General features: G+C 44.0%; 1 protein-coding gene across 1 annotated transcript; it reads right to left on the bottom strand.

Moving 5' to 3' along the window:
- Positions 1–2,697: 2,697 nt before the first annotated feature.
- On the bottom strand, positions 2,698–34,107 carry NELFB (negative elongation factor complex member B). Its single transcript, XM_082263444.1, has 13 exons — positions 33,896–34,107; positions 32,007–32,170; positions 30,169–30,268; positions 29,022–29,252; positions 28,717–28,902; positions 26,376–26,488; positions 25,054–25,156; positions 23,785–23,880; positions 20,100–20,242; positions 17,386–17,492; positions 16,074–16,215; positions 12,470–12,578; positions 2,698–3,371 (listed from the first exon to the last, which is right to left on the bottom strand). Exons 1-13 carry the CDS (start codon positions 34,103–34,105, stop codon positions 3,231–3,233), a joined length of 1,845 nt encoding a protein of 614 aa, XP_082119570.1. The 5' UTR covers positions 34,106–34,107; the 3' UTR covers positions 2,698–3,230.
- Positions 34,108–72,089: the final 37,982 nt, after the last annotated feature.

Below are 72,089 nucleotides of genomic sequence, written 5' to 3' on the forward strand. Positions count from 1 at the left end.
CTGACTGTTTACATGCTGCAAGGCTTGTGAATGAACTACGAGGCCACTCATCAGTGACCTCACAGTGCATTCAGAGCTACAAGCCGTTAGCCGCAGGCCTTAGCCTATAAATAGGGGAAAATCAGCTGCAGGGAGACCGCAGGGAATACTGGTGACTAGTCCTTTGCCTTCTGTTTGCCTTTTTTGACATAGTTTAGTTCCAATAAAGAAATACAGAAAGCTCTAATGTGATGCATTTAGATATATAAGGAAAGGTAAATATAAAGAAAGATACCAAAATTAACAAGCAGCTCTACGATTGTATTATCAAAACAAAATTTTATTTCAGTTTTGTAAAAAATAAACACATTTCTACAAAAAGAAAAATCAAATCCAGGGTGAGTGTGTGTGTGTAAATAAGGATATGGTCAATTGACAATGCATATATTTAACACAACCTAATGAATAAAAAGACTGCAAACACTTCTCTGCCATTGTAAAACATATATACACCCAAATATAACAATTTCTATGGGACTACACTGTACCCCACAGGGCTGAAAGTTGTATATAAACATTTACCATTGGACTAAGCAGATAACCCAAGAGTCTATAGAAGAAGATATGGAGTACCTGCTACAAGGTAGAGTATTTTTCTCTCCTGCCTTTCAATAATAAATTTAAACTTGAATCTGGAATCAGTCACATACAGGAGCTGCAACTATTATCTTGTTTTTATTGCCATCCTAATCCCTAGCAAATTAATCAATGACCTGGAACAATTTTTTAGCCATAGGACATATCAGGTGCATAATTTTTCCATGTCAGTGACTCCCTAAATGGTGCAGCTAGGAGGAGGATGACAGCTTCAAGAACAGGTTGGCAGTAACATCATACTTCTTATATAGGTGGGGGGTACTGCGCTTCTGGGTTGGTTGTGCATGAACTGTGCTCAGTATAAATGCCTGTCAAAGTAGATTGTGTGTGGGTGGTTTACACAAAAAAATGTGCTATATATATATATATATATATATATATATATATATATATATATATATATATATATATATATACACACTGTATTTTCTGGCGTATAAGACTACTTTTGAACCTCAAAAAAATCCCCCAAAAATGGGGGGTCGTCTTATACGCCGAGTATAATATCTCCAAGGTAACCTAAGTATAAGTATTACCGGTAGATGAAAATTAGGGGGGTCATCTTATACGCCGGAAAATACGGTATATATATATATATATATATATATATATATATATATATATATATATATATATATAGTGCAAAATTGCTCCGTACTCCAATAAATAATATCACAATGCTAAAATTACTGACAGGGCAATCTAAAATTAAATAAATAAGAGAATATAAAACCACTTATAGTGCTGATAATACAATCGTGACAGATAAAGTGCTCAGGTGCATATACAAATGTGAAAAATCGATATAGGCAAAATTAAAGTGTCCTCTGTGCTCCAGAAAACTATAGCAATCTGGGTGAAATACAGTCCAAAATGGTTAAGTGTTCAAGTGGGGGGGTTCCACAGGTGATGCTCCTTCACCTAACACCGTGCTTAAGGTGGTGGGGTGCTTCTCCTAAACCCCTCTAAGTGTCCTAGCAGCTCACCTCAAGGACTAAGGGTAAAGGCTCCTGTTCCGTGTCCCACTAGGGCCTGATGTCTGGGCTGCTGCGGGCGGGTAGACTCCCTACTTCATCTCCAAGTTCCCAGCGGTCCCAATGGATCTCATGAACCTGCTGGGAACCTGGAGATGAAGTAGGGAGTCTACCCGCTCGCAGCAGTCCAGACATCAGGCCCTAGTGGGACACGGAACAGGATTGGAGAGGAGCCCCCTGGATAAATTATAAGGCCTTTACCCTTAGTCCTTGAGGTGAGCTGCTAGGACACTTAGAGGGGTTTAGGAGAAGCACCCCACCACCTTAAGCACGGTGTTAGGTGAAGGAGCATCACCTGTGGAACCCCCCCACTTGAACACTTAACCATTTTGGACTGTATTTCACCCAGATTGCTATAGTTTTCTGGAGCACAGAGGACACTTTAATTTTGCCTATATCGATTTTTCACATTTGTATATGCACCTGAGCACTTTATCTGTCACGACTGTATTATCAGCACTATAAGTGGTTTTATATTCTCTTATTTATTTAATTTTAGATTGCCCTGTCAGTAATTTTAGCATTGTGATATTATTTATTGGAGTACGGAGCAATTTTGCACTTTATATATATATAGCACATTTTTTTGTGTAAACCACCAACACACAATCTACTTTGACAGGCATTTATACTGAGCACAGTTCATGCACAACCAACCCAGAAGCGCAGTACCCCCCACCTATATATGATTTTGACACTGTATGGTTACCAGTTCTGGTACTAGCAGCATCTGGGATCTATACTAACCCCTTTGTATAGCTTTCCCCTAGACAGCGCAGGACTCACCACACTATTCCCTTAACATCATACTTCTATTCTGATTGCCTTTAGGCTGGATTCACACCTATGAAGTATTGTTTAATGCGTTTCCGACTGAAATCAAAGGAAATGTGATGAACATCAATGTGTGTTATGATGCACCATCAATGCAGCAATACAGGTGCTCATTTGAGTTATGATGCATTTTGACAGTCAATGCAAAGTGCATTGTGCATTAAACACAGGAAAATGCATGTTAATGAACAATTACATGTTTCCATTGATTTAAATGGAAAATACATAGGTGTGCATGGGCCCTTAAAAAGGTCAACCAGCCTGTTGCAGAATATTTCTAAACTATGCAGCAGCTATTTAAGTAACATATTACCAATGAGTCTGCCACTGTCCAGTGGAAATTACCAGAATGTCAATCCACCAACAGCCTTGCAATTATAATATTGTTGTTTCATCTGCAGAGTGCAGAAGATCACTATGGGCTCCCAATCTAATCCTTTTGAGGATGCAGTGAAATAAAAACTTAGTTACAGGGCTCATAGAGCCTTCTGTGCTCTGTAGAAACCAAATTGCATAAACCTTGCAGCCCCACAAATCAATATGCATTCTGTTAGGAAAATGCAAGCTTCTGCCTGAGGCTTGTTACACAGGTACACCACAGACTCCCTTTAAGCAGTGGCAGACATTCAAAGCATCTACTACAAGGCACAAGCACAGCCAGGGTTACCAGCAGTGGGGAAATGGCAGTTGTGCTGTTTTGGACCAATACGGACATTGTACATGATCTCAGATTATGGGAGGAGTGGGGACATTGTGCAGGGGTAAGTCCATGTTGGGAGTCTCTGGTTCAGAGGGTTGTGGGCTGGCTTTCCTCTGCTGTAACTTCTCACACAGCTGGTTATAAAGATCCTTAACAGCTTCCCCGCTCTGTTTAGTGATAGAGAGAGAAAATTATCAGTTTATCGATTTCAGTAACACACTACAAAAATAAATGACAGAAGCACAGGAGCTCACAGCAAACGTACTTCCCATTACACTTGTCCCATGGCTGATATAAAAAAAAGCACCATTTAGATTAAAATCATCCTATTATGTACTTTGTGTACGTACTGAATGTAAACTCTCTTATTATGTCCATGTCTCAGTTCAATTCCTTTTACTTGTTAATCCTGCCAGTTCACAGTTCTAATAAGAATTTTTGCATTAAAGTGGTACTAAACACACACTGTTTAACTTAAAATTATCCCTTTTCTTTCTGTTTGTGGATGATGGCACTGTAATTATTTTGAGTAAAAAAAAAAAAAAAAAAAAAACCCAAGTACCTTTTTCCTAATCAATACACAGCTGTCACATGACCCAGCTCTTTACCAGCCTGTCTGCAGGAAAACATATGCAAAAGAAGCTTCTAGTCCTCTGCTGCTGGTCGCATGTTCAAAATGAAAATAAAACAGCCTTTGGAATACAGAGTAAAAAAAAAAATAATAATTCATATAAATAAACTGTTATATATTTGAATTAAAATCGGATTTGTATGACAATTTAGAATTATTTTTTGGCAATAATATGCTACGGGAGGATTTCTGCCAGTCACAGGCCCTCCAGCCTGTGTCTTAGAATAAGAGGGAGGTGAAGTCTCCAGTAATCTACATGTAATATCCCACCCTCATTGTGTTTAGCTAGTTAGTAGGCATGAAGGAGGAAGGAAGGAGTGGGCTGTTATTTACAATTGTGTATATACCCAAATGTGTGACTCTATGGTCACATGGGCTGCTCAGATGTGATAGGGAGGTAATGCTCAGCACAGAAACTCACTGAAAACTCAGCATGTGCAGAGTTGCCACCGCAGCTGCAAAATCCCTAGCTGAACTGGGGACATGGATAGAAGGTGGAGATAGAAAGCAGCAGGATCAACCAGTTTTTTTGTAGACTACAAAAAACAAATCTTATGACCGAGTGCATATGAACAGCATGTAATACAGCAGGGGTCCCCAACCCCTGGACCAGTGCCAGTCCATGGCTTGCTGGGAGACACGCTGCTTGTTGGGGGGTTGGCAGCGGGCAAAGCGAAGCCAGCAGATCTTGAACGGCCACCCTCCGAACACCAGAAGATGCTCCTGACAGTTCTTCTCGGCAATGCTACAAGAGGGAAGTCTGTGGCGGTTCCAGCGATCTTTACACTGGCTCCAGTGTAGAAATCCCACCTGCAGCAGTTCACCACTCCATCCATCCGGCAATTCAGACCCTGGATCTGCACATCCTGTATGAATCCCAACCTGCAGCAGTTCACCATCCCATCCATCCCGCACTTCAGACCCTGAATCCTGCACATCACATGACACCAGGTGTAATCTTGTCCTGGATGGGAGCAAGAATCAGCCAGGGATGATGAAGTGCTGCGAGGGATTGCAAATGATCCAGGCATACCACCAGACCATAGGGTGTTGAACAGTGGATATGCACTTGTTTTCCATACATCATCTGCCCACAAATCGCCTATGTGCTGAGGAGGGGAATGGTAATGTACATCTTCATTAACCCTGGCACGGGATAGCTATGATGCAGGAAGTACCTTGCTCTGTGGGGGCATTAAACACACACACACCCCGGTACCTAATCCGCAGGAAACCTGTGTATGTTTACACATTAGCACAAACAACTGGATTGCTGTTATTGCACCATCCTCACACATGTATGGCAGTACAGCCGACAGGTGACTTTATAAGTGACTACATATTTACAAGGATTGCTGAAGCATCACTAGTTGTTATAGTGGGGCCATTTTCATTCAGGGTCCTGCATTTCAGAAGTTAACTATATACCCCTTTGTATAGAGAGGATGGTCAGATGATAACTGGATCGTCTTGATGGGACAGGAACTTATACTAGTAGTACTTAGTCATTTTTGCTACAAGTCATCATTGAGACTGTGTGATCCTTCATCCCACTCTTAGACCTAGCGCTCCCACCTTGCCCATAGTATTGAGGTGATCTGCCCTTGCTGTATCAAATCTTTTTGACTGTTTATTTCACAGTAAAACTAACTACTACACTATACTGCTGCCGGGTGCCCCCATTCTTTCCCCTCTTTTGAAGGCACTGGGATCCCAGCCTGAACAAGGAGCTAGCCTTTAGCAGTCAGTAGTATTTCATATATCTACTACTAAAGGCTGTGGGGGTGTGCATGTCCCCCAATCCCTGGTGCTGGGGAGGTTTGGGATGGCTATAATACAGCATTTATGATGTGGGTTTGGTAATACTTTAAGGCAGACTAGGCTATCTTGCTGCCATTGAATTCTAGATCGACTCAGTCAAGTTTGGACTATCTGGTACAGTTCCTTCCCTCTTCCAATCCTAATTTTTTTTACAGGAGCAAATATGTTAGAGTTCGTAAAGTACAGGCCCGCCACCCCCACAGGAGGGGGTACAGAACAAAGAGGAGTTCCAGTTACGTAACTACACATAAAGACTCAAAAAACTGTATTTAGAGATTTTATCTCAGAGTCTTAGAGTGCCATTGGGTTGTTTTTGGTGCTTATTTGTTGCAACTACTCTAAATAACGGAATTTTTGTAAAATCTTACCGTAAAATTCCTTTCTCTGAGTCCTCCGACAGTCGCCACCTCCTCAAAGTCATCACTATTGGGTATTGACTTCCGCTCCGCAGGAGTAGCTAGGCATAAGACTTAGTCAAAAGAACAAAAGCATTTAGCATAGACACACCCATGGGGGCTGTCCCACTGGTCAATACCCCCCTGCAGTGATCCCTCCCAACTCAGTTTGGTAGAATAGCAGTAGGTGTACAAGAAAAAACCCCAAAAGAGGGGCGGGGGCTGCGACTGTCGGAGGACTCAGAGAAAGGAATTTTATGGTAAGATTTTACAAAAATTCAGTTTTCTCTTACGTCCTCCGACAGTCGCCGCCTCCTCTAAGTCATCACTATTGGGATGTCCCAAAGCAGTGTAGACATGAGGGGTGGGAGACGCAACTGTAGAAAAAGGCAACGCAGTACCCACATCAGAGAAAGGAACCTTACACGCACAGTAAGAGAACCTTCTGGGCCATAGAAAAGGCTCAACAGGAGCAACAACCCAGGAAAACAAATACCCAGGGGATAAACACCCCAACAGCCAGGGACCCACAAAAAAACAAGGGTCCCCTATGGCACTGCCGCACTAAGAACTTTGCGGCCAAAGGAGGCATCAGCTGATGCCAGAACATAAATCTTATAGTATAGAATTTGAAAAAGGTGTGCACCGACGACCAAGTCGCAGCCTTGCACACCTGGGCCATCGAAGCCTGATGCCGGTAGGCCCAGGACGTACTCATCGATCTGGTAGAGTGCGCCTTAACAGGGAAGGGTGGAACCCGTTCCTTCAAAGCATAGGCCTGTACAATCGTCTGTCTGATCCAATTGGCAATGGTCGCCGCAGACGCAGCCATGCCCTTCCGAGGTCCCTCAGGAAGGACAAAGAGGGAATCTGATTTCCTAAAGGATTCAGTGGACGACAGGTAAACCTTGATCGCCCGGACAACATCCAAGGAATGCAATGCAACCTCCTTGGGATGTTTGGGCTTCGCACAGAGCGAAAGCAACACAATGTCCTCATTGAGGTGAAAATCAGACACCACTTTAGGAAGAAAGGAAGATTTAGGTTGCAAGACCACCTTATCCTTATGAACCACTAGGTAAGGGGAGCAGCAAGACAACGCCGCCAACTCAGACACCCTGCGAGCCGAAGTGATCGCCACTAAAAAGGCAACCTTCTTAGACAGCAGAGGCAACGATATCTCCCGGATGTTTTCAAAGGGAGAACGCTGTAACACGGACAGTCCCATGGAGGTAAAGGCGCCCTCCGGGGAGGGGCCAAATGTCACACACCTTGAATAAAGGTGCGAATTAAGGAATGAGACGCCGCAGGGCGTTGGAAAAGAATAGCCAGTGCAGATACCTGGCCCTTTATCGTGGCCTAGCGCCAGGCGCTGGTCCACACCAGTCTGGAGGAAAGCCAACACTCTCGACACCGAGTATGAGCGTGGGGAGAACCCCCTGGACTCACACCAGGCGAAATAAGCTTTCCAGGTACGGTAATAGATTTTACCAGATGAGGCTTTCCTAGCCTTGATTAGAGTAGGAATGACCTCTGGGGAAGAGACCCCTGTCTCTCAGGACCTGGCTTTCAACAGCCAGGCCGTTAAAGCCAGCGACTGTAAAGCACGATGGAAGATCAGTCCCTGAGACAGTAGATCTTCCCGCATTGGCAGCCGCCAAGGAGGCGCTACTGCCAGGTGAACAACGTCGGTGTACCAGGACCGGAGTGGCCAGTCCGGTGCTACCAGAATCACCAAGTGCGGTTCCGAGGCTAACCTGCGAAGGATCCTGGACAACAACTGAAATCGGAGGAAAGGCATACATCAGACGATACTGATGCCAAGGGACCACCAACGCATCCGAGGTGTCCGCCCACGGATCACGCGTTCTTGCCACTAATCTTTCCACCTTGTAATTTAGCCGAGACGCGAACAGATCCACGTCCGGGGATCCCCACTTCGCACACAGCATTTGGAAGACCTCCGGGTGCATGGACCATTGCCCCTGGTCCAGGGTCTGGCGGCTCAGATAGTCGGCCTGCCAATTTTCCACACCCGGAATGTGAACTGCTGAAATTGCCGGGACATGAGTCTCGGCCCAAGACAGAATGTCGGTCACCTCCCGGGCCGCCCGGGCACTCCTGGTGCCCCCTTGGTGGTTGATGTAAGCCACCGCGGTAGCATTGTCCGTCTGTACCCGAACAGGACAGCCCCGAAGTCGATCCGACCACTGGAAGAGACAGAGCTTGATCGCTCTCAATTCCAATATGTTGATCGGAAGGGAGGATTCCTCCCCCGACCAAGTGCCCTGGGCAGACAGGATGCCCAGGACTCCACCCCAGCCCGACAGGCTGGCATCCGTGGTAATCACCGTCCACAGTAACGGACGGAAGGATTTTCCTTCTGACACAGCCGGGGACTGGAGCCACCACAGAAGATCCATTCTGGTCCGGCGACGCAATGGAGACACTCAGATCCAAGGACTAAGGTAGTCTGTCCCACCTGGCCAGGATCTCCGCTTGAAGAGACCGTGTGAAACTGAGCAAAGGGCATTGCCTCGAAGGCCGATACCATCAACCCTAGGGACCGCATGCAGGCCCTGAGTGACGAGGATGGCTTGTCCCTGAGGGACCTGATCTTGTCCTGTAAGGTCCGGAGCTTGTCCTCCGGCAAAAACACCTTTGCCTGAGCAGAGTCCAGGACCATTCCCAGATAGGGAAGACGAACCGAAGGAGACAAGGTCGACTTCTGTACGTTGATGGTCCATCCGAACTCCTGGAGCGTCTGTACCGTAGTGGACAGATCGCGCAGCAGGTTCTGGCTGGCACTCTATCTTAAGAGGAGATCGTCCAGATATCCCAAGACCGCAATGCCCTGTGCCCTTTGCAGGCCCAGAACAGGCGCCAACACTTTGGAAAAGACTCTTGGAGCCGAAGCGAGACCGAAAGGTAACGCCACAAACTGATAGTGTTCCTCCGCTATTGCGAACCGAAGGTACCTCTGGTGACCCTCGAAAATGGGGATGTGTAGGTACGCATCCTTCAGGTCTATAGAGGCCAGGAATTTCCCTGGACTCAGGGAGGCCACCACCGAGCGGAGAGATTCCATACGGAACTTCCGAACGCGCACGAAGCGGTTCAGCGCTTTCAGTTCCAGAATAGGACGTACCTTGCACTCCTTTCTGGGCACAGTGAACAGATTTGAATAAAACCCAAAAAACCTGTCCCAATGAGGCACCGGGACAATCACCCCCTGGGCAAGAAGATCCTGCACCGCTTGATGCAGGTCCCCCAGACGCCCCGGGGTCAGATGAAGATTTGAGGGAAAAAATCTGTCCGCCGGCTGGGAAAGGAATTCGATCTTGTACCCTGACCGAATGATTTCCTGAACCCACCTGTCCGGAATACGGAGCAGCCAAGGTTGGAGGAAACTGCGCAAACGTCCCCCCACCCCTGAAACGGGTGAGGGCGCCCCTTCAGGCCGAGGTGGATTGACCCGCCGCACTGACATTGCCGGACTTCTGCTTGCCCGCCCAGGGCTTCTTCTGGCTACCTTGGCCCTTGAAGGGCTTGCCCTTGGTTTGATTCTTAAAGGCACGAAAGGACCCTTGATTGGGTCGAGAGGCGGAACCCCGCTTGCCACGAAAGGACTTGTTCTTCGGGTTCTGGGGCAGCATGGTGCTCTTGCCCCCCGTGACGCCTTTTACCAAGGTATCCAACGCCTCACCAAAAAGGTGAGAACCTGCATAGGGAAAATCAGCCACCGTTTTCCGTGATGTCTGGTCAGCCGACCAGCTCTTCAGCCAGATCAGTCGAAGGTTAAGCACCGTGACACTCGACAGGCGTGCAGCCAAAGGGGCCTCATCGCACAAATACATGACTCCCTGGTAAATTTGATCCACCATAGCCAGCGTGGCAGGTGGGGCAGAATCAGACGCGAGGGTGCGTCTAAGCACCTTCGTCCAATCCGCCACCGCCTGAGCCACCAGGACGGACGCGAAAATAGGTTTGAGCAAGGAACCCGCTACCGTGTAGGAATGGCGGGCAAAAGACTCCAACCTCCTGTCCATGGGATCCTTGTTTAACACGGCCACAGTGTGATCGACCTGTGGAGGCACACACCAGCGCGAGTCCGTAGATGGCGCAAAGGGATAAAGCAGTTTAAACCGACTAGGTACCGTGAAAGGACGTTTTAAATTGCGCCACATTTCAATCACAGTGTGATGAAATTCAGCGAGGCAGGGAAAAAACCTGCGCCGACTAGCGGGTCCTGTATGTACCAAATGAAGACACAATGCCCAGAGGACTGGGCTCATCCTCCAAATGTAGTGTTTCTTTCACAGAAGAAATCAACTCATCCATAGTCGCGCGTTCTTCAGGCGACCCAGGGGGAGAATCATCAACCCCCTCCACCTCCGCCTCCCCCTCAGACCCCAGTGGGTCCAGGGACGAGCGAGACCCTGAAAAGGGCACGCCCGCCACAGCAGCCACATCACCATCTGAATCAGAGGAGATAGATAATCTAGGCCTTTTCCTAGCAGCTCGTTCAGCCATCAGCACCTCCATTTTGGACACTAAAGACGCCACTACAGCGGCCAAATCAGGTATAACAGGGGGTACAGTAGGACTGGGGTCCCCCACCAGGGCTGGAGGGAATTTGCTGTCCTGAGATTCCATTGCCCAAGTTACATAAAAAAAAAAGTGCATAAAAAAGTACTGGCCCTTTAAGATCGCTACGGAGTGCGCAGACCACCGCTATATGCACAGTGAACACAGACCCCCAAAAGGAGACAAAACTGAGCCAGGAAGGACAAAACAGAGAGTTATGGAAGAGACAGTCTGCAGAGCCCCTACAGAGTGTTACCACACCGATCGCTGCTTCAGAGGAAAAGGAAGTGAGGTCAGAGGTTGAACTATAAGCTGCAAGACCCAGGGAAAATGGCTGCCCATAGAACTGAATGGGAGGCTTTGGCAAGATGGCCGCCGAACATGTGCTCGGAACGATTGTTCTGCCACACACAAGATGGCGCCAAAACAGCATGCAGTTAACAGCCCACAGTGAAGCCAGACCTGCTTGCCCATACTTAAAATGGCAGACCGCGCGTTTTTTACCCGCTGCGGCCGCCGCACACGCAGTCTGCACCCCCAAAACACCGCAGTGACACAGGGGAAGGGGCCCCCAAAACCACACAGCACCGCAGCGCATGTAAAAGAGACCCCCGCAGGGATTGCATCAGGGAGCCCCACACAGGCACAGACATGGGGAACACACAGCAACACAGGACTGCCACCCCAGACAGAGACCCCACACAGAAAGCACTTACCTGTATCGGATGGCGTGGGGTGCCTCTATGAACGGAAAGCCGCTGTCCTCATCTGACAGGGAGTGCCGTTAGCCAAGAATAGGACACTGCAGCACCGCAGATGTGTCCAGTGAGGTAGCCACCTCACAGGCTGCATCCCTGCTGCGAGCAGGGATGGGTCGTTCATAATGCCAGGACGAACACATGGCTGAACGCTCAATGGCGGGCTGGGGATCCCTCTGACCCTCGGCCCTGGAGAGCCAGGGTGGTCAGTCCGATTCCCAGCTCCGCAAGAATCTATCTTCATCCGAAGATCCGACTAAAACTAAAGCTTAAAAAAAAAGAACAGCTAGTAAAGCAAAGAAAAAACTGACATTTTCAAAGAAAAATCAAAGAAAAAAAAGATTAGAAAGGCTGAAACTGGAGCCCCAGCACAAGGAAGCCTGACTACTCCTGACGCTAGGCAGAGACAAACTGAGTTGGGAGGGATCACTGCAGGGGGGTATTGACCAGTGGGACAGCTCCCATGGGTGTGTCTATGCTAAATGCTTTTGACTAAGTCTTATGCCTAGCTACTCCTGCAGAGCAGAAGTCAATACCCAATAGTGATGCCTTAGAGGAGGCGGCGACTGTCGGAGGACGTAAGAGAAACATTTTTTACAGTTAGTCTACTGCCGACTGGATGTGCTCAGATTTTATGAGTTCATTGCAGTCTACCTGTTGGAAACCAATCCACCTTAAATGGGTTCCCAAGGTCAGGCTAAGTTGCTTCAAATGCGGCTGTACAGCTTTAAAAAGAAGTGGTGTCCAGGCTGTGTAATAGCAGGATTCAAAAAGCTGCAACAGAAGGGCTGTCAAACAGAAGATTCAGCAAGTAATGATCATTCCCTATTCCTAGCTGAAAATGACAAAAGCCCAATGAAAATGACTGCACACAATGAAAAAAAAAAAAAAAAAAAAAAAAAAAAAAAAAGCATCATCTCTATCCCCCAGTGAACTACACATTTCATCAGGTCTTCTCCACCTTTGGCTAAGCAGGTTCATTTAGCTCCTTGCCTTCTTTTGTAAAGATGTGTCACACCTGTCCACAGAACACCTAATAGTGAGAGATTACACAATCCCCTCCCCCTACTCACAGTCTTGGCTGGTTCCAGGGCTTTCTGTAAAGACTCCACTTTGGATGGCGTCACCTTGTGGTGAAGGTGTAGTACTAAGCGGAGTACATGTCGGTGAATGTTCTCCTTCCTGCAAAAGAATCAAAAGTGGTTTATTTATTCTTTTCAGGTGACTTGAATAGGTACCACAAGAAGCACAAAAGCACACTTCCATTTTGTCTAAATCTGTGAGGTATTACTTTAGTATATAAATGAAAAGTATGTTTGCAAGACAAACCAAAACACTATCCAGCACACACTGAGGACACACCCCACTCAACTGGGTGGGTTGTCCCCGCCCAGCTGCTGATTGAGTGGGGTGTGTCCTCAGTGTGCAAACATTTAAATAGTGGCTCATTACTTGGTTGGGCTAGATCTGAGGAAGGGGGTTTGTCCCCCGAAATGCGTAAGCTTTTCCACCATGTGGCAATAGAGGAGTCATCCGTCTCACCCGCTGGAGTAGTTTACTTCATAAGTTTGATTTTATACCTATTTTGTGAGTAGAACACTGTTTTGTGTGTTTTTTTTTTTTTTTAAGTAAATGGTTTTGGTAGTAATGCACTAGGCGTTGGCGCCCTCTTGTGTAGGTTTTTAACAGAAAGTTTGATGTGTCTATCATTTTTACCAGTTTTTTTAATCTTATGATTGCAAATCTTTGAAGGAAATACACACCTTCTGCCTGTAAATAAGAGTATAATAAGAAACCCCGATAGAGGACAGCTGAGAATAAAGTAAATTAGCCAAATAGAAAGTCTGTGTTCCATCTTCAGAATACAACTAGACCAACACTGACAAAGAAAACCACAGGCAGGGAGAGAGTGTGTGTGTGTGTGTGTGTGTGTGTCTCTAGGTCAACTAATAAGAACATTATACTACAAAGACATTATTCACCTGACCTTCACTGGAGACACAACATGCAGAGAGGTTGCCGGCTTACCTTGACGCAACTAGAAAACTGTTAGACAACTTAACAAATAAAAGGTGAAAGTCACATTGAGTGTTGGACCTCAAGCATGGAGAGCCCTGCCAGCTATTATGTCACTTTCTTACAGGTAAACATGGTGTCTCCTGAGTCAGGTTAATGACTTACTGCATATTAAATTTGGAGTAAGAATGAATGCAGATATTATGCAGACTTTGAATAAAAGGTGATAATGACCGCGCTTCAAGTGAATAATATATATATTGAAATTAAATTCAAATTACAAAATTGTGAAGAGTAAAACAAAAAAGTGCACAAAAGTCCCAATTAATTGTTGCAAAAAACAAAATCCCAAATGTATTCCATCTCCTGCAAGACCATCCAAACCAAGAATCACCTGTGAGCTGGTGTGTCCATTCTCCACTGACATTCACATGTGCAAAACACTCACAAGAGGATTTTGACCCCCATTACAGATAGTCAAACTCAGCATTAACAATATTCCCAATTCCATAAACATCCGGAAGGGCCTGTCAATGTAGGTATAGATGCTCGGAGTATGATATACATGTGAAAAAAGAGATAGGCCTCTCATAGCGTATTACATCCAAACAATTTATTAAATCAATTAAAATTGCACTAACAGATGAAAGTTCTCAGGCATTTAAAAAGCCGGGGATGCCGCACTGCGCTCCACCTGCATTCCAAAAAGTGGAAGTGGCGTGTCACGTCTTAGTCCCACCCTAAGCGTTTCATCAGCATGCATCTGACATCATGAGGGGTCACATGTTCGTACACGTCACTTCACATTATTTTTATACACAACCGCTTAACAATGATCCAAATCGGATTCAATCCTTCTGGACTGAATGACATCACATATTGACTAGCTACATAGACTTCCCACATATGGCTTTAATTAGTGCACCTCATATTAGACTAAAAAAAATTAATTATAAAAACTTAGAAGATGTAAATATAATAAAATAATGGGGTTGAAACTAGCTTAAGGACCTCTAGTGGTTAAAATGTGGATTTAAATTGTATATTCAAAATACATACTAAAAAGTATACATAAATCAATAATTTTAAATGAAACAATGTATTTTTCCAGAGTGTAAAATGGTCTAATTAGATGTATCCCTATGGGATGGTTTTTGTATTAGTGGTCGTATGTTATTATATAACCTAACTAACCACAAGATGTCATTGATCTGTCTTTAGCATATAATCCACTAGGGACTTGTTTAGACTGCTATCCGTCTCTATGGGACTTTTTTTGAGTATATGCAATTATACCACTAGATAGCAGTGATTTTGGTCAACCACAAAAAAAAAAAACTAAAAAAAAAAAAAGTGATGTGACATGTACAAACATGTGACCCTCTGATGACGTCAGATGCATGCTGATGAAACGCGTAGGGTGGGACTAAGATGTGACACACCACTTCCGCTTTTTGGAATGCAGTGCGGCGTCCCCTGCTTTTTAAATGCCTGAGAATTCTTATCTGTTGTAAGTGCAATTTTAATTGATTAAATAAAATGTTTGGATGTAATACGCTATGAGAGGCCTATGTCTTTTTCATTTAGAAATCGTACTCCGAGCATCTATACCTACATTGACAGGCCCTTCCGGATGTTTATGATATTATTAATGCTGAGTTTGACTACCTGCAATGGGGGTCAAAATCATCTTGTGAGTGTTTTGCACATGTGAACGTCGGTGGAGAAGGGACACACCAGCTCACGGGTGATTTGGTTTGTTTTGGATGGTCTTGAAGGAGATCAAATACATTTGGGATTTTGTTGTTTGCAACAATTTATTGGGACTTTTGTGCACTTTGTTTTACTCTTCACAATTTTGCATTTTGATTTTAAATTTAAATATATAATTATTATTCACTTTAAGCGTGGTCATGGTCACCTTTTATTAATTTGTTAAGCTTTCGCTTTAGGACGTGCTGCTTTATGTATATAATTTAATCACTAATTTCTTTGGGTAATTTTTGCGCAAATGCAGGGGTATTAATTTTCTTCATTTATCACTTTATTCATTATGAATGCTTTACCACTTCAAGGGCAGCTCAGGATTATACCATGTTAGCAATATCGTCATGTTGTTAGACTGTGCAATTCAATATAGTCATGAAAAAGAAAAAAAAACATGCACAATTCCAATGCAAAGTCGAAACAAAAGGTGGTAAAATGTTTAACGTAATATTAACATCTCCTTGTACCTTCAACAGCTCTCAGGAGCTCAAATGCAGCCCACTGAACAGCCTTCTCCCTCACTTGCTGCACACTTGCGAGCGCGCGCACGCATGCACACGCGTGTGCTTTTGCAGAGCAGCAACCCATGGTCGCAGAAAGCACAAGAGTTGCATCCCCAAAAAGCTGTGTGGGCACCCAACCTGTCCTTAGCAATAACGTTACTGGTTGGAGGGTTCGGTCAGGGAGCTCGCACAGCACAGTCAAAGTGGAGGTTACATGCAAGTTTACAAGTAGCAGACCGACACCACAGTTATAAAAAAATAAAACGTAAGCCTCAAACTACCCCAGGAGCATTCAATATTTTTGTCTCCTCCTGTATCACTTGCATAAGTCAGTTAATATTAACATTTGTAAATACACAAGGATTTACTATTAACTATAAAAGATTCTTACTTTGTATAGGCTATGAGAAAAAATCCATCGAAAATCTGGTTGCAAAATTCTTCTGAACTGAATTCCTCAGAAAGAAGTGTCAAGTTGCTGGTGAACAGATGCAGGAAGATGTCTGTGAAAGCCGTGTCACTAAACGTTTCCTCTGCAATTAAAAAAAGTCCATTCCATCAGTGAACAATGGCTAAAGCAGGAAATTGTAAAGTGACTTTATTTACGGTACTTCAAAAGTTCAGAAAAGTCACCCAAGAGTCAAAACTTTAAAACCCCTTTCCATATTTTAGTGACCTTTAAATAGTTTGGACCAAGCTGGTCCAAAGAAACCATTTACTTCCCTAAAACATGCAGCAGCTGTCAGTGCTGTAGCCTTAGCTACATACAGTATACAGTGCTCTGTTGTGGAAGCGAGACGGAAACTTCCCGCCTCTCTTCTGGAACAAAACCAAGTCAGGCTGAGCGCTGCGCAACCATTTTACAGCAAGCTTTGTTTTGTATGAATGAATACAAAGCTCCCTCTGATCGGCTAAGATAAAGAGCTGGGCGGATAATTTCACAATCTCTGACCCATAAATAATTTGTTTGGGAGACAGCTATTTCAACTTTAAAATGGAGATCAGCGTTGAGGGGTCTAGTTATAAAATAATCATTGGCTGAATGTCAAAAGCATTCATGCGAGCTGGCTGAAATGTCCTAATATTTTTTCTAATAAATGAATCCCCTTATCAGCACCATCTAGGGCCAACATGTGGTATAGCTTTCTGGAAAATGAGAAAATATACACATTTTGGCCAAGAGATGGTTCTGACGATAAAGGAATTCACTTACTAGGAAAAATACGGGGAAATTTCAGCCAGCTTGCATGAATGCTTCCGACATTAAGCCAATAAAGGTTTTATAAAATAAACATCAGATTTTTGGCTAGAATGAGGAATGGTTAAAACCCTTGCCAGATTTATTGGCTTCTTAGTCATATCAGGGAGATTTACCTTAACTTCCAGTCCTAAAGAAACAGCACAAGAAGTGAAAAGAAACCCCCACTCAGATAGTTGTCCTCAAAAAAAAAGAAAAAAGAAAAGGAGACTTGAGTAGAAGATTTCCCTATTACTGTTCTTAATTTTCCCATCATTTTCATTCCCAGTGACAATGGTCACTAGAGCAAAACAGAGGGCAATTCTCACCAGTAAGAAAACAGACAGCAGTGATGACCTGACAGGGGTTCTAACTCATGCAATCACCTAAACAAAAAAATGGACTTTAGATAATTGTTGAATTATTCTATTTGTGTTTTTCTGCAGAATATAAAAGTTGAACTTACTAAGAGCAGGAAGTAGACGAAGCAGCGAGTTCTTATTCCTCTGTTTTGTGATGTGCAGTATATAATACAGTCCTACCTCGCAGGCTATTTTGTTCTCATGCAAAAATCTAAAATGAAACAAAAAAAAATTAAAAAAAGTTTACAAAAGAAGAAATTAAAAATCAAAATCGGACCCATCACCTGAAAATAAAATCCCATAATGAAGCTACTCAAAACAAAAAAAACAAGAAAAAAAAAAAAAAAAAACACTTGAACCCTGTACAGCCGTGCCAATTTCCAAACTGTTTAGCAACGTGCTATGTTACACCCTAAATAGGTGAACAGCAACTGATTGGGGACAGCAAAAAAAAAAAAAAAAAAAAAATCTGTAACCCCTTAATGGCTTCTCTGCCATGTGACCGCTGTAATTGGTTCTCACAGTGGTCACATGACCAGGAGCCTGTCCTATTGGCTCCTGATTGCAAGCCATGCCTGAGAGCTGTTGACAACAGCTCAGTCAGTATGCTGAGAGTGCGAAGTGAGAGCGTTCTTACCACACAACCTCAAGTAGCTATGGACACGTGTACAGTGACTGGGCGTTAAAGTCCACTTTTCTTGCCACCTCATAAGCATTACGCAGTCAGCAAGTACAGCCGTGGCCAAAAGTTTTGAGAATGACACAAATATTAAAATTTGCTGCTTCAGTGTTTATAGATCTTTTTGTCAGATGTTACTATGGTATACCGAAGCATAATTACAAGCATTTCATACTTGTCAAAGGCTTTTACTGACAATGCATAAACATAAATGTCAAAGAGTCAATATTTGCAGTGTTGACTCTTCTTTTTCAAGACCTCTGCAATTCGCCCTGGCATGCGGTCAATCAACTTCTGGGCCACATCCTAACTGACGGCAGCCCTTTCTTGCATAATCAATGCTTGGAGTTTGTCAGGGGTTTTTTTTGTTCACCAGCCTCTTGAGGATTCCCAATAGGATCAAGGTCTGGGGAGTTTCCTGGCCATGGCCCGAAAACGTTGAGGTTTTGTTCCCCAAGCCACTTAGTTTTCACTTTTGCTTTATGGAAAGGTGCTCCATCACTGTTCTTGGATGGTTGGGAGAAGTTGCTCTCAGATGATGTTTTTGTACCATTCTGTATTCATGGCTTTGTTGAGTGAGCCCACTCGTTTGGCTGAGAAGCAACCCCACACATAAATGGTCTCAGGATGCTTACTGTTGACATGACACAGGACTGATGGTAGTGCTCACCTTTTCTTCTCCCGACAAAGGTTTTTTCTGGATGCCCCAAACAATCAGAAAGGGGAATCATCGGAGAAAACGACTTTACCCCAGACCTCAGCAGTCTAATCACTGTACCTTCTGCAGAATATCAGTCTGTCCCCGATGTTTCCTGGAGAGAAATGGCTTCTTTGCTGCCCTTCTTGACACCAGCCAATCCTCCAAAAAGTCTTCTCCTCACTGTGCATGCAGATGTACTCATGCCTGCCTGCTGCCATTTCTGAGCAAGCTCTGCACTGGTGCTGTCCTGATCCCACAGCTGAACCCACTGTAGGAGACGGTCCTGGCGCTTGTTGGACTTTATTGGGTGCTCTAAAGCCTTCTTCACAAATGTAGTGGAAAAGTTTTTTTATGGAATTAAATTAATTTTCATGGTAAAGAGGGACTTTGCAATCATCTGATCACTCTTCATAACATTCTGGCGTATATGCAAATTGCCATCATTAAAACTGATATGTGTGTCATTCTCAAAACTTTTGGTCACGGCTGTACAAAATGGACAAACAACAGTCAAACACATACGCATCAGTATCCATAGATAAAGTGGTTCTAAAGGCCTAAGGTTTTTTTTACCCTAATGCATTCTATGCATTAAGATGAAAAACCTTCTGGGTGCAGCTTACCTGAGTTCCATTTTGATCCAGCAAAGAGCATGAGAGCAACGGTTTCCCCGGGTCTCTCTCTCTCTTCAATCAGCCATTGGCTCCTGCTGCTGTCAATCAGAGCCAGGGAGCCAATGAGGACAGAGTGAGGCAGAGCTGTGCTCGCTGTGTGAATGAACGGGACCAGGACCGCCGGTTGAGGACCCAAAAAGAAGAGGATCGGGGTTGCTCTGTGCAAAACCATTACACAGAGCAAGCGAGTTTAACGTTTGTTATAAAAAAAATAAATAAATAAAAAATACTTCCTTTAGAATCACTTTAAATTACATTTTGAGATATTAGTAATAAAGCCATGTGTGCATCCCTATGGTTTTGCTATGAACCCCAATCGAAATTCCAGATCCAGCAACTTACATAGTTACTGGTTTGTAAATAAATTCATATTTAAATTTTCAGGATACCACAGAATTAAAAAGTTCCACATTAAAATGTATTTTAAAGGCAATATTTTATTTTTGCATAGAGTGAAAGGTTAGAACCTCTTAAGTTTTTACTGCCGTTTGTGTCCTTTCAATCTAGATTTACCCTATTAGTCCTGGTGACCAGTCACGGAAACAGAGTAATCCTAGGCCGCAGACTTGTCACGAGAGCAAGAAGTGAGGGAAAATAGTTTTGGTGACAACTGTCTAAGATGTGAATTCCTCTCCCAGTGGGGAATTTTCTGTCTCCAGTACAGGAAAGTAAAAGGAGATCTATGCTGCAGGACACAGACAACAAAAAAATAACTTGACAGATTCGGAATCAAAACTTTCCATATTTTGTACAAAACTAACACACCTGGTAAAGACGTCCGGTAGAGTATTGGGATACGTAATTGGCACTTTCTCCTCTGCTGGTAACTTGTTTTCCACATTGAAAGTGTGGTCATCGACCACCAAGGACATCAATAGAGGAAGAAATTTAGTAATCACTTCTGCTTCCTATTAAAAAAAATTAGATGCGCTTATTAAACACTGCAAAATCATATTCTTGTTGTGTTCGTTGGAGGATACAGATTATTTTTGGGGTATACATCCCCTCTATCGAAAAAGGGGACACCAAGTTAAGTTGCTCTCCCATTATAAGTTAAAACTTTTTTCCACCAAAGAGTTTATAAGTAGGTTATTACCATTGACTTCTATGAAGGAATCGCCATTTACAGTGCATCCAGAAAGTATTCACAGCTCTTCACTTTTTCCACATTTTGTTGTTATGTTACAGTCTTATTCCAAATTGGATTAAATTCCTAATTTTCCTCAAAATTCTACAAACAATACCCCATAATGACAATGTGAAAGAAGTTTGTTTGAAATCTTTCCAATTTTTATAAAAATAATAAAATCATAATGTACATAAGTATTCACAGACTTTGCCATGACACTCAAAATTGAGCTCTGGAGCATCCTGTTTCCACTGATCATCCTTGAGATATTTCTACAACTTGATTGGAGTCCACCTGTGGTTAATTCAGTTGACTGGACATAATTTGGAAAGGCACACACCTGTCTATATAAGGTCCCACGGTTAACAGTGCATGTCAGAGCACAAACCAAGCCATAAAGTCCAAGGAAATATCTGTAGACCTCTGAGACAGGATTGTATCAAGGCACAGATCTGGGGAAGGGTACAGAAAAAGTTCTTCAGCATTGAAGGTCCCAATGAGCACAGTGGCCTCCATCATCCATAAATGGAAGAAGTTTGGAAACACCAGGACTCTTCCTAGAGTGGGCCGCCGGGCCAAACTGAGTGATCGGGGGAGAAGGTCCTTAGTCAGGGAGGTGACCAAGAACCTGATGGTCACTCTGACAGAGATCCAGCATTTCTCTGTGGAGAGAGGAGGATGACCTTCCAGAAGAACAACCATCTCTGCAGCACTCCACCAATCAGGCCTGTATGGTTGAGTGGCCAGACGAAAGCCAGTCCTTAGTAAAAGGCACACGACAACCCACCTGAAGGACTTAGACCATGAGAAACAAAATTCTCTGGTCTGATGAAACAAAGACTGAAACCTTTGGCCTGAATGGCAAGCGTCATGTCTGGAGGAAACCAGGCACTGCTCATCACCTGGCCAATACCATCCCTACAGTGAAGCATGGTGGTGGCTGCATCATACTATGGGGATGTTTTTCAGCGGCAGAGACTAGTCAAGATCGAGGGAAAGATGAATGCAGCAATATACAGAGACATCCTTGATGACAACCTGCTCCAGACTGCTCTGGACCTCAGACTGGGGCAAAGGTTCATCTTCCAAAAGGTCAACGACCCTAAGCACACAGCCAAGATAATAAAGGAGAAGCTATGGGACAACTCTGTTAATGTCCTTGAGTGGCCCAGCCAGAGCCCAGAATTGAACATCTGTGGAGAGATCTGAAAATGGCTGTGCACCGACACTATCCATTCAACCTGATGGAGCTTGAGAGGTCCTGCAAAGAAGAATGGGGGAAACTGCTCAAAAATAGGTGTGCCAAGCTTGTATTATTATACTCAAAAAGACTTGAGGCTGTAATTGGTGCCAAAGGTGCTTCAACAATGTATTGAGCAAAGGCTGTGAATACTTATTTACATAGGATTTTTTTTGCTTATTAATTTTTAATAAACTTGCAAAGATTTCAAACAAATAAACTTCTTTCACATTGTCAATATGGGGTATTGTTTGTAGAATTTTGAGGAAAATAAGGAATTTAATCCATTTTGGAATAAGGTTGTAACATAACAAAACGTGGAAAAAGTTTAGGCTTGTGAATACTTTCCAGATGCACTGTAAGACTTAGAATAAAAAAAAAAAAAAAAAAAAAAAAAAAATGATGTTTTACTTTGTAAGTGGTGCATTTTTTTCTCTTATGAAAATGTGTTGCACATTCATTATTTTGGTAGCCAAGGGTGTTGAGTCTATATTGGTTTATAGTGAATGAAAGGAAGTGGGGGGGGGCCTAAATGTTTGTAGTTGGCCTTTACAGACCTTACAGTGCTTTTTAACACCTGGAAATTATACATAACCGCAATCATTGAGCTAATAAAGCTCTGAAAGAGCTGCAAGTGATAAAAGCAGAATGGTTGTTTAGTTTACAGTGAAGAAAATCTCCAATCCGTGAAGGTTATCGTTAAAGACATTCCCTCTCACCCCATCCACTGATACATTCTGTGCGACCCTTTTTTCCCCTCTCTATGTGACAGGGCAATTAACTACTAAAGCACAAGCACTGAATCCTGAGAGGACAGGGACAGGGTCACAAGATCACTCATACTTCAAAGCACCAGGTATTTTTGAGGGCCTTTAAAGTTTCATCCCAACTAAACATTTTTTTTTCCAACTTGAAGGTGTTATTGCTAAATATGTCTCTCCTAAAGAGTAAGGCCCCTTTCCGATCTGGGCCGCTTGTCAGTTTTTCAGGCAGACCTGATTGGATGCCCCATGCAGCCCTATGGAGCGGCGGATGTCAGTGGAGACCTCTCCGCTGACACCTGCTGCTATCCGATCCCATCCTGTCTGTGAAATCCAGACGGATGGAAACCCTATTTTCCATCTGCTGGAGGATCGGATCGGATGAAAACGAACAGGCGGTCCATTTTCATCCGATCTCCCAAAGAGAGCGGGGATGTGACAACTCTGTTTCTGTAAAGTAAGCGGAGACGGAGCTGTCATCCGTCTGCACAGCGGGGATCGGCGGATCGATCCCCGCTGAGCAAAATGGACTCCGTCGGGCGCACCGTCCGTGTGAAAGGAGCCTTACTCCACTTTTGTTAGAAAAAAACAAAAACAAAAAAACATTCCCTCTGTGTATTCTATGTAGAAGCAGGAATTTTAACAAACTTAGCAACAGATTCCTACCTGTTTTTGCTCTGAAGAACTTGTGTTCTTTGTTAGACCATGTCTCCCATTTTTAAAAGGAAGCAACTAAAACTTTTTAATCAGCAGATGCACTTTGAGTGTTCTGATGAGAAGAGTTGCTGTGTCTGCATTCCTGAAGTGATTAAAGTTTTAAAAGGAGAAGTATAACCAAAGCTATTTTTTCTATACTTATCCTGCAATCACAGGAGTGCAGTGTATTTTGCACTCACTGAAGACTGAAAACTGAGCAGGTCTTTGATGGCTCAATTCACAGTCTTAGTAGCTGAGCAGGACAGATGCAGCATCGAACCGAGGCTTCATTCACCTAGGATAGTATACATTTTTTAAAACCCATACTTGCTCCTCTTTTTCCTAAAGGCAAAAAACACAACGACAGTTCTCTTGGCTGAAAAAAACGCTCATATAGAGCATTTTTGTATGTAGTTTAGACGCTGAGCTCAAAATATGTCTGTAATTGTTCTAATGTGCATGCACACATAGAATAACACTAAGCTGCTTTTACAGGCAATACACAAAACTCCTGTAGAAGCAATAATTTTTAAGCCAGTGTGCATGGAGCCTTACAGTTTATCATTCAATTCTGAGTGTACAATTTATAACATTTTAGTGTGGGTCACCATAGTTGAAACCTACCAGTTTGGGCTCTTTAAACACTTGACTATCTATCATATCCCAAGCGCCGTGTCCCAGAGACAACATCCTCAGAAGAAGCAGCAGCTCAGGGCTATCCTAAAGAAAGAAAACAAAAAAAAAAAAAAAAAAAAGGTAATTTTTCAAAACAAAGATTTTCTCGGCAATCTCCCTCTACAGGGACGGCACTGGCTGAGCATACAGTACTGTGCAAACATTTAAGGCAGGTGTGAAGAAATGTTGTAAAGTAAGAATGCTTTCAAAAATATGTTTCAATTGTTTAGGTTTATCAATTCTAAAGGCCCGTACACACGTAGCGATTGTCGGCCGTAAATATTCGGCCAAAGTCCGATCGGCCGATTGTCGGCTTGTTAGTATGATGCTTCCGACAACTGACTGCGACTTTTCGGCCGAACAGAATCTGGTGTGCATGCTTTAAAATTTTTGTTGGCCAACACCAGAACGGCCGATTGTTCGCCAGTCAGTACAGAATTTGGCCGACAAACAGCAGATGAGCAAGACTGGGCATGCTCAGAGAAGAAAAAACACACGGAAAGTTAACCATCACATGACATCACTTCTGCAGTCGGCTGTTGTTGGCCGACAAAATTCATGTGCAGTCTTTAGCACTTTTCAACCGACAGGACAGCACCGGACAAAAGACGGCCGATCGTTCGGCCGACAATCGCTACGCGTGTACGTGGCTTTACACTTGCACAAAGCCAGGGATTTTGAAGGATTAGAGCCAGGTGTCTGATTAACCAATTATACCAAGCAGGGGCGAATGATCATCTATTTCACATATAGTCAAGCATATTTATTAACTGAATGAAAAAACAGCTGTGTAGGCAGCTTAAAACTGGGCGAGGAACAACCAAACTCTGCTACTAAGATGAGGTTGTGAAAGACCGTTTCATGTCACAGGTCATACACCATGGCAGGACTGAACAATGCAACAAGGCACAGGGTAGTTAGTTCTACTCCATCAGTAAGGTCTTTCTCAGGTAAAGATTTCAAAGCAGACTGGGTTTTTAAGATGTGTGAAAGTGGCCTTAGGTTGATTTACTAAAAATGGAGAGTGCAAAATCCGGTGCAGCTCTGCATAGAAACCAATCAGCTTCCAGTTTTGTTTGTCAAAGCTTAATTGAACAAGCTGAATTTAGAAGTGGATTGGCTACCATACACAGCTGCAGCAGATTTTGCTCTCTCCAGTTTTAGTAAACCAACCCCATTATTTAGTACAGTTGCTTTGTGGGGTTCTCTGGTACTCACCCTTGGGAGGGACTCTTGGCTAATTAGTTCCTGAAGGTTTCGAATGGTGCTAAGCGCTAAAGTGTTGATTGCAAAAGGGTCACAAAGGATCATGGAAAGGTCCCTGTAATGCACAGAGCAGAGTTAGTTTCCCTGACAGGCTCCCATAGAAGACTTTAGGGAATATTAAGTGGAATCTAATGTGTAATGTGGTGGGACAGAGTAGAAGATAGAGAAGCAAACATAATGTAACTGCACACTTCTGTTCCAATCTGTTTTGTCTAAAGGGCCCACATTAATCATTCCTTTGGATCCTACCGCAGCATCTCCTAGACTGTTTGGCAGAGAATTCTATATAGGCTTTTATGGCACACACAGAAGCCACAGTTATTACAGGGTCTCAAGGTAGATGAAATTGTGTACGATCTTTATGATGAATAGGATGAAGTTGCTGGCTCCCGTTTGTCTACATCTCATCTTGGGACAAAAGCCTTTTCCCAAAGCATGGCATGACACCACCTGCTGGCCAAAATAGGAAATAAGTGTACTTTTAGTTTCACCTTAAAGCGGTAGTATACCATTTTTTGTGACTTTTAACTACAGGTAAGCTTATAATAAGGCTTACCTGTAGGTATAATTAATATCTCCTAAACCGGCACGGTTTAGGAGATATTTGCACTGCATGCAGCCGCTAACGCGAGCAGCGCATGCGCTCTGAAGGTCCGGCGGACCTTCAGAGTTTCCTTGCCGGGAAGTGCTGGAAAATGACGCGCGCGGGAGTGACGTCATCGCGGCTCCGGCCACTCACAGCGCCGGAGCCGCCGAACCCGGAAGAGACGCCGAGGGATCATGTCAGCTCCCACAGCGGTGTCCGGGGGTCCGTGTCGGGGCTTCGTTCTAAGGTAAGTATTTCATAATGAGCTAGTATGCGATGCATACTAGCTCATTATGCCTTTGTCTTGCAGGGTTTTTTTTTTTAGTATACTACCGCTTTAAGACAAAACTGTATGCGGCTCAGTGAGCAGAAACAGTTCTTGTGCCAAAAGGATACCCAACAGTCCCTTTGTGGCACCTTGGTACTTTGTTATTCCTGGTGCTGTTATTTATTACATCAACCTGTTATCTGTATCTGCCATCCTGTATTTTATCATCCTGTTGTAGCTCTGCCTGAAAGCCTCCTGCCCTTGAAATAATTCACAGCTGAAAACTGAAAATCAGTTTTAAGTCACCTAATTATTATACTCAAAAATAATGCTGGATCAGACACAAAAACAATTGGGATGGTACTCTTTCACTGTTATAAGTTTATGGGGATTCTACTTTAAACATCATAAGTCTCTTACCCCAGCACCTGTTCTTGCCCTTTCTTCACTCCATCCAAGAATCCCTGAAGTTCCCGTGCTCTCTTTGCATCCACAAACTTCTCTCGGATACAGGCGTCCAAGCACCAAGTAAACTAGAAACAAATTAAATGGCTTACACCGAATTGAAGGAACCTCTAATCATTTGCATTTTAAATCCAACCACACACCATGTAGCACAAGACACCTGCACTACAATAATACTTCTAGTCACACGACAGGATGTTTTTGTTGCAAAGTGACATCCCCCCGTGGGGAAGTCAGCCATCCAACACACGTGGAAGTGGCAGATGCTGGAGGTTCTTCAGATGGTATAGCTCTGCAAAAGAGCATTGACTGGAATTAGGAGTGATGGGGCAGAAATGATAAATCTTATCTTTCAGGCTGCTTCTGTTTTTTAGTGACAGTCACGTTAAGGTTAATGTATACAAGTACCAGGATCTGCCCAACATATATTTGGGTTGACTCACTAAAGGCAAGTAGACTGTGCACTTTGCAAAGTGCAGTTGCTCCAGATCTTTGTAAATGAGGTAAAGCTTCACTTTGCAATAAATATCCAAATCACATGCAAGGGGAAAAAAAAAGAAAACAGCATTTTTACTTGCACATGATTGGATGATGTTAGTCAGCAGAGCTTCAGTTCATTTACTAAGCTCTGGAGCAACTGCAGTCACTTTGCAAAGTGCACACTCAATTTCCCTTTAGTAAATCGATCCCATAAAATATTCAATGTGTGTTGAGCTGGCCATACACTGATCAAAATCCTGACAGTTCAGCAAAAGCCAAATTTTGCTAAGCGCCTGGCCATTCCCACTTGATAGAAGTTGATCGTTTGATCGACATCTGTTGAAAGGACATGTTGGAAAAACTTTCTCAACCAGAATAAAAGTGCTTCTATTCGAATACAAAGTCCCAGGTGGGTGGAATGTCTCCATCCACCTTATTTGTGTGGATGGAGGAATCAGTTTTTTCTACCATTCAGCCCACTGTGTATTGTTAGTAAATACATACAGTAAGTCCATAAAGGCAGCCATACTCATTGCATATGTAGGTTCCACTTTCTAAAATTTACACATTACATATGCAGGCTGTGCTTCCTGTTTAGTAGTGCTGCAAGATACTTCTGCTGTACTGTTTACATAAGTCAAGTCTTACATAGCAGTCCTTAAATGAAGCTGCTATTAACTCTTATATGAGACTATCTAGGCTCTGTGTATGACAATACTGAAAAGACATGCACACACACACACGCATGCTTATTAGATACCTTAAGCCCTTCACGCAGACAGAACGCAAATATGCGGCCTCAGCTTCAGTGGGTTGTACTGGGGTGATGCCTGCAGCTACAGACATTACCCTGGTACTGCTGTTTAGAGTCAACGGTCAGCTTTCTTGTAATGACAACCGATGTGGCTCAGCAGCCACTCAATTGTCATTACAAGGAGTGGGAGTGGGAGGGGACGCCCCCCCACCTCCCCTCCTGCGGCACGCCCGAGCCTCCCGTCTACACGGGAGACCCGAGCGACCAGCCAGCACGTCCACCGGCTAAACAAAGGCCCGAACAAAGACGGATTCGGCTCTGACTGGGTCCAGGTGTAAAAACTCATGACATCACTTCTGGGTACTGGAGCCTTAAAGGCCCCAGATTTAAAAAAGAAAAAAAAATGTTTACATTCCTTGTGACAGCAATAAAAGTGATCAAAATTTTTTTTAATGAACAGCGTAAAAAAAAAAAAAATGTAAAGCGCCCATCCCTCCGTACTTATAGCACAAGATAACGCCTATGGAGATTTTTGAATACTGTAATTTGTCACCATTCCACAAGTGTGCGCAATTTTAAAGCATGACATATTAGGTATCTATTTACTTGGCGTAACATCATCCTTCACATTATACAAAAGAAATAAAAAAATGAGGCTAACTTTTTAATTCATGAAAGTGTATTTCTGGCCAAAAAAATTGCATTTGAAAGACCGTTGCGCGAATACCATGTGAGATAAAATATTGCAACGATCGCCATTTTATTCTCTAAGGTCTCTGCTAAAAAAAAAAATAAAAAAAAAAAAAATATATATATATATATATATATATATATATATATATATATATATATATATATATATATATATATATATATATATAATGTTGTTTGGGGGTTCTAAGTAATTTTCTAGCAAAAAAATTCTGATTTTAACTTGTAAGCAACATGTCAGAGAAAGGCTTAGGCTCCAAGGGGTCATTCAACTTGCCCACAGGTTTTTATTGCTCTTTAAATCAGAATTGCCGCTGAATGTGCCCACCCATCATCCCTGTAAGATCTTACCTTGTGACAGGGATCTACAGAACAGATCTCACTGACGTCTAGATCATGTAAGGACATGAGAAGTTCTGCCCGCAGCGTACAATAGTGCACATTACGTGTCCTCAAGAAGAGAGTGCGTAGGAACTGCAGGACCATGTCATACAATTTCACATTCTTCCCAATCATCTGTGTCAGTTTATTCACCACCTAGAGCATTAAAAACAGGCAAACCGACAATTGTAGAAGTCTAATCTGTCAGATTATAATCACACCCTAAAAAGATATGAACTTTAGGTTTTCCATCATTATATGTAGCAACGGCCTACCTCTCCCTGCCTCCTTGTTTTTGGAGACAGACTGAAGAAATTGTGCAGGACAGAGAGCTCACTGCTGAGCAGAATATTTTCCTTCTCCAAGATGTACTGCTTGAGCAAAGGCGAGACCTCATCTCCAAACAGAGCTTGGTTGTCCTGCCAGATCTGGCGCTTCACCTCCACTGCGCATGCTTTATATAGCTCTTTGTCGGCCATCACCAGCTTCAGTTTCTTTTCTGGGACCTTTTGGATGTAAAACATCAACCAACAATATCAGGCAAGTGCCACATTAAAAAGCATACTGGGAAAACTCAGCAAATCTACACCGGCTACTACTTTGGAGATCCCTTTCTTCCTCAAGACAAACCACTCTCCCCTTGTAAAATAAGGAGGTTACTGTTTTTACTATGTGTGTTAAAGAGGTTGTAAACTTCAGACATAAAATATGAAGAAAGCATATCCCTCTATAGTGTGTACTTCTCTCAATTAAGAGCACTGAGTGTCATTTCTGTCTGCTGCTTCATTCCTCTGCTATCAGAAGGAGTCACTTATGACAAGCTTTCCTGACACCAAGAGAAAAATGGGGACACAGAATTGATCACCAGTTTATTGACAGCCTCAGCTCTGTTCTTGTGTGTGGTGTGAAGAGGGGTGCGTATCTTCCCCCCAATTAACTTTTAGAGCTCTCCTGAGTTCTACAGAGTATAATTTTAGCTCTCTGCCCCTTTTTCTGAACTCTCTGACAAGGTTTATAAATTCAGCATTTTGAGCAGATGTAGAGAAGAGAACACTTCAGATAGATAATTACAACTTACATAGGAGGATTGGTTTTGTCTCTGTGTATTACCTGAGGCCAGTCACTTCACTGGGTATATGTAAGGGTTCAACAACCACTTTAAGACAATTCCCTCTGTCACCTTTCTCTGCTATCCAGTGTCACATGTGCACTTCCTTGCTATCCACTGTCACCTGACTGCCCTCCAGTGCTCCCTCCTGTTTCCTGACTGCCAGCAGGCTACAGTAAAATCACAGTATTAAAAAAAAAAAACACCATAAAAAAAAAAAAAATCTGCGCAAGTTGGAAAAATGCCTAGCATTTAATCTGTACAACAATCCTTACCAGATTTGTTTGTATTGGGTTGTACAAAAGTAAACTCACCTTGGGTAGGTGTTTCATTACACACATCACGACAGGCTGGATTGATGGCATCTTAACCAAAGCAAAACATTTTTCCAACAACTCTTCCAATTTACTGTACCTAAAATGCAAAAGCAAACCAGGATAAAGGCAATCACCATTGATAATCAGAAGATCATGGTGTCACATGATACAGGACAGAAGGTTTTATGCTGTACTTCATTGTATAACCAAGATCACACTTTTTGCTGGATGTTGGTGGCAGGAAGCTTAAAGCTGAACTCCACCCAAAAGGGAAAGTTCCGCTTTAAGGCCTCCTCCACAGCTCCTGTTTGTAAACTGGAGCTTTTGGGGAGGAGGGGGGAGAGGGTACCTGATTTCGATTGGTACCTGCTCCCCCTTCCGCTTCGATCGCATTAGTCGATTGGAAGTGGAATTTCTCCCCCCCCCCCCCCCTGAAGTCATCTGGGACACATGACAGGTCCCAAAAGACTTCAGGACCAGTCACAGAGCGCAGCTTACGCATGCACAGAGGGCACCTGGCTGTGAAGCCGCAAGTTGTTACAGCCGGGGGCCCATTTTGAAGATGACGGCGAGGGAGGGTACAGGGGGAACACGACTGGGGTGAGCACATCGCTGGATCGTGGGATAGCTGAGTAACTGTTTATTAAACGTCAGCAGCTACAGTTTTTGTAACCGCTGACTTTGACTTTTCACTTGAGAGACTGGAGATGCATGTTAAAGTGTTAGTTTACCTTCACAAAAAAAATGTAAAGGTGAACTAACACTGTACACCTTCCCACCCTGGTCCCTTCTATATTTACCTCAGAGGATGTGGAGTTGTCAGCACTCCAGCTGGTCTAAGGATCTGAAAGCTCCCTCTTCTCATACTGCACTTCCGGGAAGGACCAGATCCGTTCTAATTGGTCAGCACCATTGTAATGCATTGCTCTGGTCCACCCTGGAAGCGCTGCAAGGAGAAGAGGAAGAAGAGCAGGGATTTCAAATCTCCAGACTGCTGGAATGGCTGCAGGGGCACTAAAAGCTCAGGTGGAGGCAAGTACAGTAGGGACTGGGGGGGGGGGGGGGGGGTTTGGACAGTGTTAGTTAACCTTTACATTTTTACTGTAAAGGTGAACTAACATTTTAAGCATATCAGCATCTACATCAGTACTGCTAGCGATTGAGAGATTATAGTATTTGAAGCCACCTCTGGCTGGTGAGAGTTGACAACAACAAAAGGTTTGTAATGTGTAGTTTTTCCTGCTTTATCTAGCATCACAAATATACTGTGCTTCACATGCATTTAAAGTAATGTATGAGCTTAGGACCTGCAAAGTTCATGCCCCCCCCGAAAATGCTTTCATCATTTAGTTCCTCTCCAGAAAGACAGCATCATCTATATTTAGGCATTATCCAGGGTTGGCATCTACTTCCTGGACTGAAATGCCAGGTCAGTGATAACACTTTTTACGCTACACGGTTATTGGTGCATTCACAAATATCTGAAACAAAGCCTGCAGCCTCAACTTGTGACTTGCTACTAAGTTACAGTGTACGTACTGGGTGATCACTGGCAGATAGGAGACTGAGAATATGCTTTCTCATGCCTACAGCAAACTGATGGGGTAATGTCACTCACTAGAGCTCAAGGATAATTTTATAATAATGGGTAGAATGTACTCATGAATACTTGTAAAGTTACTGAGTGGTTGGCTATGCTACTAAAATCCAGTTGCCTGTGTGTGTTCGAAAACATTACTGCAGAATTTTATTAGCTATCTATCACCTGTCCAGCCCAGATGGCAATTGTAGCAATACATTTAATAATTGATGAATGCAAGTGATTTATATCCCACCGATCCTCATCTTTTCCTTCAGAGGCAATGACAGAGACCCTCTCCAGTAACTTCTCTCTCAGTTCATCAAAGACCGTTTGGTGAAACTCTAGCCGGGGGATGCCATGAAGATCCAGGAAAGGCAGTGCTGACTGCAGTGATGGAAGGAGGACCCCATTTTCTGTCTGAAATTAAACACATATCAGTATATTCTAGCACATGAGCCGACATGTAACGAGCATACATAGAACACAACCTACAACAAGATCCACAAATGCATGGGGCAACTTCAAAATCACTCAGCTGATGAGGTGATTCTATCAAGTGCTCACAGCAGCAGTGGAGGGTACAGTCCGGTTGCAGTGAGATGTAGAGGGGCAAACACAAACACTGATCACTGGCAGCAGCAGAAAAGGGGAAAAAAGGGAAAAGTAATACAAGGCAGCAGATGGGTGCCGTCAGGTGATGGGGGGGGGAGCAGAGGGGCAGTTAGCTGACAGTAGAAAACCTGGGAGTGGAAAAGAGTCAGGTAACAAGGGGCAGCAGGGAATATGGACAGGGGAATGGGACAGTCGAGTGACAGTAGAAGTATATCAGTTGGCAGAAAGAAGGGCCAGACTGGTGACAGGGGGGCATTGCCCAGTCATGCGACAGGGGGGATCGGGGGGGGCACGACAGACATGCGACAGGGGATCGGGGGGGAACAGACATGCGACAAGGGATCGGGGGGGAACAGACATGCGACAAGGGATCGGGGGGGGGGAGAACAGACATGAGACAAGGGATCGGGGGACAGACATGCGACAGGACAAGGGACCGGGGGGGGGGACAGACATGCGACAGGACGGGGGACCGGGGGGACAGACATGTGACGGGACGGGGGACCGGGGGGGGGAACAGACATGCGACGGGACGGGGGACCGGGGGGGGAACAGACATGCGACGGGACGGGGGTCCGGGGGGGGAACAGACATGCGACGGGACGGGGGACCGGGGGGGGGGGCGACAGACATGCGACGGGGGACCGGGGGGGGGGCAACAGACATGCGACGGGACGGGGGCAACAGACATGCGACGGGACGGGGGGCAACAGACATGCAACGGGACGGGGGTCCGGGGGCAACAGACATGCGACAGGACGGGGGTCCGGGGGCAACAGACATGCGACAGGACGGGGGACCGTGGGGGGGGGGGCAACAGACATGCGACAGGACGGGGGACCGGGGGGGGGGGGCAACAGACATGCGACAGGACGGGGGACCAGGGGGGGTGGGCAACAGACATGCGACGGGGGACCGGGGAAACAGACATGCGACGGGGGACCGGGGAAACAGACATGCGACGGGGGACCGGGGAAACAGACATGCGACGGGGGACCGGGGAAACAGACATGCGACGGGGGACCGGGGAAACAGACATGCGACGGGGGACCGGGGAAACAGACATGCGACGGGGGACCGGGGAAACAGACATGCGACGGGGGACCGGGGAAACAGACATGCGACGGGGGACCGGGGAAACAGACATGCGACAGGGGGACCGGGGAAACAGACATGCGACAGGGGGACCGGGGAAACAGACATGCGACAGGGGGAACAGACACATGACAGAAGGAATTAGGAGGGATCAGTGAGGTGGCAGAGAGATAGACTGGTAAGGCAGGTGGCAGGGAGTAGTGGGGATGGGTACGTCAGGTGGCAGTAGGGTTGACATGGGGTATTGGAAAGGAGACATTTAGGGGAGCATTAGGAGGCATCAGTCATGTGACAGGGGGCACCAGGAGTAGTGGGGATGGGTATGTCAGGTGGCAGTAGGGATGACAGGGAAGAAGACATTTATGGGGAACATTAGGAAGCATCGGTGAGGTGATTATGAGGAGGTTCTCGGCCAGGTGAGGTGACTGGGGGTACCTGGAACTGCTCTATGGCTTTCAATGGCTCGGTGCAGTTGGTCAGGGTCTCCTTCAGATCCTCCCCGTTAGCAATGCCGATCTCCTGCAGACCGGAGAACATGCTCCCCCCTGCATTCTCTCTCTTTCTCCCTCGGATCGCGGTAGAGGCCGCAGCCTTGGCCCCTGGTCCGCTCTGCTCCGGCATTTTCCCACTTCCGGTTCGGCTCATCTATATTAACGCCACTTCCGCGCCCTCTGAGCCGATCGCTACTTCCTATTCCTGGGGAGGGGCTTGTCGGAAGTTATACTGTTACCATAACAGCAGAAGAGGGATCTCCATAGAACGACACATACAGGGGAGCCGAGGAATAGGAGGAACTATTGCTGAGCTGTGGTTGGAAAATGCTACCTTCCTGGCTGTTCTACCGAGTGAATTGATTCCGTCCATTCAGAGTGTAGTAATAAACTGTACATAAATATAGGGGGCTGCAATAGCTGACCACCCTTCAGAACAGAGCTGCTTGCTTGTCTCTGCTGTCTATACCCTCTGTCTCACTGACCTAGGACAAGGAGAAGCCAGTAAATATACAGATTCTGGCCTAGGTTGGTGACTGAAAGTATCAAATCATGAAACCAGGGAACTGGTATTTTCAGAAGGAGGTCAGCGACTCTTAGGTCCTGTTCCCAATGTTGTGCTGTGTTAGGCGGCCTGGTAAGGAGGTCAATTCATTGAAATCAGCCGCCTAATACATGAGAGAGGTCAATGTACTATTCTGCTACCAATCACCGAGGAGTGTCACTGAGCACTGAGGGGCCATCATGCAGAATCACACCACCGCCCATAATGTGCATGAGGGATATAGGGGGCACTCTGAGGGGACTCCTGATATAAGGGGGCACTCTGAGGGGGATTCCTAATGTAAGGGGGCATTCCTGATGTAGGGGGGCACTCTGAGGGGCATTCCTGATGTAGGGGGGCACTCTGAGGGACATTCCTGATGTAGGGGGGCACTCTGAGGGGCATTCCTGATATAAGGGGGCACTCTGAGGGGCATTCCTGATATAAGGGGGCACTCTGAGGGGCATTCCTGATATAAGGGGGCACTCTGAGGGGCATTCCTGATATAGGGGGGCACTCTGATGGGGCATTCCTGATATAAGGGGCACTCTGAGGGGGATTCCTGATATAAGGGGCACTCTGAGGGGCATTCCTGATATAAGGGGCACTCTGAGGGGGATTCCTAATGTAAGGGGGCATTCCGGATGTAAGGGGGCACTCTGAGGGGCATTTCTGATATAAGGGGGCACTCTGAGGGGGATTCCTGATGTAAGGGGCACTCTGAGGGGGACTCCTGATGTAAGGGGGAATCTGAGCGGATTCCTAATGTAAGGGGGCACTCTGAGGTGGATCCCTTATGTAAGAGGCACTCTGAGGGGGATTCCTAATGTAAGGGGGCACTCTGAGGGGGATTCCTGATGTAAGGGGCACTCTGAGGGGCATTCCTGATGTAAGGGGGCACTCTGAGGGGCATTCCTGATGTAAGGGGGCACTCTGAGGGGGATTCCTGATGTATACATCTATAACCACCACAGCTCATCTATAGGGATATCAATTACATCATATCAGGTCATTGAGTATCTATTGGTCAGTTGTGTATACCCTATATTGATCTGTATCAACATCATGTCCGAGAGGACGATGCTCACAGGCCACGAAAAGAGGGCAAGCAGCCTCTGTGTCCATTGTGAAAAGCGGTGGTCACAGTCGTCATAGTGCATCCACTGCAGGCGGGGCACGGCAGTCCTTTATTTCCGCTGCTGCCCGTGCTATTCATCCACAACACGTGGAATAGTTGGTGGAGTGGATCAATAAGCCATCCTCCTCTTCCTCTGACACCCACGCTCCCAGTAGTTGGCCTTCCACTGCAGCTGCCAAAGCGGCCTGTTCCACATGCTCCTTCTCCAAAGCTACTCCTTCAGTCGCCCCACCATCATGCACGGAGGAGTCACCTGAACTATTCGATCATAGTGTCAGTGACATGCTCCTGGAGGATGCACAGCAATTTGAAAGCTGTGATGTTGTTTCCCAGGTTGATGAAGGGAATAACGTGAGCCTAGAGAGAGGGGGTGACAATGACTGACAATAGACAAGCAGTCATGTTGCCACAGCTGAAGCATATTGCCAAGTTTGCTCCAGTGACGAGGAGGGAGGGGATGATGAGGTCACTGACTGTACTTGGGTGCCTGACAGGATAGAGGAGGGGGAGGATGAGGAGGATGCACAACTCCAACGAGGCAGAATGTGGACCGCCATAGCAGTAGCCAACCTATTGCGTCACAGCACAGAGCTCCACAGGTGCAGGGTGCTGCAAAATCCCCGCAGACTCCAAAAAGTTGATTAGTGTGGGCTTTTTTTCAGCACCTGTGCAGTAGACCGCAGCGTTGCTGTTTGCAGCATCTGTCTAAAGGGGATCAAGCGCAGCCAGAACACCAGCCGCTTGGGCACCACATGCTTGACAAGGCATATGACGACCTGCCATGCAGTCCGTTGGCAACAGCACCTGAAAGAGGCACCAGATCAAAACAAGCATACCTCAATCTTGCTCCTCATCTGCGATCTCTAACCCTACTATACCTCATGCCTTCTCAAATACCAGCATTGAGAGGGATGATGGTATAGCAATGAGTGGCACAAAGAGTTGCACCCAATCTGCAAGCAGTACACCACCGCTTGATTTGAGCAGCAGGAAAATTTCACTGCCCCAGTTGCTAAACTGTAGAATGAAATACTGTCCCAGCCATCCACATGCTCAGCCTCTTAATGCTAGCTTTACAGTTGCTGCTTTTTCAGCTGGTAGACTTGGCTCCCTTTTGCGAATATGTGGAATGTGCTGCACCACAGTGGCAGGTCCCAAAAAGGCATTACTTTTCGTGTAAGGCCATTCCGGCTCTCTACCGTCCTGTGGAAGGTAGTGTTTTGGCCTCGTTGGACAAAGCGGTCAGCAGGAAGGTGCACATTACTGCTGACTCTTGGTCCAGCAGGCATGGACAGGGACGTTACATTTCTTTCACGGTGCACTGGGTAACTCTGATGGCATCTGGGAAGGATGCAGGACAGGGTTCGGTGTTGCAGCTTGTTTTGCCACCATGCCTCCAAAAAGCTGGTGCTGGTTCTGCCACATCTGGCTACTCCACCACCACCTCCTCCTCCTCCATGTCCTCTTCTGCTCAATTGTCCTCTGCAGCATCAGTGCTCCCTAAGCGTTCAAGGGGCTACATAATCAGTCAGGCTAAAAGATTCCATGATGTGCTTCAGTCAGTCTGTCTAGGGGATAGTAGTCACACCGGTGCAGAGATTCTGTCAGCTCTGTAGGCGCAGGCTCAGAGATGGTTGACGCCATGATAGCTTGAGCCAGGAAGGGTTGTATGCGACAATGGCACCAATCTTCTCTCCATCTTCCCCACAGGGACACTTGAAACATGTTCCATTCTTGGCGCATGTTCTGAATCTGGTGGTGCAGCATTTCTTGAGCGGATAACCGGGCTTCCATGATCTCCTGAGGCAGGCCAGAAAAGTCTGTGGCCATTTCTGCCGTTTGTTCAATGCCAGTGCTTGCTTATCTGACATTCAACAGGAATTCAACCTGCCCACCAACCGCCTCATTTGTGACATGCCCACCAGGTGGAACTCAACGTTGGCAATGCTGCAGTGGCTGCACACGCCAGAAACCACAGGAGTTGTACGTGGTTGGGGAGAGGTTGCTCCTGCTGACAGTGTCATCTTTAGTGACCCAGAGGATTCAGAAGCTCATGCCTCCTCCAACTTATGTTGCATGGGCTCCCTGATTCTGCAAAGCCTGCGAAAGGACCTGAGGATTCGTGCTATCAAGGAGAGGGATAATTACTGGTTGGCAACCCTTCTTGATCCACGTTACAAGGGTAAAGTTGCAAAGCTCATCCTGCCTTCGCAGAGGGAGCAGAGGATGAAACATCTTGAGGAGGCCTTGAAAAAAAATCTGTGTACCGCTTTTCCAGACACCGGGAGGTCAACGTGTTTCTGAGGCATCGTTCAGCCAAAGGAGGAGCGGTGGAGAAGGCCGCCGGCTGACCGATGCCTTTAAACAGTTGTTTTGTCTTCAGCAGCACCCAGGGCTGTTAGGTTTAAGCAACCATCGCCAGCGTCTCCATCATATGGTGCATGATTATCTAGGCGCAAGAGCAGACTTGGAGACCTTTCCAACTGCGCATCCACTGGCTTACTGGGTCTTGAGGATGGACCACTGGCCAGAACTTGCTCAATATGCAATGGAGCTACTGGCCTGTCCTGCTTCCAGCGTGCTTTCCGAACGAACGTTCAGTACTGCTGGAGGTTTTGTGATGGACAAAAGAGTGCATCTGTCCACAGATTCTGTTGACCAGTTGACTTTTATCAAAATGAACCAGTCCTGGATCAACATGAGCTATCAGGCCCCTAATGCTGATGTAACAGATTGAATTTGCTAGGGGTCTGCCATCCCTTGGAGACTGCATACGCTGCCTATCCTATTCCTCTACCTTTATTCTGCTAGCTTCCATCAATGTTTTTGATTTAGGTCACTACCAACCCCCAAGGCCTAATTTTTCTGCACTTGTATGACAGTTGCATACAACTGAAATGTTGTATGTCATTTTTAACAGCAGGCCCTGTCCCTGTGCCCTGCTAACTGTGAGGGGTTACAGCAGTTACGGTGTTCAGGCACCACCAAAGGCCCAATTTTTAGCACCTGTGTAGGACATGCGATTTCAAATTTGCATGGAATTCTTACCAGCAGGTCCCGTTCCTGCACCCAGCAAGAGTAACTGTGAGGCCTTGGTTATGGTGTTCAGGCACCACCTACCGCAAAGGCCCAATTTCTGCCACTTGTATAGCACATGCAATTTCAAATTTGCATGGAATTCTTACCAGCAGGTCTTGTTCCTGCACCCATCAAGAGTAACTGCCACTTACCGCAAAGGCCCAATTTTTGGCACTTGTATAGCACATGCGATTTCAAATTTGCATGGAATTCTTACCAGCAGGTCCCGTTCCTGCACCCAGCAAGAGTAACTGCGAGGCCTTGGTTACGGTGTTCAGGCACCACCTACTGCAAAGGCCCAATTTGTGGCACCTGTGTAGCACATGCGATTTCAAATTTGCATGGAATTCTTACCAGCAGGTCCCGTTCCTGCACCCAGCAAGAGTAACTGTGAGGCCTTGGTTATGGTGTTCAGGCACCACCTACCGCAAAGGCCCAATTTCTGCCACTTGTATAGCACATGCGATTTCAAATTTGCATTGAATTCTTACCAGCAGGTCCTGTTCCTGCACCCAGCAAGAGTAACTGCCACTTACTGCAAAGGCCCAATTTTTGGCACTTGTATAGCACATGCGATTTCAAATTTGCATGGAATTCTTACCAGCAGGTCCTGTTCCTGCACCCAGCAAGAGTAACTGTGAGGCCTTGGTTATGGTGTTCAGGCACCACCTACTGCAAAGGCCCAATTTGTGGCACCTGTGTAGCACATGCGATTTCAAATTTGCATGGAATTCTTACCAGCAGGTCCCGTTCCTGCACCCAGCACCCAGCAAGAGTAACTGTGAGGCCTTGGTTATGGTGTTCAGGCACCAGCAACACCAAAGGCCCAATTTTTGGCACCTGTATGACAAGTACATGAGATTTCAAATTTGTATGGATTTTTTAGCAGCAGGGCCCGTTCCTACGCCCAGCAAGAGTAACTGCGAGGGGTTACGGTGTTCAGGCACCACCAACAAACAAGGCCCAATTTTTCTGCACCCGTATGACAAGTACATGTGATTTTAAATTTGTATGTACAGTATATTTGTATATGACATTTTTTGCTTTAGAAATGTCAGTATAGCTACAGCAGGCTACATACAGTACATCATAGAGATGCACTACTTTACAGGCACATTCAGGGGACCCCCCAGGCACGATATTTGAAGGAATTATTAGTTTTTATAGTTTCACTTTAAGCCTCATTAAAATCAGTAAATCAGTGCTCCTTTAAAAACAATCATTTTAAAAAACTTTGTTTTCATTGCTACATGTTCCCCAGGTCAGTACCCGGACCCCCATACACTTTTTTGGGGGCAATAACTTGCATTTAAGCCTTCAAGAGGGGCCGTTTGATTTTTGAGGTTCGAGTTCCATAGACTTCAATGGGGTTCGTTTGTTCGAACAAACTTTTCCTCTGTTCGCGGTGTTCTGGTGCAAACCGAACCGGGGGGTGTTCGGCTCATCACTATTAGCCATATTTTTTTGTATAATGTGAAAGATGATGTCAGGCCAAGTAAATATATACCTAACAGGTTACGGTTTAAAATTGCGCACACTCGTGGAATGGCGACAAACTACGGTACCTAAAAATCTCCATAAGCGACGCTTTAGAATTTTTTAATAGTTGCAAGTTTACAGTTACAAAGGAGGTCTTTTGCTAGAATTATTGCTCTCGCTCGGACAATCGCGCCGATACCTCACATGTGTGATCTGAACACTGTTTACATTTGCGGGTGCCACTTACGTATGCATTTTCTTTGGTGCATTTTCATTTTTTTTTTTTACACTTATTACTAATCTGATCACTTTTGTTGCTGTCACAAGGAATGTAAACATCCCTTATGACAGTAATAGGCAGTTACAGGTACTTTTTATGGAGGGATCTGGGGTCTCAAAGACCCCAAACCCCTCCACTGCACTTCAAAGTATTCAAAACGCCAAGATCTGCATTTTTTAATACTTTTTTTATTTTTCCAAATCAGCGCTGTTTGCAGCCGAGTAAACCGGAAGTGACATCATGACGTAGTTTTTGGGTTACTACATTGGAGACCCGATCAAAGCTGATCCCAGCTTTGTTCGGGACTACGACCAGCCAGTGGACGTGCCGCCTGGTCGCTCAGGTCTCCTGGTGGGACGGAAGACCCAGGCAGAAGGTGGCGGAGGTGGGGGGACACGTCCCTTCCTGCTCCTTGTGATAACGACTGAGTGGTTACTTAGCCGCATCGGATGTTATCACCTGAAAGCCATCTGTCCGCTCTATAAAAACGGTACCGGGGTGAAGCTGCAGGCTTCAACCCTGGTACAACCACTTCAACAAAGTGACATACAGGTACGTCGTTTTGCAGGAAGTGGTTTAAGCAGTATTAAAGTGGTTCTAAAGCCTCCAGGTTTTTTACTTTCATGCATTCTATGCATGGAGGCAGAGGCGTAACTAGAAACTTCAGGTTCCTGGTCCACTGGGCCATTTGCTCTATTACAGGCCAGTGAGCCAATGAGAAAAGAGAGGGGCCTCTCCAGCAGAAGGTATCAGTTTACATAGATGTGTCAAACCACTTTGAATGTAAAGGATTACGTTTTTTTTTAAATAACAAACGTGGTTATTCTCACCTGCTCTATGCAATGGTTTTGCACAGAGCAGCTTCGATCCTCTTCTTGGATCCCCCACCAGTGCTCCCCCCCCCCCCACCAAGTGCCCCCATAGCAAGCCCATTGCTATGGGGGCATTTGTGCGTGCTTGCTCCCAAGATCTGCTCCTTCCATAAAGCCTTGTACACACGATCAGATTACTTTCATACAAAAATTCTCCTACGACAGAATTCAACTTCAGAAGTGATGTCATGTGTTGAATTTTTTTGTATGTATTCTTTCGTTTCTGAGCATGCGTAATCTTGCTCTTATGATTTTTTTTTTGGACGAAAACTATATTAATTAAATGAAAATCAGATGTTGTGTTCACGTATGATAACAATTTTATAGCCTGTACATTCAGCTCTTTTCGCACGAAAATTCGTAATCGGCTGTCGAAAGCTCCGAATGATCCGAAAATTGACAGATCGTTCGTCAGACGAAATTTTACTTCTGACTTTCTTATCGTGTGTGCACGCCTTAAGACACACAGAGCTCAGCTTGGCCCTAGCCACCTGCTCTCTTCTCACTGGCTGTGATTCACAGCAGTAGGAGCTAATTGCTCTTGCTGCTGTTTCTGCACTAATGAGGAGGAAGAGAGCTGGGAGAGCCTCTGCTCTTCTCCAAATCACTGGAGGGGGCACTGCATGCAGAAAGTTTTTTACCTTAATGCATTAAATGCATTAAGGTAGTAAACTTTGTACCTATAGAAACACTTTAACACTGGCAGGGGTATTGACAATTATCAGTTTTTATTTATTCACACAAAAACTTAATCTTAAAAGGAAAAAAAATGTTTCTCTTTCGTTCATCGACGGACACAGCGCACTATGAATCATAACTAGAGGGTTATATTGCCTCTTCCAGGAGTAGGACTCGGCAGAACAAAAAACACCTGGTTACGCCATTAGCCGTCCTCAGCTGGTATATAACCCCCCCCCCCCCCCACACTCTCTGCTCTAGGTAATCAGATTTCATCTGTCTAGTCAGGAGTAAGGACCTAGGCTCCTGGCTGGGATCTCTCGTCCTAGCAATTTTCTCCTTCCATACATCTTTTTTGTTTTTTCTCTCAGGAGATCTACAATCAACTGCCGGGCTGGGCGATGGGCTGGATAATTAAGATAATCTGGGGGGAACCACTGGATAATCTTAGCCAGCCCCCCCAGCCAGCGAGACAGAGGCTGGCCCGCGAGTTAAATGTCTCACAGGGTTTCGCATATGACCCGGGATTGGGTCTGAGTCGCAGTGGTACCTTGGCCGACAGCTCCCCTACTTCGGTGGCGAGGAGTTCTGTCTGGAGCATTACCCGCACCATGGAAGGGTAAGTACAGTCTCCCCTCTCCACTTTTAGGGGTTTTCTTTGGGGTGGACGCGGGTAACCTCCAGGGACGGTCTGACCTGCCTGCGGGTTCCCTCCTCCCATCCTTAAATCCCCCACTCCCATTCCCCCATGCCTGGACCTAGAGTCTGGTGGGGGTCCCAGGGCAGAGAATGCAGCAGAGACCCCTGGGGTCTTCACCACTATCCCCACTCTGTAAGGGTCCTGGAATAGTGTGTGTCCCGCCCTGGTAGTCTGGAGGGGTCCCAGTGTAGGACACCCCTAGGTGCATGCCCTGCTGTTTGCAGTGTGGGTATAGTTCAGGGGGGTCCCAGTGCAGAGACTGGTGCAGAGTGCACAACAGTGTCTCCTCTAAATGTGTGTCCTACCTTCAATGGGGGTCCCCTTGCAGGGGGTGCAGCATTGCAGGGCGTGCAGGAAAGATCCCGGCAGCATGCTTCAGTGTCTGTAGCTGATGGTGGCCATTTTCCCTAAAGCCTCGTACACACGCGTCGAAATTCGGCTGGGAATTTTCGTCCGACGACCGATCCGCCAATTTTCGGCTTGTTAGTATGATGCTTCCGACAACCGACCCCGACTTTTCGGCCGAAAAAATTCTAGTGTGCAGGCTATAAAATGTTTGTCCTCCGTCAAAACACGTCTGATTTTCGTGCAGTCAGTACAGATTTCGACAGGGAAAAATCTTATGAGCAAGACTGGGCATGCTCCGAGAAGAAAGAACACAAAGAAAGCAAACCAACACATGACATCACTTCTGAAGTAGAATTCTGTCGTGCGAGAAAATTCGTGTGCAGTCTAGAGCACATTCCAACCAACAAACACCACTCTGGACAAAAAGACAGACGACCGGTCGGCGGAAATTCGTTGCGTGTGTACGGGGCTTAAGTCTGGCTGGTCTGCGGTTGGCGGCCATATTTGTGTAGTCAGACGATGACACGGGGGCCATTTTCTCTTAGTCTGGGGGATGCTGGAGACAACTGAAGCCTCGTGGGGATGCCCAAGCTCCTCGTCTTCCTCCTTAGTTTCCTCTTCCTGTGAGGAAAGGGATAGCACCCATGATGATGCTGGGTTCGAATTCTCAGCGATCCTCCGGTCGGTAGGGTGAGTCTTTGGGGGTCCCTGTTATCTCTCTCTCTGCTGATAGGTACCCTGAGCCCTAAAGGGAACCTTTAGTGGTGCCAAAAGATCATTTTTGTACTGCAAGGTCTTCCTTTCCTTATGGAGCCTTAGGGTCACATCTCCCCCACTGACCCCCTCATGGAGGTGGCAGGTCCCTCGGAAACCCCAACTTCCCATGGTTGCACTGATGGCGGTCCTGCAGTCCTTAGTGTCCTGGGTGGAAGTGGCTGCCTTCCCCTGCTCAGTCTGTCTCATCTGATTCTGAGCCGATGCTGCCGTGGACGCAGCCCGTCCAGGGGGACTTAATATCACACCCCCTTATCCATCCGATAGTGATGTAGCCACGGACGTGGCTGTGTCTTTTGGTATGGGCCTGGGGGGTGGGGTGAGCAGGTCCCCGCTGCTTATGTTGATTTAGCGGACCAGTTGGTCCATGGTCTGCAGTTTATTTGTGATGCAGCTCCTGTGCTGTCTAAATTTTCTGTTTCACCGGCGGTTACTAGGCGCGTGGTGTGGCCTAAGAATTGGTTCGCAGACCAAGCCTCTAAGAAAGCTCTCATTGATCTGCCATTTCAAGGCTGTTTGGGGCTACCCTGGGTGACATCATTAAGGGTATCACGGGGGGGGGGGGGGAGAGTACCTTCCTGCCACAGTCAAGGAAAGGGAAGGAGCCTTGCCGTAGATGGGGCCCTCCTTCTCAGCCCATAATAAATTATTTTGTGCTTCTGGGATGGAGAATAAGGGAAATAGGTCTTTTAAATCTTCCCCAGGAGGTTCCAAGCAACCTTGGTCTGGTAACCCTAGAGCTAGCTTCCCCAAGACCAGCAGACAAAACTCCATCAGCATGACGGTTTGCCCTCATCCATTTTTTGGGGTGGGGGGACATCTTCGCTGGTTTCTGGCCCCGTGGACTTCTTTGGTGGGGGTACCCAGAAAGGGGGACAAAGCCTGTCCTTTTCAGATTTTTTTAGGTCCTAAGTCTCCTTGTGCAGATTTAATTCCTGCAAAGGTTCAGGTGATGTTTGAACTACCTAAGGTCCCCCCTATCCCTGTCCAGGAAATTCATTTACCTAGGTCTGATTCTTTTTCTGACCAGGGTGGTCCTTCCTCTGCACAAACTTTAGGGACCACAGGCCGTGATTCACCGGCTCCTGTCACACAGATAGTTCTCTCTCCCATTTTTGCATACAGGTTCTGAGTCTGGTGGTATCCACCTTCAAGACAGTTCTGTTTGCACAGTCTTAAGGCCCGTACACACGGAAATTGGAGGAAATATCCTCCGATTTTTCTTTCTCTTGCTCAGCGTTCATAACCGTTTTTAGTTGACAGTGCATAAATGTTCACGAAATTTCTCGTCCGATTTTTTTTTTTTTTGGACATTTGTTCCTAGACTTCTGGGTCGTCAGCAACTTCAGATCATGCGCAGTCTTTTCGCGGACGTACTGCATACACATTAAACGAAAATTGTCCGTCTGGGGATGGACGATAAAAATTTTGGTGTTTGTCCCTCAGTTTTTTTTCATTGAAAATGTCGGCATCGGCTGCTGAAAGTTGTGTACACACTAGCCGAAAATCGTACGATTTTACCTTGGACGGGAATTTTCGTCAGATTTTCTACTAGTGTGTACCCCACTTTACATGCAGCTCCTTTAGCAGGTTCGGCTTCGCAGGAGGATACCAAAGTTCAGAGGTCACGGGTCCCCTGACAGATGCCGCAGGACTAGTATCATCCTCGACTAAGGCTTCTTCCGCAGTTCCTGCAAGGAATCAAGAGCGAGGATCTTCCAATCATCCTGGTGGCTGTAAACATCCCATGGGGGCTTTCTCTCAGAGGAGACCAGTTGTCCCAAAGGGCTGATCTACCATCCTGCTTTACACTCGCTGTTTTTAATGGCTTAGCTATTAAAAGCCAGGTACTTAGGGGTAGAGGTCTGTCTGGATCAGTGATCCCTACTATGGTGAATTCGAGGAAGACGTCTTCCAGCAAGATTTACCATCATACGTGGAAAGCGTACATTTCTTAGTGTGAGTCGATTGGCGCTCATCCTGGATCCTTTTCCATGGCTTGGATCTTAACCTTTCTTCAACGGGGCGTTGATCAGAAGTTGACCTTGAGTACCATCAAGGGCCGGGTGTCTGCCCTGGCAATCTTCTTTCAGCGACCCCTAGAAATGTACTCTTTAGTTTGTACCTTCATTCAGGGGGTTCGACATGAGGCTTCACCTGTACGGTCTCTTTACCGCCATGAGATATAAATTTAGTACTTTCGGTTCTCCAGAAACCTCCATTTGAGAATATTTGGGAGATTCCCTTGCCTATGTTATCCCAGAAGGTGACATTCTTGGTGGCTATAACCTCAGACCGTAGGGTATCAGAATTGGTATCCTGTCACAGTCCCTATTTAGTGGTCCATAGGGATAAAGTGGTTCTTCGTCCCTGTCCATCATTCCTGCCCAAAGTTGTCTCTGACTTCCATGTGAATGAGGACATTGTGTTGCCTTCCTTGTGCCCCAAGAATTTTCTTTGCATACCTTGGATGTGGTTCGTGCGATTCGGGTGTATCTGGCAGCTACTGAATCTTTTCAGAGGTCAGACGCGCTTTTTGTGGTTATGGATGGACCAAGAAAAAGGCTGGCCACTTCTTCGGCTACCATCTCCAGATGGTTTAGACAGACGGTAACTCAGGCCTATTCCATTAAAGGTCAGGTTCCACTTTTCCCTATCACGGCGCATTCTACTCGGGCGCTGAGTGCTTCTTGGGCCTTCCATCATCTGGATTCAATATCACAAGTTTACAAGGCGACCACTTGGTTGTCCGTGCATACCTTCACAAAATTCTATAAGGTAGATACTTTGGCATCTGCGGATGCTTCTTTTGGCTGCAAAGTTTTGCAGGCTGCTGTTTAAGAGGGGCTATTCCCTCTTGAGCGGTGTTTTTCTTTAAGCCTTTATTTTTCAGATGGGGCTCCTGTGATCCGGTAAGGCTCCTGTGACCTGGTTAAGGGCTCTTATGTTTTTTTTCCCACCCCTCATTTTCCTTTTGGCACTGCTTTTGGACATTCCACTAGTTATGATTTATGGAGCGCTGTGTCTATCAATGAACGAAAGAGAAAATAAGATTTTTCTACTTACCGTAAAATCCATTTCTCTGAGTTCATCGACGGACACAGCACCCATCCCTCTATGGAGTTCTGATACTTCTAATACTGCTTGCTACTAAACTGATTACCTAGAGCAGCTGAGGACGGCCCATAGGCGTAGCCAGGTGTTTTTTGTTCTGCCTAGTCCTACTCCTGGAGGAGGCAATATAACCCAGTAGTTATGATTTATGGAGCGCTGTGTCCGCCGATGAACTCAGAGAAATGGATTTTACAGTAAATACAAAAATCCCATTTTGGTGTTTGATTAAAAAGTTTGAGTTTGGCTTCAATTTGTTAGTGGTTCTAAATCTGGTAATACATTTAGGGGCCCATTCACACTAGGAAATGTATGTGAAGTGCACAGGAATGCTGTGCAGTTCCTGTGTGCTTTACATGCAGTTCTGTGCAGTGCAGTTTCAGCCCATTCATTTTAAATGGGCTGAAACTCCATGGCACCCCACCAAACGCACTGCAACCAGATCGCAAGGTACATTTGTACAATGCAATCAGGTGTGGGCAAACACACTGCGTTTGTGACCTGCGTTTGGCTTGTCATTAACTTTGCACTGATACCTGCTGCAAATTGCAAGAGCAGTGCGATTGGAATATGGTGCGGGAAACCAGCATGGTTTGGAATATGGTGCGGGTTTCCCACACGGAATTCTCCAGAGTTGCCTTACTAATACAGGAGGCGTGTTACTTGCCAGATTACTAGGTGAACACAGAAAAAAAGCCAAAGAAAACTGATGCAGCCACCACATCTAATGATTGGTAAGCTGCAAGATAATATATTTTTGGTTTTGGGTTTAATACTACTTTAGGCTGGGGCCTTTCCTGTTTCAGAGTGGCTCCTTTCTCTTACAGCATCCTGTAGCGTCACCCTTGCATGCAGGGACTAGAGCTGTGTATCCCTACACTATGTACACTAGGGCTGAACGATAGTCGATATAATATCGACTATCGTTCTGCGGCCGTAGGCGATAGTCATATCGCCGAGGTCACGATATTTGCATAGACAGGGGGAAGGGACTCGGAGGAGGACAGGAGGACTCACAGACTTCTGTGTTAGGCAGGGACTCGGAGGAGAACTCACACATCCATCCCACTGCAGGCTGCAGCCCGCCCCACACGTTCAGTGAGTCTCACTCTCCGCCCTAGTTTTCTCAATGGCACATTCAGGGAACCAATCACGCCGTGAGCAGCTGCACAGCTAACCAATCATGCGTGCCTGCACACCTGATTGGTTCGCTGTGCCGCTACTCACGGCGTGATTGGTTCCCTGAATGTGCCATTGAGAAAACTAGGGTGGAGAGTGAGACTCACTGGACGTGTGGGGCAGGCTGCAGTGCACGAGTGAGTCAGTGTATGCGGCTGTGCTCCTTTGCTTTCCCGGCTCCTAGTCCACCGCTCCAGCCTCCTACCACCACTGCCAGTATATATGTGAAATACAATAAATAATCTATATTGACATGGTGTGTATACAAAAAGGGAAAAGTAGATGTATGTATGTATGTATATGTAGAGGAAAATAAATTATTAATAATTCAGAGGTGATTTATATATTTATATATTAATAATTTATTTTCCTCTACATATACATACATACATCTACTTTTCCCTTTTTGTATACACACCATGTCAATATAGATTATTTATTGTATTTCACATATATACTGGCAGCACCAATCACTTCCTCTTCCTTTTTATAATCTATTATATAACCCCTTCCAGGGTTATATTCTGAAGTGGGCTGCAGCCAACCTTCTTTATATTTCTCCATATAAAGGACGGGTCCCTCAATATCGCAATATATATCGTTGGGAAAAAAATATCGCAATATATATTTTTTCCAATATCGTGCAGGCCTAATGTACACCAATAGAAACACACAGCCCCTTAACCTAGGATGGCAAAGCACTTCCCTGATCCTCCCTCCTCCTTCTCCTCCCTTTTCCAAGCTAACATACTGACTGGAGACTGTACTGGCCAGTGTTAACTCTTTTCTGTGAATACTGGAAGTTCAGGGAAGCTGCATTAAGGCCCTATTCACATATCGCATAGCAGGAAAGAGTGTTCCAATTTGCGTTTTTTTGTTGCACGATTTTCATGCAATTTTATCTGTCGCGCATACTAGGACAGCCTATTCACTTCCCTTTGCCTTCCCTTTGCCTTCTGCCTGTTTGTTACTAGTGATCAACCGATATCGGTTTTTCGTTGCTGATACCTATATTTCACCGATCGCATATCAGTATCGGCCGATATTGGGCGATATTTTCACACATGTAAAATTTTGCCAAAAAAACACAAATTTCGACACAAATCTCTTAACAAACATGTTAATCTTTATCTATTAACATTTTTAACATGAAGTGCTCGTTCTTCAAACCTTAACTGCATAAAAACTGATAGGAAAACTTCAATTGCAAGGACATTTGCATTTCACATCATCTGATTGTGCAATAATGCATAATAAAATGCTGCAGTAGTGGACTCACTCACTGCAATATTTTTAATTCACTACTGCAGTGCATTCAGTGCAAAACTGCTAGAAAAATAGCTAGGCAACAACAACAGCTACACAATAAGATACACATACAGACTGCACAACTGCTTCAAAAAGAGCAAGGCAACAGCTACACATGTCACAGTGGATTGGACTGGACTGGACTCTGAGTTAGTGGAGGACTACCTCTGTGTGCAGTATGGCACTTACTTCAACTACTGCACTGCAGGCAGTGCAATACTGCTAAAAAAAGAGCAAGGCAACAGCTACACATGTCACAGTGGATTGGACTGGAGTCAGTGGAGGACTATCTGCAGTATGGCATTCACACTGCAACTACTGCAGTCAGTGCAATACTGCTACAAAAAAAAGCAAGGCAACAGCTACACGCCACAGTGGATTGGACTGGAGTCAGTGGAGGACTACCTCTGCAGTAAGCCACTCACTGCAACTACTGCAGTCAGTGCAATACTGGTAGAAGAAAAGCAAGGCAACAGCTACAGTGTATTGGATTAGTCAGTGACTACTACTGCAGTAGGGCACTCACTCACTGCAATAATTTTAAATCACTACTGCAGTAGTGATTGAAATTATTGCAGCAGTGAGTGGCGTTCTACTGCAGCAATAGTCCACTGGCACTGACTCCAATCCACTGTCTACTATGTCTATATTTTTTCTAGCACTTTTGCACTGACTGCAACGCAGTCAGTGCAAAACTGCTAGAAAAAATAGATAGACACAAGCTAGACAGTGGATTGGACAGACTCAGTGGACTGGTGGACAGACGCTTTCAAATCAATACTCCCAGTTAGGTAGAACAATATTATAGTGCAGAAAGCATAACATTTCAGCATGTTCACCAGTTAAACGTCTTCTTTTCTTTTCATAAATTGCTGCCACTTCACTAAAAACACGCTCACTTGGTACTGAGGAAGGAGGAGCAGAAAGGTATCTTCTAGCATGGGAAGCAAGTCTTTTGTAGCGTGCCTCATTTTCTTTCCACCACTGAAGAGGATCACTTCTTCTGTCAAGTACTGGTTCCTTCAAATAGAGATGAAGTTCATCATCCAGGCTCATTATTGCCAATTCTGATGAATCCTCTGCATGAGGCCCCAATAAAACGCTGAACATTGCATCTATTTGACCACAATTAATTTTCTCTTCTGACCGTTGTCTTTTGGGACATTTTTCTCCTGCATCCTGCTCTTCCACATCAGAAACCTTCTCTTCTTGTCCTTGACTTTTCTTTTCCTCAGGAGGAACCTCCTGCACCCTTTGTTGAACATCTTCTTGCAGCCATTGCTTTGCCTTGGCCAATATATCATCAGAAGAGAAAGGATGGTTCTTGTATCAAGGATCCAAAAGACATGCAAGCACAACAGTTTTATTCTTCTCATGCTTCTCAAACCTTTTGGCGAGGCTGTCCCTCATGGCCTGCCTACATGGTTTGATGCCACGTGTGTTGGGTCCTTCATTCTGTGGAAGAATCATCTTCAGGACTCTCACACATGGGATCACAGAGGAAACAGATGAGTCGTAATGACTCACCTCCAGTGTCACTTCCTCAATGGGTACGAGTGTCTCTATAATGTTGTCTACTATGTCCCACTGATCTGCAGTAGGGCAAGAATGTCCCCCAAGTCTATATTCACCAGAATATATAGTGAGAGTTTGCTTCTGCTCCAGCACCCTTTGTAACATGTGTAGCGTTGAGTTCCATCGTGTTGGAACAGCCTGTATCAGTGGATTGGACTGGAGTCAGTGGAGGACTACGCAGGCCATATCCACCATTCTGTTCTTGGCAAGAACAGAATGGTGGATATGGCTTGCGCACTTCTTTAGCATGGTTATTATGTCAAGCAAAGCTTTCTGGCATGACAGACCATCATTTACCACCAGTTCGAGAGTGTGTGCCATGCAACTGAAGTCTGACACTTCAGCAAGTCTCATACTTTTAACCATGTTCGCTCCACTGTCTCGCAGCACAAGCATCACTCAGTCTTTGCTGATTCCCCATTCTTCTAGCATGCCTAGAAACTTTTCTTTAATGTACTCCCCAGTGTGGGATCCTTGCATCACTTTTTCATTCAACACCAAATGCCTTCTTGTCCATCCACTGTGAATGAAGTGGCATGTAAGACTCATTAGTGATTCTGTTTGTTCTGACCAGCAATTACGTCGTGAATGAGAGTGAGTTGTCAGCATTCTTTGGTTGCAGCATAGTCTTTACTTTGTCAACGACCTTTTGGTGAATCTTTTGCAGCATTTCAGTTCGATAAAACTTGTCACTCTTCAGTGTGTACCTTGGCTCAACTATGGACATCAACTGCTTAAATCCAGAGTCAGACACTATTGTAAATGGCTGGTTATCAGTCACTAGCATCTCTGTGATTACTCTGTCCAGCAGTTGGGATCTTCCATCAGATTTTAGCCACCTGTTTTTTTTCTGAAACATATCTGTTATTGTTGCCTGGGATAGGGATGATTCACTTTGTGATACATTGTGTTTTTTCTGTGCTGCATTATTCAATTCAAGATGATGAACTCTTAGATGGGCCCAAAGATTAGACGTATTTTTGTTTTTTGCAGTTATTGATCCCATGCTCATATTGTTTTTGCAAGTGTTGCACAGTGCTGCTGATTTTCCAGGAGATGGAGAAGAGAAATCCTCCCAGACCACACTTTTAATTTTTCTGTCTCCATCCATTTCCATCGAAACAAGAAAGAGTCAGACACTAATATAGGCTTACACAAAAGGGCTGGCTGGCACCCTGTTGTGGGTGGCTGTCTGGCTGGCACCCTGTGGTGGATGGCTGTCTGGCTGGTACCCTGTGTTGGCTGGCTGGCACCCTGTGGTGGGTGGCTGGCTGGCACTCTGTGGTGGGTGACTGGCTGGCACTCTGTGGTGGGTGGCTGGCTGGCTTGCACCCTGTGGTGGGTGGCTGGCTGGCTGGCACCCTGTGGTGGGTGGTTGGCTGGCTTGCACCCTGTGGTGGGTGGCTGGCTGGCTTTCACCCTGTGGTGGGTGGCTGGCTGGCTTGCGCCCTGTGGTGGGTGGCTGTCTGACACCCTGTGGTGGGTGGCTTGCTTGCACCCTGTGGTGGGTGGCTTTCTGGCTTGCACCCTGTGGTGGCTGTCTGGCTGGTACTCTGTAGTGGGTGTCTGTCTGGCTGGCACCCTGTGGTGGCTGGCTGGCACCCTTTCGTGGCTGGCTGGCACCGGGTGGGTGGCACCCTGGCTGGCTGGCTGACACCCTTTCCTGGCTGGCTGGCACCGGGTGAGTGGGTGGGTGGCTGGCTGTCATCAACCTTTGGTGGCTGGCTGGCACCCTTTGGTGGCTGGCTGACTGGCTGGCTGGCAGGCAGGCACCCTTTTGTGACTGTCACCCTGTGTGCTGGCTGGCCTGGCACGGACAGGCCCAGGGCCTGTGGCTGGCTAGCTGGTACAGTCAGGACTCAGGCAGGGCCTTTGGCTGGCTGGCTGTTACAAACTACACAGTGGACTGTGTGGGACTGGGTTGCTGGCTGGCACCGGGCAGCTGTGAGTGGTGGGTGGGTGGCCGTGGCGGCTGTGTTACAGAACAGAACAAATACAGAACGTGTCAGAGTGTTGGTCACTGTTATCACTTATCACAGAACAGATACAGAACGTGTGTCAGACTGTTGGTCACTGCACTCACTACTAGATGTAGAAGAACTCTGTCCTGACTCCCGACCGACCGCCTGTGCCGCATGCAGACTCCAGTGTGGCTGCGGCTGGTAAAAGACACTGTAAGGAGGCAGAGGGAGGCGGCCTAAGAGCTGTCCAGTGCACGGAGGCGCGTGGTGCAACATACGCGATGACGTCACAAAATATCGGCAACATCTGTAAATCCAGAGGCCGATACAGATATATCGGGGAAAGTGCATATCGGCCCCTGATATATCGGTGTTGCCGATAATCGGTCGATCTCTATTTGTTACCCATAATAAACTATTTCTCCTTTTTGGGGACAAGCTTAGTGTTATTTTTAAACATGCGTTTTGTTGCAATTGCTGTGTGATTCTATTGCATGACCATCGAGGCAGAACTGCCCTGCGTTTGGGGTGTCATTCAGAATAATGGCACTCAAACAACCATACAGCGTTATGTTGCAATTTGCAATTGCAAGCAGAATCATGGCGATTCTACTGGCAATTCTAAATCGAGTAATGTAAACGGGGCCTGAGAGAGCAGCAGTGTTAATTTTGGCAGCAAATTTCAATTTAGTTTTAGTCTTAGTCTTAGGACTAAAATGGCATTTTAGTTTTAGTCCTATTTTAGTCTTCTGCAAGTGTTTTAGTTTTAGTCGTATTTAGTCGACTAAAACTCCAGTATATTTTAGTCGACTAAAATGCCCTACATTTTAGTCGACTAAAACTCATTTTAGTCATCTATAATGGAATGGGTGTAGTTCAATTGTAATTTGTAATGCATTATTTAAGCATTTCTCTACAATTTCCAAACTCATTATATACTACTGCTGGTCCTGGAGTGAAAAATCTAATATGTTATTATTTATGCTTTGAGCATGCACCAGTGTTAATTTTTGGCAGCAAATTTCGATTTAGTTTTAGTTATAGTCTTTTGACTAAAATGCCATTTTAGTTTTAGTCTTATTTTAGTCTTAAGACTAAAATGACATTTTAGTTTTAGTCGTATTTTAGTCATCTGAATTGTGTTAGTCGACGAAAACGTTTTAGTCGGTTTTAGTCGACGAAATTAACACTGGAGAGCAGGAGCCAGCAGCATTAAACGTTTTAAAATACAAGTGCTGGGTTAAGAATTTTAACAAACAGTTTACTGAGGAATTTTTTTTATTGAACTCAATGTGTTAAACTTAAAGTATAACTAAAAAGCACATTTTTTTTTTTTTTTTATAGTTTTGGATAGAATCAAAGCGGTTTAGAACGCTTGTAAGTTTGTTTTTTGCTGTCTGTGCCCCTGTTAGGGAGATTCACCCTCTCTATTTGTCTTGAAATACCATTATCATTGAAAATGAACGTAAAAGAAAACCCAAATTTTAGGTTGTCTCCAGAAAAGGGGAAATCTTCCAATGTGGATAGTAGATCTGGTAACCTGGGGATCCCCAAGGAATTCCCTTGATATGCAGGGACTTCCTCTTGCTTCCTGTTTGGTTATGGGAAATTAAGGCAAATCTATCCAAAATAATAAAAAAAAAAAGTTTTGCCTATTGTTCTACTTTAAAGTGTTTGTAAACTCTCGCCTTGTAAAACAACCCATTTAGTTTAAAATTGAAATTAAGAGCACAACATTTGTTTATAGACTTAAAAAAAATATATAAATACCCTTTTCTCCTTTTTTGTATAGTTAATCACATTCCCTCTGTTCTCCGCTGCATAAGAGCTGTGGGTGGAGAAGCAGCAGCAAACTGAGCTTCCGAGTAAAAGGCTGTGCAGAGGGGGGGGGGTGTCAGGACAAGTCTGATCATTGGAGGGAGTAGGCTACGATCCCAGCGTAGCAACAGAACTGACCATGCTGTGTGCTCCTGCTTAGTGTGGTCAGTTTTTAATAGGAAAGCAGAGGAACTGACAGGAGACTTTTTCATACAAGTACATGGTACAGCAGGCACATATCAGGAATATGAAATGTTGGGTTTACAAACGCTTTTAAAAAAAGCTGACGTTACTTTTCCTACACTCCACTGGCAAATAGTTGTATATAAATGTAAAGAACAACATGGTAAAGGTGAAGAGCAGGTATGCTCAAACTACGGCCCTCCAGCTGTTGTGGAACTACACATCCCATGGGGCATTGTAAAACTCTGACATTAACAGACAGGACTAGGCATGATGGGAATTGTAGTTCCTGAACAACTGGAGGGCCATAGTTTGAAGACCCCTGGTGAAGGATTTTTGGTGAGATTCCAGAGAAGATGGTAGTCCATATAAAATAATTTAAGGGGAGTGCAGTGTTTCTTATTACAACTCTGGTAGCGATCATGTGATTATAGTAGGTAGACCCTACCTCCAGATATGTGCACTGCCGTAAAATAATTTTAATTTTGTTTTTGTTTCATTTGTTTTTTTTCATTTATCGGATTATTTGTTATGATCCAAAGACATGCTGGTAGGTTAATTGGATCCTGTATAAAAAAATTGGCCCTACTGTGTATGTATGTGAGTTAGGGACCTTAGATTGTAAGCTCCTTGAGGGCAGGGACTGATGTGAATGTGCAATGTTTATGTAAAGCTCTGCGTAAATTGACAGCGTTATATAAGTACCTGAAATAAATAAATAAATAATAAAATAAATGATCGGCATTCGTTACTTTGGATCATTCGTAATTTTGGATGCATTCGTATTCCTTTCGTTCTATTTGTTTAGATTCATTACTTTGGACTTCGGCCATTCGTTCATTCAGACATTGGTTGAAATAAAAGGAAAAAAAAATAGAATTGCAGTAAAGGAAATAATAGTAAGCTTAGCTAAACTTTATATTCAACGATAAGTTATAGTTGGAAAAATGAAAATATGAAAAACAAAATAATTTGAATGTAATCAATTTGTTAAACTTGTATTTTGAATCGTTTTTAGTTTTTTCGGATTTTCATTTTTTCAGATTTTCGTTCTTTCTGACAATTCGTTTTTGTACACATTCGATAGTCTTTCGCTCATTCAGGTGCTTACGAATGAACGAATATGCCAAATTTCGTCCGAAAACGAATTAGTAATGAAATGAATTGCACATATCTACCTGCCTCTAACCACTGACTTCAGTAAGTGCAGTAGATGGTTTATCTCAGAATATACAGCATTACAGCACCGAAGGATTAGCAATAATCTTGGCTAAAAGTGTGTTTATTTCTAATTTTACATGGATTTTCTTTTAGTCAGTAAAACTGTAATTTCATTTGAATGGTTTGATGTACAAACAATATAATTCAGCCCTCTTCCATAATATACATTTACACTTTACTGTACATGTGACACTTTAGAATGAGAACAATTAACATTTGAGATGAAATTCCAGGAGATCATTAACATTTTATGAAAAAAGTGTCACATGTCAAGATTTGTTCTCATGAAGATTAAGAGGACTTGAATATAGTGCCTTTAAAATCCAAACTACAATAAACTCAGCACCTTACATATTGTACATTCACATCAGTGGTATCACATGACATACTCTCCAGTCTCCATTTTCTTCAGTTATATTGAATTACAAATCTTTCTTCTTTTCAGTATTCTTCATTTTGCTGCTTCTTTTTGACCCCACCTGCTTTTCATATCCAACTGCTTCCCGTGGATCATCCAATCGAACATAACAGTTCTGATACAAAAAAGACAGTAAAAAACTCATTAAAACTGCCCTAGGACAGTGCAACTCACAGCAGATATAGGAGGGGAATTTATATAAGCAAAGAAAACTGGAGACCACCCCCCCCCCCCCCACAGACACACATTTCCTGATATAACACCAGAATTAGAAGATACAAAGTAATACAATAAAATGACAAGTCTGCTGTATCTGTAAATTCAAGTGCATCTATGATTAACGTTACACGTCTGTATGTATAACATTCTAATGTTATAATATTTAACAGTGGTCTTGAAATTGTGGCCTGTGCGATGTGGCCCTTTGCTTGCCTTTATTTAAACCTTGGGAAACTATTTCTTCCACTGCTATGAGGCAATATTCCTCATCAACCATGGGGAATAATTTGTGCCTTTGACACCAATGTTGGGGCACTATCTCTTCCATTGATACCAATGATGGGGCACTGTTTCTCCAACTTATTCCAATGATGAGGCACTATATCTCCAAATATTAATAAGGGGGCACTATTCCTCCACTTATTAACAACGATGGGGCACTATTCCCACAACTAATACCAATGATAAGGCACTATTCCTCCAAATAATACCAATGATGGGGCATTATTTATCCGATTACTACCAATGATGGGCCAATATTCCTCCAACTAATACCAGTGATGGGACACTATTCCACCCCTGATAGGCACGGGCACTATGTAGTTGTTTTACTCCCACTGACCACCAACTTTGAGGAATTGTGTACTCCCACTGATATTCCTGCAACTAATGACAATGATGGGCCACTATTCCTCCAACTAATACCAATGATGGCACACTAGTCCACCCCTGATAGGCACAGGCACTATGCAGTTGTTTTACTCAGACTGACCACCAACCTTGAGGAATTGTGTACTCCCACTGATATTCCTCCAACTAATACCAATGATGGGACACCATTCCTACAACTAATATCAATGATGGGACACTATTCCACCCCTGATAGGCCGCAGGCAGTTTAGCTGTAGTGGTTTTACTCCCATTGACCACCAACATTGAGGCATTGTTTACATCCACTGATGCCGAGAACTTTTCCACTCCCACTGGCCACAATCTGGCACCCCCTAAAGCACAGGTATCAAACACAAGGCCAGCGGGCCAAATGTGGCCCCCCAGGCCATTTCATGTGGCCCTCACACCTCTCCTGCAACTGCAGCACCCCCCTTGTCTCTGCCCCCACCTTGTCTTAGTAGTTGGCAGCAGAGAGGACAGAACTCCTTTGCCAGATCCAGCGCTTCTCTGTGAAGCTGCTGAAAGGCTCATCTTTACCCACCCCCCTTCTCAGCTGTCCACAGCATAGAGGAGGGCATAACTCCTCCTAAAGATCCTGCACCTCTCTGTGCAGCCGCAACACAACATTGTCTCTGCCTCCCCTGGTCTCAGTATTCAGCAGACTCTGGAAGCTGACTCCAGCCCTCCTCTTGTCCTCCTCCACACCCTGTACTTTTTTCTTCCCAGATCCACTTGCATCTTCTTCCTGGCAGCAGCACAAGGTAAGGGGGTGCATTGTGATGTAAGGAAGGGTGGGTGACTTTTGACTTCTGATGGTGGGGGGCTCTTGACATCTCATGTAAGGGAGCGTAGGGTGCTCTGGACATCTAATCTTACAGATATAACTGGCCGTTTGAGGGCAACCATAATGCTGATGTGGCCCGCAATGAAATTGAGTTTGACACCCCTGCCCTAAAGTCTGAAGGACAGTAAACTGACTCTTTGTTTAGAAGGTTTTGAGATCCTTGATATACAACAAGAGAAAAAATTGTTTAAAAAGGCAGAGTGCGCGGCTGACATCAAACCACCTGCTCTTTAGCATTAGGGAGGATTCTGTGAGTGGTTGTTAATGAGCCCCAGGAGAAAGCATTATGCCTGCCAATGAAGGGCAAGTACGTTGTCATCCCCTCCCAGGTCGACTGGAAATGTGTTCATTGTGGTGTGCAATGTAATAGAAAAAAATGTTTAAATTATTTTGATATTCTACATTTTACTTTAAAAAACAATATAGCATTGCCTTGTTCACTTTAGGTCATGTTTTAGGCCAGGATACCTAAAGAAATACATGGGTTTTATATTCAGCTCCCTGAGTGAGGGGTCTACCTATTATAGCAATACTGCTATATATCATAAATACTGCACTTCCTAGCTTCAGAGTATGTTATGATGGAAGTTATGATGATGCCATTATTTGGTGTCAATAATGAAACCCCTATGTGAAGATGGAGGTTTTATGGCACAGTTTTGAGAAAGTATGTAGTCTGCTTAAGTTGTATCCTTCATTGATATCTTAAAGCGTCTCCAAACCCAAGACCAAAAATGTAATGTATTAAAGCTTATAGGTCCTTAGATGCTGTGGCCGCTTTAGTTTTCTATTAACACTTTTTTCCCCCTTTTTTTTAAACCTGGTTATTTTTCTACACACCTCCTGTCTTAAGGTGACAACCTTATGTAGAAGTGTTGCCCCCCCCCAGGAAAGGGAGTGTGTTAGGACGAGTGTCCTAACTATCCATCTGTTCACCATAACACAGTGAGGTGTTTTGTACACAGAGGAGATAGCAGGAAACAAAGCTAACAGATAACTGTGTTTTTTTTTGTACTTGTCAAACAGGTATAATAGAAAGGCCTTCAATAGTACATTTAACAGACCAAATAAGAGCAAAAAAGATTACAAAAAAAATTGTTAGAGTTATTCTTTTAGTTAGGACCCCTTAGGACCTTGAAATAATTCTGAAAATGGTTCTGTAGCGAACATGTTTAAATACAGAGTTACAAAGAAGGGCAATAAAATACAAATGTTAATACAATTAAACCTTTTTCTTGACACACTTCAGTAGTAATGACCATTATAAAGGATTGAGCTATAGATCTCTATAGCCTAACACTTTATAATAGCCATTACTAGTTAAGTGTGTCAAGAAAATAAATTATAAAATGGGTGTATTTATGTGAATTTGAGAAATGACTTTATAATTGTTTAAAACTTGAGGAAGGAACCCAAGGGGTTCCAAAAGCTGGCATCTTTAATAACTTACGTTAACCAGTAAAAGGGTACCACTTAAACTTTAGCTTTGATCGATGGCTATTGTAGTACAAGACTTTGGGTTCAATTGACTAAACTTTACCGCATGTTATAAGCTAATCATATGACTCATTTGCATAAATTATTGCAGTAAATAAAGTTCAATTCATATTATGCAGTATATACCACAAAAAAAAAAATATATTGCTTTAAAAACTCTTAAGTCCAATTCACAAATGGACCAGACAGTAAAAAAAAGCATGCGATATTTACCACCAGGGTTTTTCTGGTGGTTTGAGTTTTTTTGAGAAATAGCTGGTTACTAAGAAGCAGGACGGGAAGCCATCGGTCGCATCCTTAACAACAGGCAACTCAATAGCTGTCAGCGGGTTCCCCACTGACAGCTGAATGTAAAAAAAAAAACATTCACGGTTCCCCAAAACCATGGCCAGTGGTTGTGGGGGTCTGTGGGCAGGGGGCATATCGGAATCTGGAAGCCCCCTTTAACAAAGGGGTCCCCAGATCCTGCCCCCTGTGTGTATATGAGTATGGGGTACATTGTACCCCTACCCATTCACCAAAAAAGTGTCAGTTGCTTTTTTTTGGAGTCACCTGTGCATACTCGCTTCTGAGCCCCGCTGCTGGGTCCATTGACACAGACAGCCCGACTTGTCCTGCCCCCCACATAACAGGATTTGGTTGACAGCAGTCCAATGAGGAGAAAGACAGCAGCTCATGTACATCGCTGGATCAGATAAGGCTCAGGTAAGAATAAGGGGGGTCTAGGGGAGCTGCAGCACAGAAGGTTTTTCACCTTAATGCATAGAATGCATTAAGGTGAAAAACCTTAAGGCTTTAGAACCACTTTAATTCCCTGTGAGTAGCAGTGAGATGCATTCGCCATAGCTGTGCACACCAGGGATTTAATTAGCAGTTAAATATAGCTTTTCTTTGTACAAGACAAAGGAAAGGTGACACTGGCGAGCAACCACTTAGAGCTTTTCAATTGGGCTTTGCTGGGTGTCACAGAGCTGAGCAAACACTATACTATAGACTCAATAATGATCTCACCCTATAGCAGAAATATCATAGAAACAAAGAAGAGTGACTGCAGAAAAAAGTCCAAGTCGTCCATTAAGTCTGCTCTTTATCATATTATATACCTTTGGATTCTGGACTGCATACATTGCTGACCAGGTATGTATATATATATATATATATATAACATTTTATAGTGTGTGTGTGTGCGGGCCAGATAGTCGGGTGTCTAAATCTGTCTCTCCTTCCCCTGCCAGTCCAGTCTACATTTCTCTACATTTAACTGTTTGTTAGATTTTAGTAAAAAATATTTACACCCATATGAAATTAAAATATCAATATATGCAAAAATATAGCGATCAAAAATCTAATTTTATTTACATTACGTCAATTTTACATCATAGGAACGCTTCTTCACTGTTCTAAAGAAATAATTGCCAGCTCCATTTAGTATATATTGGGAAACATTCCTTGCAAGCAGACAATGTTAATTCCCTGAATTTACAAAGACATACAGATATTTGCATATCATAACATCTGCTGCACATATTATGCTTTTATGGGGTTATAAAAAAATTGGACTTATTAAAGAGCATGTATTGAGTTGCAGACTGTCTTCTATCTATACATACATGCCATTTCAGCATTTTCCTCAGGCAATAGAAGACAGGAAAAAGGGACAGCAAGACAGGGATGAACCCAGTAGAAGAAATGAGATTAAAAAAAAAAAGTATAGAGAGATTTATTACAAAAAAAATACCTTCCAAGCCTTCAATAAATATTCTATGCACAGATTCCACCTTTTTTTAAAATGCGTTTTGCGTATTGTACAGTCAATCTGCATTTATTTAGGGCTGTTGCTCTTATTTTGTTTGTTTAATGTAATTTTTAGTATCTGTTCTTGCTATGTATATATACAAAGAACAAAATTAGAAACGCAACAGTTTTGTTTTTGCCCCCATTTTTCATGAGCTAAACTCAAAGATCTAAGACTTTTTCTATGTACACAAAAGGCCTATTTCTCTCAAATATTGTTCACAAATCTGTCTAAATCTGTGTTAGTGAGCACTTCTCCTATGCCGAGATAATCCATCCACCTCACAGGTGTGGTATATCAAGATGGTGATTAGACAGCATGATTATTGCACAGGTGTGCCTAAGGCTGGCCACAATAAAATGCCACTCTAAAATGCGCAGTTTTACTGTATTGGGGGGGGGGTCGGAAAACCAGCCAGTATCTGGTGTGACCACCATTTGCCTCACGCAGTCAACACATTTCCTTGGCATAGAGTTGATCAGGTTATTGATTGTGGCCTGGAACACGCTGTCATATACGCCAATCCAGAGCATCCCAAACATGCTCAATGGGTGACATGTCTGGTGAGTATGCTGGCCATGCAAGAACTGGGATGTTTTCAGCTTCCAGGAATTGTGTACAGATCCTTGCAACATGGTGCCGTGTATTATCATGCTGCAACATGAGGTGATGGTCGTGGATGAATGGAACAACAATAGGCCTCAGGATCTCCTCACGGTAACTCTGTGCATTCAAAATGCTATAAATAAAATGAACCTGTGTTTATTGCCCATAACATACACCTGCCCATACCATAACCCCAATGCCACCATGGGCCACTCGATCCACAATGTTGACATCAGCAAACCGCTCACCCACGAGACGTCATTCATGTTGTCTGCCATCTGCCCTGTACAGTGAAAACCGGTGGTATTGTGCTGTGTGATAAAACTGCACATTTTAGAGTGGCCTTTATTGTGGCCAGCCTAAGGCACACCTGTGCAATAATCATGCTGTCTAATCAGCATCTTGATATGCCACACCTGTGAGGTGGATGGATTTATCTCTGCAAAGGAGAAGTGCTCACTAACACAGATTTAGACAGATTTGTGAACAATATTTGAGATAAGTAGGCCTTTTGTGTTTATAGAAAAAGTCTTAGGCCCTGTTCACATAGGGGCGATCCGACTTCGGGTGGCGACCTTCGAGGTCGCGGTGTGAGCAGCGCGCCGCGACCTCGGAGCGGCCGCCACGGACTTCATAACATTGAAGTCTATGGCGGTCGCCTCCGGGTCGCCCCAAAGAAGCTCCGGACCTTTTTTCTAAGTCGGAGCGACTTGTGTCGCTCCTATTAGAACGGGTCCGCAGCTTCCCTATGGAAGGCGACCTACGGCGACCTGTGAGGCGACCAGGTCGCCTCACAGGTCGCCTTAGTGTGAACGGGGGCTTAGATCTTTGAGTTCAGCTAAAAAAATGGGAGCAAAAACAAAAATGTTGCTTTTATAATTTTGTTCAGTGTAGATGCTGCACAGTATCACTTCCCTGTTGTTCTATATGCTGGCTATAAGTCTCAGTATCTGTTCTTATGGGTGTATTTCTCAGTATCTGTACTTATTCTGAATGTACAGACACAAGTTTAAATGTAAAAAGAAGAAAGGAAACCTATATATGAAAATTCTAATAAAAATGATTGAAAATCCTCACAAGGATATTGTTATCACATTTTTTTATTGTGTGTTTTCTTTTATATTTTGATGTCTTAGGCACCTGTTTTAATGATGTATAATAAAATTTGATACTTTTATATATAAGAAATCTGTTTCATGTGAGTGCTGGTCCTATTGCCTCCTGAAGTCATTCTGAATGGAAGCCTTGTGAACTCACACATAGTTACCGTTTACATTGATATGTTTTCATGTTTTATATGTTTATATAAACTGACAGTGATATGCAAACTACATTATGAGTATAGGTAATGCTGTACGTACCTCTCGTTACCTGCATAGGGAATTGAACTTCCAGTCATCTCTCAACAGGAGACATTACTAGAATGCAACCACTGGAAAGCTCCTGGTGTAAACATTGTCACCATGACTTCTTGGAACAAAATGGTGAAAACATCTTCTACAAGCTTAGCTAGAAATCTAACTCCAATATAAATGCAATTAAATGCATACAAAGTAGAAATTCCCAAATCCTATTGAAACGTGGAGTTTGCTCTTTGGGAGTGCATCAGGACAGAAGTGCAGATGACAAAAGTGCAAAGTTTGAACAGCAGTAGCTGGATAGGTATTATTAAAATATATCTGATTGCTTTTCATAAAATGTTTACATTTTACCTTTGTTATTCTGACTGTTAGTATTGGTGATTGCTTAATAGGTACTGGAGTAATTGTGTATTTTGCATTACTGGCTAAGGCCCGGTTCACACTGGTGCGACGATTAAGTCCTGCAACTGTCGATCCGACTTTGCCTTGCGACTTCGGTCCAACGTCAATCTGATTTTCAAACGACTTTAATGAACAGTATCCGATTTTGATCCGACTTTGAGATGAGTGCAACTTGGGTCTTGAGGGGAAAACCAGGTCAAAATAAAAAATAAAAAAAACAGCGTAGGGTCCTTCAGATCTGGTATGGATTTTGAGGGGAAACCTCATGTCAAAATGTAAAAAAACTGGTGTGGGGTCTCCCCAAAATCCATACCAGTCCCTTATCTGACCATGCAGCCTGGCAGGCCAGGAAAGGAAGGGGAAGAGCGAGCGCCCCCTTCGAATCATACCAGGCCACATGTGTTTAACATGGGGGGGTGCTTTGGGGCAGGGGGTCTCTGCTCCCCCCACCCTATAGCACCTTGTCCTTATGTTGATTGGGAAAAGGGCCTTTTCCCCACAACCCTGGGCTGTGGTACAGGCAGGGGTCCTATCGGAATTTGAAAGCCCCTTTAAGAAAGGGGGTCCCGCCATTCTGGCAGCTCCAGTGTCTGACAATTTTTATATAACTATGTGACGTGGCTATGCAGTGATGTCAGTTGGGCATGGCTATGCAGTGATGTTACTCGGATACCCCACCCTCTTGTGACATCACAAACCCGTCATGCCCAGGTGGTGATGTCAAAAAGGGGCGGGTTCTTCGGGTGACCTCAGCACTTGGTCACGCCTTATGGTTATATATTACCTGTCAGACACCGGAGCTGACAGAATGGCAGGAGCCAGCGTTTTTTTTTGTTCATCGGTTCGGCCATCGTTATTGACTTTGGAGCTACCATGGGGGACATTTTTCATTTTTAAAAAAGGACTTGTCAAAAACTGTCTTCTGTTTTTCTTACACTACACTGTTTTTTTGGGGGGTTGATGGGTGGGGGTACTATGTATCCCCTACTCATTCACATGGGGGGGGGGCAGGATCTGGGGAGCCCCCTTTCTTAAAGGAGGCTTCCAGAATCCAATAAGCCTTCTTCTACAAGGAAAAGTCATCTTCTTGTTGATCATTCAATTGTAAGAGGTGTTTCTTTAGGAAATTATACGGAAGTGTCAAAGGTAGTTAGGTGCTTACCTAATGCTAAGAGAGATAAAAGGCACATTTTAAATATTGTCTAGAAAGCTAGTAAAGAGTGCAATGTTCATGTTATTTTGCACCTTAGCACCAATGATGTGTCCCATAATGATGTGCACTCTGTACAAAAGGATTTTCAAAATTTAGGCTAGGAATTTCACAAGGTGGATTGTACTTTTGCATTTTCAGAGGTCTTACTTGTCCCCATTAGGCACAACAAGGGAAAGTACTTTGTATAGCAGAGTTCAGTGTTTGGTTAATAGATTGGTGCAGTGCTGAATGTTTTGGTTATGCTTGTCATTATGCTAGCAGGTGGTCTGATATTGAGCTGTACAAAAGAGATGGTCTGAATCTCTTTCACAAGGAAACTAATCTTCTGTGTGAAATTCAGGAGTTTTTTGGACATGTATTTAAACTAAGAATTGAGGGAAGAGATTTATTTGATGAGGAGAATTTCTGTTCCTAGCACGTTAAACAAAATGTGAAGGTTTGTGTTGCTAATGACTTGCCTGATGGAGTAGTTAATTCAGTTAAAGTTTCTGGTGTTAAAAATACAGCAGTAGATAGCAAGGTTTATCATGTCATGTGCACTAATGCTCATAGTTTAGGCAACAAGCTTTGTGAGCTGATGGCTGTTATGTCTATGGACAACTTGGAATATGTTACAATTGTAGAGACATGGATCAAGGATTTTAAATAATGCTAAATAACTATACCAGGGTTCACAATATACAGGAAAGACTGGAGGTGGAGTTGGTATATATGTCGAAAATAGCATAAAGCTAATATTATTTCAAAAAACAAATTAAGTACTTGAAACTTTCTGGTTCTGCCTTCGAACTGGAGAGGGACCTTCCCCTAGAATTGGTGTAGTATACAGACCCCTAGGACAGACTGAATATTATGATAACCTGTTGATTGACGAGATAACTGAAATGGTAATGAAGGGAGAGGATTTTATTATGGGTAACCTCAACATGCCTGACAATAACTGGAATTAATAAAATGGCAATTAGAAGCAGGAGCATGGTTGTAATGGAGACACTAAAACAGTTAGTAAAACCCCAACCCGAGGAGATCATATTCTCGACCTAGCCTGGACAAATTGTCAATCGATTGTCTGATGTTGAGATGGAGGGAAATTTGGGTTCTAGTGATCACCAGTGTCTTTGGTTTGATATTAAAACACGAGGTGGGAACAAATTGGGTTCTACTGAATACCAATGTCTTTGGTTTAATACTAAAACAGAAACTGAAAAATCATATAAACAAACTAAAGTTTTGCATTTCAAAAAGAAAGATTTTGCTAAAATGGGGAAATTTCTAACATTTCTAAAAAAAAAAAAAAAATTAAACGGTTGAATTTAAATTACAAGAGTCAGTAACCAGTGGGAACTGTTAAAGTCTACTATCCTGAAGGCAACTATATGTCAGGCAACTTAGTAAGATCAAACATAAAAAATAAAATATGGCTCACTAAAGAGGTAAGTAGGATAGTAAAGGAGAAAGATCAACATGTAGAAAATTCAAGGAAACAGAAAGTGTAGCTGGTAGAGAAGTGTAAAAAAAAACAGACAAAAGGAGGCCAAACACATCATGAGTGCTGCTAAAGCAAAGAAAAAAAGGAAATAGCTAAGTTGATTTGGAAAAGAGACAAAACCTTTTTTTGGGAACATCAGTGATGGAAGAAAAAAATACAATGGGATCACTAAATTGAAAACTAGGTACAACACTTTAGGGAGACCTGAATGTAGCAAACTATTGAAACAACTATTTCTGTTGCAATCTTCTCAGAAATAAATGACAAGCTGGGGGATCATATTGGTTGTAGTAATGATGGTTAATTTTTAGGATTTCTAGAGACAGAGGTAGCAGAGGTACTGGCTCTGAACAGGACTGAAATTTATAAATACATCAAGGGGGTGAATAAGGTTCAGGAGGGCAGTATTTTTAATAGGAAGCCAAGATCAACAACATGGCGACATGACTTCAAACTAGCAGGAGGAAAGCTCAAAACTAATTTTAGATTGTATTATTTTACCAAAAGAGTAGTTGATGCTTGGAAAAGACTTCCAGCAGGGGTAGTGAGTCACACAGTAGTAAGTGGATTTAAACATGCTTGGGACAAACATAGATCTAAAATCAGCCAAAAAAAAAAAAAAAATCATATAATTGAAAAAAATACGTCAAAAAAATTGGGCAGACTCATTTTACTACATGGTCTTATTTCTGCCTTCATCTTTCTATGTTTTTATATGTTTAAATGGGATATGTGTAAAATTACTGAGCCACTATCTGCTAAATTAGCTGCTGATACTACAATACCACAATATTGTTAAACAAGGAAAATTCAAAACAGCGAAAATTCAAAACCAGGTGCCGCGCTATGAGAAAGGTGTTAGAATCTTTTAACACAAAAAACGATCCAGCCCAATAACATGGATATCTGCAAAGACTAGATAAGTTGGAAATAAATAAATAAGTGTGCAAAATACAAGCAATATACAGTATTCATCGTAAATATCACATTGAATGGGGGAGAGAAAAGGAAATATTACCTGAAGTATACACGGTGACAAACCTCCATCCCTAAATTATACATACATAAGGGGACAATGGTTGTGGGACTTTAGATGAGGTAGGTCACGTACTCAATAACATGATTGTAGAATGACAAATTGAGGTTTATTGAATACTTCATTGTTAACATATATATATATATATATATATATATATACATATACATATATATATATATATATATATATATATATATATATATATATATATATATATATACATATACATATACAGTGTCTTGCGAAAGTATTCGGCCCCCTTGAACTTTTCGACCTTTTGACACATTTCAGGCTTCAAACATAAAGATATAAAACTGTAATTTTTTGTGAAGAATCAACAACAAGTGGGAAACAATCATGAAGTGGAACGAAATTTATTGGATATTTCAAACTTTTTTAACAAATAAAAACCTGAAAAATTGGGTGTGCAAAAGTATTCAGCCCCCTTAAGTTAATACTTTGTAGTGCCACCTTTTGCTGCAATTACAGCTGTAAGTCGCTTGGGGTATATGTCTCTATCAGTTTTGCACATCGAAAAACTGACATTTTTGCCCATTCCTCCTTGCAAAACAGCTCGAGCTCAATGAGGTTGGATGGAGAACGTTTGTGAACAGCAGTTTTTAGTTCTTTCCACAGATTCTCGATTGGATTCAGGTCTGGGCTTTGACTTGGCCATTCTAACACCTGGATATGTTTATTTGTGAACCATTCCATTGTAGATTTTGCTTTATGTTTTGGATCATTGTCTTGTTGGAAGACAAATCTCCGTCCCAGTCTCAGGTCTTTTGCAGACTCCATCAGGTTTTCTTCCAGAATGGTCCTGTATTTGGCTCCATCCATCTTCCCATCAATTTTAACCATCTTCCCTGTCCCTGCTGAAGAAAAGCAGGCCCAAACCATGATGCTGCCACCACCATGTTTGACAGTGGGGATGGTGTGTTCACGGTGATGAGCTGTGTTGCTTTTACGCCAAACATAACGTTTTGCATTGTTGCCAAAAAGTTCAATTTTGGTTTCATCTGACCAGAGCACTGTAATGTTCCGGTACCTTTGGTACCCTAAATTACACTTTCCACAAGTGTATGCGCCCCACCATTTACTTTTGGAAAGGTGCGCATACACCTTTAAGACTGGAGCTGTCATCACCCAGCGCCGGACTAGATGGCTATTTAGGGCGTCGGTTCTCACTCACATGTGTTCGTTCAAACACCCTTACTTGGATGCTAACCTTGCTTGAAGCTTCCATGCTTGCAAGCTTACTTCGCTGACGGAACCTCTCTGCGCTGATCCCTTTATCCCGCTACTGGATCATCCGCCTCTCCTGAACCACCCTTCGGCTGTATCGCTAATAGTGCTAAGTACCCCGCAGGGGAATTCTCTATAAACTTATACTAAGCTTACACTATCTAGCTCTGCATAGTAAAGACTGTTTATTACATCTGCATAAACTAGATTGCTAGCTCTTGAGACTACTGCTACTTTTCTGCACTGGGTTGATCTCTTTTGTATGTCCACCTGCTATTCTATCATCTGCTATCATACAACATTGCTAAACCTTCCTGCATCCATCTGCTACTGTCTCACCTTCAAGTGTCTATCACCTATCACCTCCACTCAACCTATCCCTCAATCTTCATCATTGTGTTATCACATACATAAAGTCATTCTAGGAACCAGCTTGCTAATTGTGTGTATTTACTGGCTGAAATAAGACCTTCCACACATGATGAGTCATTGAGGTTGGGAATGGTATCTCAGCATATCTCTTACATGACTACTGACGTGGAACTATTTCTGCAGCTGAAAATCCACACCATATAAGAAACGCAGGAGCATTACAGATTGAACGAACCCAAAAATGGATTCAGCAGAAATAACCACTCAGGTGACACAATTAAAACAGCAAGTATCTGCTTTAATACACGCACTTGCTGAATTAAAAGAAGACAATCAGGCTCTGTCGCAGCAGGTAATTAGACTGACACAACTTACCTCTGCTCAGTCCCCTGAACCCAAGATAAATCCCCCTTTGGTACTTACAGGCGATCGCAAAAAATTTCGCGAATTTAAAAACGCATGTGAGTTACTTTTTTTGCTAAAACCTCGTACCTACCTTACTGATCACATTAAGGTTTGTACTATTATTTCTTACCTATCAAGCGATCCTCGAGCCTGGGCAGATTCTCTTTTTGAGAAAAACGACCAGCTTCTCAACTCCTATGCCTTGTTCCTGGCAGAGCTCACTAGCCTATATGATGACCCCAATAGGCAGAGTACTGCTGATCTTCAGTTAAGATCCTTGAAACAAGGAAGGAGGCCTGTAGAAGACTTTGTCGCAGAGTTCAAGAGATGGACCCTTGATTCAGAATGGAATGATGCATCTCTGAAAACCCAATTTAGGCTTGGCCTATCAGAAGCCGTTAAGGACGAGCTCGCCCGAGCGGATCTGCCAAAAACCTTGGATGCATTAATACAACTCAGTATTACCATAGATAGAAGACTACGAGAAAGAAAGGCTGAAAAGATGGGAATGCCATTATCCGTTTCCTCTCGGAGTCTGGCCGTTCCTATGGAGGTAGGAACCATACGCCCACCGCTATCAACTATGGAAAAAGCCAAAAGACGAAATGAAAATCTCTGCTTGTACTGTGCATCCCCGGATCACAAGATAAACGTCTGTCCCCTAGTCAACAAAAAGAAGGGTGAGTGTTCACATGTCTCTCTAGGAGGATTGACAACTTCATTCACTAACCCCTACATTTCTGTTTTTTTGACATTACAGTGGGACCAGAACAGGATTACTACTAAAGCCATGATTGACACAGGATCTTGTGGAAATTATATGGATATATGTTTTGCTGCTTTAAATAAAATTCCTATTATTTCTAAACTCAAACCTGTCTCAGTAAGTCTTATTACCGGTGCTCCGTTATCCTCTGGTCCGATCACCGATCAGACACAAGCACTTCTTGTCACTATTAACGAGTCTCATAGGGAGACTTCTACCTTCGATTTAATACCATCACCCCACTTTCCCATTGTGTTGGGACTTCCCTGGTTGCACACACACCAACCAACCATAGATTGGAAGAAACGGTCCTTGACCTTCCCTTCTTGTTATTGCGAGGAAACGTGTAACCTCCCGTTTTCCGGGAAGATTCTGTCTGTGGTGACAGATGAGATTGCACCACTATGTTATCAGGATCTTTCTGAGGTTTTTCTTGAGAAAAATGCTCAAGCATTACCTCCTCATCGAGACTATGATTGTAGCATTGATCTACTACCAAATAGCAAATTGCCGTTCGGTCATGTTTATCCTCTTTCACAGGATGAACTTGCCCATCTCAAAACCTATTTGGATGAGAACTTGGAAAAAGGTTTTATTAGACCTTCCACTTCTTCCACAGCAGCAGGACTCTTTTTTGTTCGCAATAAAGATTCAAGTCTCAGACCTATCATCGACTACAGGAAATTGAATGCTATCACAATAAAAGATCGCTATCCTCTACCGCTTATCCCTGAGCTCATTGAGCAGGTGCGTGGAGCTACCTATTTTTCAAAATTAGACCTGAAAGGAGCATACAATCTCATCCGAATCCGTGATGGACACGAGTGGAAGACTGCATTCAAAACTAGATACGGATTGTTCGAATATCTTGTGATGCCATTCGGCCTATGCAATGCCCCTGCAGTTTTCCAACGATTTATAAACGATATTTTTAAAGACTTACTAGATGTCTGTGTTGTGGTATATCTGGACGATATACTTATATATTCACGGACCCTGTCTGAACACATAAGACATGTAAGACTTGTATTATCGAGATTGCTTGCACATAATCTTTACGTGAAGCTGAAGAAATGCTTGTTCCATAAAGATGAGGTACTCTTTCTAGGCTACATCATATCCAAAACAGGAATCGAGATGGACATGAGTAAAATATCCTGCATTCAGGATTGGCCTACACCAACTACACGCAAGGCGCTACAGCGATTCCTGGGATTTTCAAATTTCTACAGGAAGTTCATAAAAAACTTCTGCTATTGTGAGACCCCTCACACAGCTCACTAGCATAAAAATACCATTTAAATGGTCAGAAGAAGCAAATAAGGCTTTCCACTTGTTAAAGACAAGGTTTACTTCCGCTCCCATATTACGCCATCCAGACCCATCCCTCCAATACATTCTGGAGGTAGATGCGTCAAACATGGCAGTAGGAGCAATACTCTCCCAACGACCTACCCACACTTCACCACTTCATCCAGTCGCCTTTTTTTCTAAATCCCTGAGCAGTCCCGAGATAAATTACCCCGTGGGTGAAAAGGAACTGCTTGC

The sequence above is a fragment of the Pelophylax lessonae genome, assembly GCF_965119305.1.
Source record: "Pelophylax lessonae genome assembly, chromosome: 7".
Taxonomy (NCBI): Eukaryota; Metazoa; Chordata; class Amphibia; order Anura; family Ranidae; genus Pelophylax; species Pelophylax lessonae.

Coding starts and splice junctions, on each gene's coding strand:
- NELFB (XM_082263444.1), bottom strand. CDS start 34,105: ATGAGCCGAACCGGAAGTGGGAAAATGCCGGAGCAGAGCGGACCAGGG. Junction 25,157..26,375: donor GGGCAAGAACAGGTGCTGGG/GTAAGAGACTTA, acceptor TGTGCATTACAG/GGACCTTTCCATGATCCTTT. Junction 17,493..20,099: donor CTACCGGACGTCTTTACCAG/GTGTGTTAGTTT, acceptor GTTTCATTTTAG/ATTTTTGCATGAGAACAAAA.